Here is a 64,006-nt window from a genome sequence, read left to right on the forward strand (position 1 = left end):
TCTAGTGATAGTCTTGGTGAATTCCAAGTCTCCCACGTGTTCTTGATTTCTTCAATTATTTCTGAAGGAAAATCGTCTATTTCCATATCTGCTATTTTCTTTAGCAGTTGTATGGATTCTTGATCTCTTAATTTTTGAATCATGCTGTTTTTATCAGCTACTATTCTTCTTCCATCGGTAGATAATTTGTATGTTTGATCTTGAATTACATGTCGAGCTGTTGACATTAAATCAATTCCGGCTTGGATTTGAAAATATTTTGGATTATTGTAACACTTGTCAATGATTTTGGTGAAGTGTTTTTTATCTTCTTTGTCTACTGATAAATAAAGACTATCAAATATTTATTGAATAATCTATATTTAATATGGTTGATAAAATCGCTTTTTTTAAGCAATTCCAATAAAACTACTTATTTAGATATAAAAATAGTTATAAAATTCATCTTGTTACTAAAAGATACTGTTAATCCCTGTTTATACTTTCTTTCTTTTTCTCTTCTTTGCAGTTTTCTCGTGAATACAGAACAACACAAAAAGGTAAGTTCCTTTTTCTTTTAATTTGTAATTTTGCTGTTTTAGATCTCATTTTCCCTTCAATTAATTATAGTTATTTTCAGGTTTGTTCCTTTTAATCTAATTGTACGATATTCAGTTCCACTCGATCCGTTCGTCTACTGATTTTACCTATTACTTTTTTTTTTCCGTTGAATCTTATTGTGTTTATTTGATTTTGATCGATTCTTAGCATAAGAAGTGTTTAATTTTTTTTATTCTTCGAGTTTCTTTGTAAGAAATGTTACCTTTGATACTTGGATTCTGTTTGGCCACTGAGAAATTGAAAGGAAACAAATAAAAAGGAATTTTTATTTTAAATTCTAGCTATATTTGAACCATTTCTAAGCAGTCAAGTTCCATGATCTGTTGCTTATCTTATTTGTTTAGTAAAGCGAAGCAGAGTTTAACTCTCTAACTTTGAAACACAGCTTTGATTTTTGTGATTTTGGAATGATGTGATTAATAGATTATACATTCCAGGTTCTGGTTAAGATTAACGGCGTGTTTTAAATAAACAAAACCCCGGGCTGTTGGAGAGAAGAGAGCCTGATTAATTAATATCAAGTTTGTGTGTATATATATACATTTACAGAGTGTTTGAGACTTGAGAGTGAAAATTCGGTCTTTTGTTTTTAATTTAATTTAATTTTCAATTTTGTTCAGAGTAATGAATTTTCTGTCTTGTTTGTTGGCAGACTTACCAGATGGGCAAGGCAGAAAACAACCATAACATGGAGGAGGGAACGCTAGAGATCGGCATGGGTGAATTTTATTGCTTTATAAGCATTTTAATTGGGTTATGTTCAATTGAATTCATGTTTTATATATGATTTGAGTGCTTAGTTTAATAATGAGGGAGAAATTGTTGGTACCTTTGGTTAAGCAGCCACATGCATTGCAACAAGGACTTGTTCCATGAAAGAAGCCTTATCATTCATGATCATCTTTCTTTTTGTGAGATAATTGCAGAATATAGAACTGTTTCCGGAGTGGCTGGGCCATTGGTAATCCTTGATAAAGTGAAGGCAAGTTCTGGTTTTCTTGCTCATTATCTAGTAACCTTTGAACTACTTGTGTTTGATACCTGTTTTCAACACATATTACTGAACATAGTTATGCAGATATGATCCATAGGAACCCTCCAAATACATGGGAAAACTTTAAAAAAACTGAACATATCTGTGATGGAAACATGTATATGACTGTCACACCTAAGTTCGAGTAACATAGCTAGTAACATTCTCATTCTTATTTAATTTTGATTTCAAATCTTCTTCATTTGGGGTTCTTGCTTTCTTCAGGGACCCAAGTATCAAGAAATTGTTAATATTCGTTTAGGGGATGGAACAACCAGACGTGGTCAAGTCCTAGAAGTTGATGGAGAAAAGGCCGTTGTTCAGGTAATTTTTATCTCAGTTGATCTTTTATTCCCTTATAATCATGAATCCCTCTTTGTGCTCATGCCAAAAGGAAAAATATTAACTTTTTCACCATGCAAAATGCGGGCCTTCTGTTATGGTGCTAGTTTCTATACTTTAATTGGTGCAACAATTTTATCAACAGATGATCCATGTATTCTTTGTATGCTCTACTTATATGGCACCTTGGCTAGGTATTTGAAGGAACATCTGGAATTGACAACAAATATACGACCGTGCAATTTACAGGAGAGGTATGTAACCTCCTCCTTTCCTACATTTAAGATTAATCCTTATCTTGCACTTGTAAGTTTGATATGCAAAATAACTGCCCTTAAAGACACAGCCAGAAAATAATTGAAGTAGCTTCTTTTCTATCAGGAAATTGTTGCCTGATTTTATGGCTTTAGACATTAGGACAAATGGTGATGCATTTTAGTTGTTTCTTAAATCTTTAGGTACATGGTTTTGAAATAAACTAGAGGGGAAATAAATCTTTTTGTTACTAGATGTCGAAGACAAATTATTTAGTATGGTAAGCTAAGATTTTAGTTTGGCATGATACTGGCTGTTTTGGCTGTTAGTATAGTAAAAGTTATTTTCCTAAGTATATGTCATCAGCCCCTTTATGGTCTCTCAAAGCAAATTAATATTTTGGCTGGTATTCATATTTCTGCCCACTGAATGTCTTGCAAACTTCGGAAAGGATATTACAGACCAGGTCATGTTGGTAGAGAAACCATAGAGATTAATTTTTCTTGTGCTGTATGATGGTTAATAATAGCAGCCTGTTACTTATTTGTGTTTCTTATGAAGGTTTGTTTTCCCATACCCGGCCTTGCTGATTACAAGGTTTAGGCAATCAAGCCTTTACAGTGGACTTGTTAATGTTTAGTGGTATTTTAGACACAACAATAGTCGGTCACTAGCAGCTTAGCCATTTTATGCACTTGTTCCTGTGCCCATAGAGAAGGGGGGAAAATTGACAATTTATAATCATTATACTTCGTGTGATTATATCATGCAACTGTAGAGGTTTCACAAGGGTTTATTTGGTTTGTAAATGTGGTATATGCTTAAATGATGAAAAGTTACGTAATGAGGGAAACGCTGGCAGAGTTTTGTGTCATCTTTTAGATAGTGGTTAGGATTGCTGTTTGCTGCTTAGTGATTCTTTTGAATCATTGCAAAGAAATGCCTAATTCTTATGATACTGTAGAAACCATGGTAGCAAGGTAGAAGAGAACTGAGAAGAGTTTGTTTTAGTTGTATTTAGGAAAAGTATTTCATTTTTCCCTGCATTTTTTTCTGTTGTTTTCAACTCATTTGCCAGTATCTTTCTTCTAACTATTTTGTAGGTTTTGAAAACTCCTGTTTCTTTGGATATGCTTGGGCGCATTTTCAATGGCTCTGGCAAGCCAATCGATAACGGGCCACCTATCTTGCCTGAAGCATATTTGGATATTTCTGGTAGGCAGTGTTGTGGAGTGAATGAGACTGGAACCATACAAGTTGCTTCTAATCATAAGTTTGTTGATTGCTGTATTACTTATCCTTCATTTTACTATTTTGTAGGGAGTTCTATTAATCCTAGTGAGAGAACCTATCCTGAAGAAATGATACAGACAGGGATTTCAACAATTGATGTTATGAATTCAATTGCTAGAGGGCAAAAGATCCCTCTCTTTTCTGCTGCTGGTCTTCCCCATAATGAAATTGCTGCTCAGATTTGTCGTCAGGCTGGTTTGGTGAAACGATTGGAGAAGGCTGGGGATCTTCTTGAGGTAAAGTTTATGTATTAATATAGATTGGCTTGTAATAATATAATATTATGATATCCTTGATAGTTTAAATAAGTGAACATGCTAACATTTGTATATACATGGCTTGTAGATTCTTTTGTGCCCTTACCATGAGGTTTGTAGAAAGCTGATTGTTTCACTAACCCGATGATTTTTCAGGATGGTGAAGAAGATAATTTTGCCATTGTGTTTGCGGCTATGGGTGTAAACATGGAAACTGCACAGTTTTTCAAACGTGATTTTGAGGAAAATGGCTCAATGGAGAGAGTGACCCTTTTCCTAAACCTGGTATGTTTCAATTTGAGATAGAAATGCTTTACCCTTTTTTATTTTTATTTTTACATGAGAAATGTGGGTTGGAAAAATATATTTATAGCCTGAAAATACCTTCTACTTTCTTCTCTACAGGCTAATGACCCCACAATTGAACGTATTATTACTCCTCGTATTGCTCTCACTACTGCTGAATATCTGGCATATGAATGCGGGAAGCATGTTCTTGTGATTCTTACAGACATGAGTTCTTATGCTGATGCTCTCCGTGAGGTAATGAAAAGCAACCAAATCTCCCTTATGCAATCTCTTTAGTGCATGACTACCAGCTCTTGAAGCCAGAGCTCCATAAATCCGTTTGTGATATTCGTCAAAATCTCTTTTACTACTGGTTTCTTTTGAATTCGGGATTTTTTTTTTCTAAATTACCTTAAATTTCTTAGGTTGTACAGAAATTTATGCTCTGTGTGAGACATACTACTATTGCTACTGCAGGTTTCTGCTGCCCGAGAAGAAGTGCCTGGAAGACGTGGGTATCCTGGGTACATGTATACTGATTTGGCCACAATATATGAGCGAGCTGGAAGAATTGAAGGGCGAAAGGGTTCCATCACGCAAATTCCAATTCTTACTATGCCAAATGACGGTAATGCATCTTTTAACTATATCAAAATTTAGCACAGAGCCCCAGAAACAAATACTTTATGGCATTTCTATTTATTGTTTTGACAGATATTACCCATCCAACTCCGGATCTTACTGGATATATCACAGAGGGGCAAATATACATTGACAGACAGCTCCATAATAGACAGGTAAATTCGAAATTAGCTTTGACAAACTATCAAACCTGTGCATCGTGGAGTTATTCAGGTCTGCAAATTATACCCTTCTTCTCATCAATATGTGCATGGAATTTTATTTCTAATATGGTATTTTACTTGAACACGCAAAAGAAAAGGTATTTTACTTAGTGAACTGTATATTCTCCATTGGTATATTGCTTTAGTATATTTCTAATAGTGACTTTGTTGAACATGGTTTCTTAATTGGACTGATTTCAGAGTCAACAATATTCTCTATACCTGTTTTTAAAGAGTGTAGTTGACCTATGTCAATAAATAAATTCTTTGCCTCTGAATTGGACAGATATACCCACCAATCAATGTGCTTCCATCGCTTTCTCGTCTGATGAAGGTGAGGATGGCACACATTTATTTAAGATCTTGATTATAATGAAATATATTGCATCAATCAATATTTACAAATCATGACTTGCTATGAAGTATAATTGCTGTTATCTCTTATTTGGCAGAGTGCCATTGGTGAGGGGATGACACGCAGGGATCATGCTGATGTGTCTAACCAGGTCTGGTTGCAACTTCAATCCTTTATTCGATGTAAAAGGCATCTAATATCTCTTTTTGTTTCTCAATCCTTGAACTTTCAGTTGTATGCAAATTATGCCATCGGGAAGGATGTTCAGGCTATGAAAGCTGTGGTTGGAGAAGAAGCTCTTTCATCCGAGGATCTGGTTACACTCTCTTTCACATTTCCTCCTCAATTTTCTTGCACCGTTGTTTGGTCAAGTAGTTTCTTAACCTAATCCGATATCCTCTAACAGCTATACTTGGAGTTCTTGGATAAATTCGAGAGGAAATTTGTGACGCAAGGAGCATACGACACTCGCAACATCTTTCAGTCACTTGATTTGGCGTGGACACTGCTTCGTATATTTCCTCGCGAACTTCTTCACCGTATACCTGCGAAAACTCTCGACCAGTACTACAGTCGAGATGCAGCTAATTAAAAGTGACACAAATTCCTGTCCTAAATTGCCATTGCCTCTATCTCCATCATGGTTGGTCTAGTTTTACAAGTTAATTATTCGCCCGCCCTTTTTTTTTTTTTCTCCTGTTTTAATTCATAAGTTGCCTGCCATCTGCTCAGATAATAATGGTTGAATACCAGCGAGAATTTGCAGTTCTTCTGCTTGTAAGCAGAGATACCAAATAAATATTCTTTTGGATCGGTAAAATATGGGGATAGGAATTTTTTTGTTATTTACTTTTGGCAACCAAACCGATTTGGGATTTTACTTTACATTGATGAGAAAATACAGTCCATTACCAGTGAATTTTAGCTGTTTTTCCATTTCTTTGTTTATCATGTATTTGTATTATATCTAAAATAGGAAATGGGAATCAGAATCAGAATATAATCACATGACCCAAAATGATTTAAGTTTGAATATAAATTACTTACTATGTATTTTAAAAAAGAAAATTACTTATTTGGATTATTAACAAAGAAATAACAAAAATTATAAATAGTTATTCATATAATATATAAAACTGCACGATAGAAAATCATTGACTGGTTGGACTAAAAATTGGCAGGAGTATCGGTTCGAAATAAGTGATCAGATTGATCGGATGGGTTGAGCTGATGGTCTAATAATAAATTAATTAAATTGAATTAATTATTTGAATTGAAAATTGGGGTAAATACGAGTTTAAAATCTGATTTGTGTTATCTAAACATCAAATGGGATCTACGCCAGTTATAAAGTCTTTCTGATTGGGACATGAAGCTGGTTTGGTTTTATAAGTGAGTTGGAACTTTTATGATTGAAGATCAAACAAAATGGTTTATTTTTAATTAATGGTTGATATTGTATGCAGTTTTAAAAATTAAAAATTATTTAAGTTTGAAATATTTAATTTTAAATCAATTTCGGATATACAAGCAAATCAAGTGGATTTGACAAATGAAATAAAAAGAATCCAGGGTCAGATTGGTACTAGCAACTTGGGTACCAAATCCAGGTCTGGACTTCACTTATCAAATATAACAATTAGAGTGGAGTGGTCTTCCCCTTTGTTTCTCCGGATTCATCGGGCAAGAAACGGGAAAAAGAAAGAAGTAATTTTATTTGATCTTTTTGTATATACTATATATAAATATATAAAGAGCAAATAGATAACAGAAGAGGAGACGAAGGAAAATAGGAGTAGGAATCGGAATTAGAAGCGAGCAAAGCGGCAATTGATTGGCTGAGAATCGAAGACGAAGGTGAGCCAGAGTATATGGGGGCAAGTGGCAGTTTCTTGGACGATCTTCTTAGCTGGTTTCAACATCGCCATTTCACCATCTCTTCTTCCTCTTCTAATAATACTACTCAAATTAATAATAACAATAATGATATTATTATTGTCGATCAACATCATCATCATTCAACTCCTGCACTCACTCTAACTCTGACTCAAAAACAACCACCACCACAACAACAAGTCATTGTTCAGGATTTAGATTATTCTTCCCTCGATCTCATCAAAGTTCCTAACCTTCTTATTAATTCCATGGAGAAAAAGGTACTTTTTTTTTTCATTTTTTCCTTTATCTTTCCTGATATTTGCTTTCATAAAAAGAACTTTCAGCCATTTTCTTAATAAAAAAACAGATCATTTCTTTTCTTTAACATCATTAATTGATAGATTAGCATAAGTTTTTTTATTTATTTATGACATTTAATTTGAAAGATGTTCAATGCGTTATTTTTGCAGTTCCATCTTGTGTGGTATTATAATACGTGTGTACATATAAATATTTAACTGCATCTGGATAACTAGTATTTTAGAGGCTTTTGGAGAAAATGATCCTGCTTGCTAATTTGATATTGCTTTTTCTTTGCATTTTTTATTTAAGAGAGTAATTGATGAATTTAATTCTCATTTAAAAAAAAAAAACAAATTTCGACTTGTATAACAATGTGATATTCCTTTTTCGATCCTTTATCATTCTCAGAGCATCAGGATAAAGTTAATCCTCTGGCATTTTTTAGAATTTGAAGCAAGAAGCCTTCTTTGGACTTGTTTTCTTTTTTCATACTCAATCTATTATTTCAAAGATGCCATATAATTTTGCCCTTAATATCTCCAGCGGCATTAGTTTATTATTTTATAATTTGGAAACAGAGTGCATTAAATGCTGTGTCTAGGCTGTCAATCTGCTTCTCATAGCTGAATTTTATAAAGTAAGGGTAAATGTTCCTTTCATGTTTAAATTTATGTATACCAGCTGTTGCGAGGTATGAAGAGAACCCTGTTCCTATAATGTTAGAAGGCTAATAGCATTTGCTATTGCGAGTCTTTATCTAGTGATCCGAAGGTTTCTCATGATTGTTACACTTTGCTTTTAGCTAGTGTGCACTTTCACATGTCATTTCTTTTGTGTTTATTGTAGTGCCAGGGTTATAATAAAATAAAAGAATCATTAATCTATATTTTCTATATGTTCATCTCTTGTTGTCGCACTCTATTTTTGTTCTTTGTTTCTGAATAGGACCTTTGGTGTTTCTAAACAATGGTGCTATACAGGGTGCAGCTGAAAATGATTTTTTCACCGAATATGGAGAGGGAAGCCGATATCAAATTCAGGAGATTATTGGGAAAGGAAGTTACGGAGTTGTTGCTTCGGCAGTTGACACCCACACGGGTGAAAAGGTTGCGATAAAAAAGATTAATGATGTCTTTGAGCATGTCTCTGATGCAACACGGATTTTGAGAGAAATCAAGCTGCTGCGGTTGCTTCGGCATCCAGATGTTGTAGAAATAAAGCATATTATGCTCCCTCCATCTCGACGGGAATTTAGAGATATTTATGTTGTTTTTGAGTTGATGGAATCTGATCTTCACCAAGTAATTAAGGCCAATGATGACTTAACTCCTGAGCATCACCAGTTTTTCTTATACCAGCTTCTTCGCAGTCTGAAGTATATACACTCAGGTCAGTGCTTTTCAGTATGCTTCCCTAACCTACCTCTTAGTTTTCTTGTTGATTTCTTTTTTCAATTGCTGCAGCAAATGTATTCCATCGAGATTTAAAACCAAAGAACATCCTTGCTAATGCTGATTGTAAGTTGAAGATTTGTGATTTTGGGCTTGCACGAGTGTCGTTTAATGATGCCCCATCAGCGATTTTTTGGACTGTATGTTGTTCTTTCATGAAATATGAAGCTTCTGCATTCATCTTTCCTTAGTATTTCTCAAAGGCTTAATTTGAATTTAAACTTTTTTTCTTTCTTTTTCTACATTACACAGGGCAAGCCTCCAAAAAGGCTGTGCTAACTAATCTAACTTATTTAATCCATCTAGGACTATGTAGCAACCCGTTGGTATCGTGCTCCTGAACTCTGTGGATCCTTTTTCTCCAAAGTAAGTTCTTTTGGTCTTGTGTATTAGGCTTTTCATCTTTATATTCTTGTTTCCAGTTGCTGAGATTGCTCAAAAGTAGGAGATATATTTCTATTTCTATTACCTAGTCATTATATATATTGCTTTGATTTCTCTAAACATTTTCGTCCCATTGTCTTCTGTATATTAGGATTTTCATATTTATATTCTTGTTTCCAGTTGCTGAGATTGCTCAAAAAGTAGGAGATATATTTCTGTTTCTATTACCTAGTCATCACATATATTGCTTTGATTTCTCTAAACATTTTCGTCCCATTGGTCTTCCCCTTCTACTTTCTGAACAATTATTGTTGTTGGTATCTATCCAGTGTAAATCTTGTTTGGACTATTGCTTATTAGTTTGATTGTTTGAACTTTGAATTCAATTTTAGTTGGCTGTCAAACCAAGTAGGCATTTGCTTTAACTTTTTAACGGATATGAGTTTCCTTTTAACGTCCTTTGTGTATGTACACAATTCTTCACCATGTAATTTGATGTTATCAGTAGCATGTTTGAGTAAAGTTCTTGGAATGGTTTAATTCTAAGTTTTCATCATTGAAGTAGTCAACATCGGATTGCTTTGCACTTCTCAGTGAATAGTTTTTCTTATGTAGAATTAAAGTTTGCTGCATTATTTTTAATATAGCTGTCAGCCTTTTCTGTAACCATTATTTATTGTTTCTTTTCTACTTCATCATCTTCTATGAAGAATTCTTGAAGCTAATCTTGCAGTTTTAAGAATGTGTATTGTTACTACTACAATCTGGAGTAGCAAAGTTAACATAAATTAATAATGTTGGCTGGCTTTTGAAGCACTTTTTGTAGATTGGCATTTTTTTTAAAATTAAGAACCTTGATTTAATGTGATGTTTGTTCTCTGTGTGCTCAAATCTCTTCTAAATAAGCAAATGCAATTGAGCATATCAGCAAAGTCTAGGAGCTAAAGACAATTGTTGTGCTCTTTTCTTTAGTTCCATATGTAATCAGATAAAGTTTTATGCCATGCTCTGTTATCATGAGTATTTAGCTACTTTCAATGTTATTGGTACACCCAATATCGCCTCCATTGGCCTTTTTTTAATCACTTGTTTTTATATATCTTTTGATGTATAATAATTGCATTAAATATATTTTATTAGGCTAAAATTCTAATTTCTGTCTTTCATCCTTTTGTAGTACACTCCTGCAATTGATATATGGAGCATAGGATGCATATTTGCTGAGATACTTACAGGAAAACCACTATTTCCTGGAAAAAATGTGGTGCACCAATTGGATCTCATGACCGATACACTTGGCACACCCCCTCCTGAATCCATATCAAGGGTTAGTTATCTTCTTTTCCTCTATTGGATTTCATGTGCATTCACTTAAACTTGACCCCGATTTCAAGCTTTGTTGTGGCTTTTGAGGTTAATGTTAAATACTGACCAACTCATTGTGCTTAAATTATCGTGGCCTGGCAGATTAGAAATGAAAAGGCAAGGAGGTACCTTAGTAGCATGCGTAAAAAGCAACCAATTCCTTTCTCACAGAAGTTCCCTAATGTGGATCACCTGGCCCTTCGCCTACTTGAGCGCTTACTTGCATTTGATCCAAAAGATCGTCCCACAGCTGAAGAAGTAAGATTGAGCAATCCTAGTAACTTAAAAAGTTTTCAAAAGAGCTAAAATGAAAAAGAAGTATGCATACAAGAGATAACCCTAATGGTGATGCATCAAAGATATGATAATTCCTCTTCCCATTGACATTAAATCAACTATAAATGATAAATCTGCAAGTCAGATCCTGACTTACTAGCTTCTGATATCCCCAGTGGTGATGCATTCTGCTTGCAGGCATTAGCTGACCCATATTTTTATGGTTTGGCAAATGTGGATCGTGAACCATCTACACAACCTATTTCAAAACTAGAATTTGAGTTTGAGAGAAGGAAATTGACAAAAGATGATGTTAGAGAGCTGATTTATCGAGAGGTACTCCACATTTTTTGCTTTGGTATTATGTGGTTCTTGTTTATTGTATAGCTTAGCCAACTCTTGGCTACAGATATTGGAGTATCATCCCCAGATGCTGCAGGAGTATCTTCGCGGTGGGGATCAGACCAGCTTTATGTACCCAAGGTTAGAAAACACTTACTGTTCCAAGTTAGATTAACTTCACACATATGGTCATCTCTTTATAATATGTGCATAATAACTATGTCACATTCAGGTTTAAAAATCTTTTCAGAGTCTCTTGAACAAGTAAATTGGTCTTTCTTTCTATTTTAAAACCATGTGACTTTTTTCTTAGGATCTGTAAGCATGAGAGCATAATTTGATTTGTTCAATTTCATTATCAACTTGATGTGTCTCAGAATTTTGATAGTGATATAAGTATAAAAAAATTCATTTATGAAGGAATTTTGTAGTGATACTAGAATATCAAATTGTTTGAAAATGTAACTAGTGGGTGAAATGGTAAAGGGGTAGTTTTTGGTTTAATCAGTTCAACCAGCCGGTTGAAATGACTGAAATAATATTCGTATCTGGACCGGAGGGGCCATTGTTTCCCTGTCCAATCCATTCAACTGGCCAGTCCTGTCTGGCCATTGTTTACCCATGTGATTTATATATATCCCACTTTTTTCTTTTGCAAAGTATGTTAGCTTTGTTTTGCTAAGGTGGCACTTCCTGAATTATATTAAAGATAAACTAGAGCTTCAAAATATAATCTTCACTCTTGTTACTGGTTAGGTTTTGTATGCTTTCTCAAATGGGAGAAGTTCGAAATCAATATGATTTTGACAGTTTTGGGTTTCTTCTTATTGAAGTTGTGATTAATCCCAAACCAAAAACATAGAGAACTTGTGTTTGGTCTGAACAAAACAAAAACATTGGTCGAGTACTCTTCCTTAGTATCATTCTTCATTGTAAACCTTACAACTCTTTGGTGCTCTTAACTTTTGTTGCTTAATATGATGCCCAAGGTTGTCCTTGTACGATTTAAAGACAGTTCAGTGAAATAATACTTTTTGAGTGGCTTCGCAACTATGTAGTACTGAAGTGTAATATAAGGGAAAAGGGAAAAAAGGGTCCAGAAATTCTAGTTGAAAATGTTTGCTTCTGGCATCACAATTAACATTCTCTTTTCTTTTTCATTCAAATAGCGGTGTTGATCGATTCAAGCGACAATTTGCACATTTGGAGGAACATTATGGTAAAGGTGGTGAAAAAAGTACTCCACTTCTAAGACATCACGCTTCTTTGCCTAGGTATGCTTCATAAATTTTTAGGGATCATGTTAGTTTTCTGCCAATTTTTTCTCTTCTTTTCCGAAGCCATAAAATCAGAGTATATCTTGTCATGCTTTAGATGGTGGAAACGCCACTAGTTTGTCTAGTTCATGTGTCGTATTTCAGTTTGCCTAAATGACCTTGCTCTCTTCTTTTCAGAGAAAGAGTTCCCGTTCCCAAGGATGAGAATGCTGATCAAGATATTGATGGTGAGAATTCAACTTCAATATCTCAGGTAGATGGTTTGAACGCAAATGCGGAAGGGCAAAATGGCACTAACAAACCAAATAGTGCTCGTAGCCTATTCAAGAGTGCTAGCATTAGTGCCTCCAAGTGCGTTGGTGTACAAGCAAAAGACAATTCCGAGGTAGACATCTCTTCACCTAAACCTCTCTTTGACAAACTAACAGCAACTTTAGCATGAATCACAAGACGTTCTTGATGCGAAAACCGAACTGTTATGCAGCTATCTTATTTATACCATATTTATTTTCTGTGCTGCAGGATAACCCAGATGAAGCCACTGATGAGACAGCTGATGTCTTGTCTCAGAAGGTTGCAAATCTTAATGCTTGACTGAAACTTGCAAATCGACTTTCGAAGGATATAGTTGGCTTGGTGCACCCGTTTTTGCCCTGACCATTCGGAAGAGATTATTTCGTAGTGATTTGCACCAAACCCTTTACTTTATTTTCTTCTGACAGAAGCTAACAATAGAACGGTGACATTCGTGTTAACGCAGTGCTCAGAGAAAGGCTTCACCTATCACGTTACTCTATTTTACATTTGAAGAAACCAAGAGATGATGCATTTGTTCTATTGTGAACTTCAGAAATGCCATGTTTAGGGACTAAGAATTTTGATTTTAAAGAAGAAAAAAAAAAGAACACACTGTATACTATTTCCACTTTGAATCACAGTCGTGCTTAAAAATAGTTGGTTGGATTGATTTATGAAAAAATTCGAGCCGAGTCGTGATAATTACATTGACAATCTCTTTATAGTTCAAAGCAGGAGAATTCATCTCTCACTGAGGGTTAATGCTGCTCGTTTGATGAATTAATTGGAGATATGCAGTTTAATTATACAGTTACTTAAAATTTTAAAAAATTAGTCTTTTTAAAAAAAAAAACTTTACAGCTTATCTAATACAGTTTAATTTTCTTTGGAGTTCAATGATTACGCTAACCACGTTGTACAAAAGCTAATTCATTTCCCTATGGTTATCATTTCTTATTTAGCGCTACTATAAAAATCCCCAAATCTCTTACCCAAATCCCACAGTTTGTGCTTTCCCTCTCACAATTATCCACTTTTCGAATCAAATTCAAAACCAAAAACCCGATCAATGCCTGAGCTCGCGGAAACCTACGCTTGTGTCCCATCAACAGAGCGGGGCCGTGGAATCCTGATCTCGGGCGACCCAAAATCCAACAAGGTTCTTTACACAAATGGGCGATCCGTCATTATTCTCGACCTTAACAATCCACTCAACGTCTCCGTTTACGGTGAGCATGCGTATCCGGCCACGGTGGCACGGTTCTCGCCGAACGGGGAGTGGGTAGCCTCGGCTGACGTGTCCGGCACGGTTAGGATCTGGGGGGCCTACAATGACCACGTGTTGAAGAAAGAGTTCAAGGTTTTGTCGGGTCGGATTGATGATCTACAATGGTCTCCTGATGGGATGCGGATCGTCGCCTGCGGTGATAGCAAAGGGAAGTCTCTCGTTCGCGCTTTTATGTGAGTTTTCTTTTCCTTTATTAGTTCAATTTTGATACATTGTAGAAGCAGCCTAAGAAACTGACATGTTCTATTGTATGTTTTAGAGCTGGTTTTGTTCTATTTTGAAATATATGCATGTATCACCCTGTTACCTGCTAATTGATCAAGCCTACAATCTTAATTGACATATAATTTTTCATTTTTTATGTACTATTTACCAAATTCATTTCATATTCCTGTTATTTGAATTTGTTTATATAGATTCATTATGAGGAGAGAGCGTTTATTTTATACATTTTCAATGAACAATATGATGGCTCCTATGTGTAACAACTACTTGCAAGTTTGATTAGTAAATATTGCATTTGTTTTTGAGTACTCAAAATTTTAAGCTTAGTTTTGGTTAGATGATAGTTGCATCAAATCTATGCTTGAATAATGTATCACACCCAGATCCCAAATTGCTAAAGTACATGTCAGACTTGGCGTTTGCCATCATTACTTTATGGATGACCCCTATTTCGACATACACATTTGCTTCTTCAATTCAAGTCAGTCACATTTACCTACTTGATTTGGGGAAATGTGAAGTTGTGTGAAAATGGGGTCACTCAACACACATGATTTGACAAGCAAGATTAGCTAAGGATCTTGACTTTTAATGTTAGAGTTGCATGGATACTCAAATGCATTATTCATTGACCTTTGATAAATACTAACGGTGTTTTTTTTAATACTAATTTGCATTCTACTATTATTAAGTATATGACGAACATTATCTTGCACAGGTGGGATTCAGGCACTAATGTGGGTGAGTTTGATGGCCATTCAAGACGAGTTCTAAGTTGTGCCTTTAAGCCAACAAGACCATTTCGCATTGTGACTTGTGGAGAGGACTTTTTGGTGAATTTCTATGAAGGCCCACCCTTTAAATTCAAGCAATCTCAAAGGTTTGTTATAACAAATCCTTTTCTTTAACATTTTGGGCTTGATATGGTCTCTTTCACTTCTGATTATGTATAGAATTAATAAACGACACTTTTTTTTGGGTGTGGACTAACAAGAAAACTTTGTTGATTGTTGTTTTTGCCACTGTAAGTAACCTTTAGCCCAAATCATAGCGTGTTGAAGCGAACACCTGCAAACAACCACAAATCTAACCCAGAGGAGGGGGAGCCAAGAGTTTTGCTCAATGCGGTCGATTAATTAATACTGTATTTTGAAATCATAGTACAAAATCATCAGTCGACCAGAAGATTTTTAAATCAAAATTTATACGATTTTGCTTTGACTAATGTTAAATATTTGTCAAGGTGATTAACCTTTTAGTTAAATTAATTTCTCCGACATATATTTTTTTGACGTATCTTTCCATTAGCAAGACAAAAAAAGGACACTATTAAATTATTGTCATTGAAATAGAATTACAAAATAACAATACTAGAAGTATATATGTTTATTTTTATTAACATTTAGTAATTTTCTTAAAGACAAGACAACTAACTCACCAAATTTAGTGACTTCACTCATCTAACAACTTAATAAACATCCAATTCATCAACACTCTAATTGTAATTAATTTAAGAATAATTAAAGTACTTATACTTGAAAATTCAATTCATCTAACAATCTATCAATGGCCAATGTTTGACTTAACTTGGTTATTCTTTTAGGAAAAGTGGCATCTAGTTTGCAAGATTGGGTCCTGATTATATCTATCGCTTCATATGGGGGCTAGAATTTGTTGAAAACTAAAACATTTCAACCTGCTTTGCTGACACCTCTAACACATCTTGCTCAATTGCCCTTAAGAACTCACACACACACAAGTCTGCACACTCAACTCTTAATTTGCTCCATGTGTGAAGACATATCCAATAACCTGACTTTGCAAGGGAATAAAAACCTGCCTCTCTTCGATATTTGGTGTTTATGACTATTTAATCTTCAGTTTGTACTTCACTTCACCTATTAATTTATAGGCTGAAGTGCTTCAATCTTTTATTTGCAGAGAGCATGCCAATTTTGTAAATTGTGTAAGATATTCTCCTGATGGAAGCAAATTCATCTCTGTAAGTTCTGATAAAAAGGGTATTATATTTGATGGAAAAACTGCGGAGAAGATTGGAGAGTTGTCGTCTGAAGATCCCCACAAAGGTAGCATTTATGCGGCCAGCTGGAGTCCTGATGATAAGCAGGTGAGCATCTGAGAGCTTTTATTGCCTGGCAGTTGAAATTCCATTGTATATGTTATAAACGCCTATTCCATTGTTTCACCATTTCAATATGAGATTTGGGGTTATCGTTGCAGTGGAACATAAAGAATAACAGGCACCAAAAGGCAAGGCTGTATAATCAAGTTGATATCTATAGAATAGGTTTACCTTTTTTTTTTTTTCTTTATGTTATATGCATCTGATGTGAGTTATAATTATTTTTCCTTGATGCACTTTGTATTTGCTTAGAAAGACATGTTTTTAACTTTCAAGTATGAATCAATGTTTACCATATAGTTTTCTTTCATGAGGTGCCCTCCTTTAGTGGAATTTAACTACTTACCATGCTATGTGTTATATGCTTTAAGATTTCTTAATATTATTCCAGGTGCTGACAGTATCTGCTGATAAGACTGCAAAAGTATGGGATATCTCTGAGGATGGTAGTGGGAAGTTGAAGAAAACATTGACATGTTCTGGCTCAGGTGGAGTTGATGATATGCTTGTTGGATGTCTTTGGCAGAACGATCATCTTGTCACTGTATCTCTAGGTGGCACAATTAGTATATTTTCTGCTAGTAATCTTGAAAAATCCCCACTCCAGTTATCTGGACACATGAAGAATATCACTTCATTAGCTGTCCTAAAAAGTGACCCAAAATGTATACTGTCTAGTAGTTATGATGGGCTAATAGTTAAATGGGTTCAAGGTTTGGGATATAGTGGTAAATTACAGAGGAAAGAGAATTCTCAAATTAAATGCTTTGCTGCTGCTGAAGAAGAGATCGTTACTTCTGGATTTGACAATAAGGTACTTGTCATTTTTATTTCTTGGCTGATGAAACAGTCATTTAAGATTCACTTTGTTGGCTCTTTTCTTTTCTTTTCTCGGGAAGATGAAAATATGCCTCTTATGTGTCATTGGCTTATGTCTTCTCACTAATTTCTTGAAGCAGTAGGTTTATTATGCATCATCCTACTTATTAGCCATGGTACCACTTAGGTATAGGTACATGTTTGACATGAATATAAGCTTTCCCCTATACTATACAACAATGGTCATATTCTCACATTAGTATCTTCTTTGAAATGTCCATTATATATTTGACATGAATATGTTAGGCAAAAAAATGTAGACTAATCCATTTATGATGCAAATATCACGGTTTAATTAAAACTAACATGAAACTTTTTAAGTGGTATTTCTTTGGGTAGAATATGTTAAGTTAGGCCAAAAGAAAAATCATAATAGAACCTATGAGGTGCAAAAGAATGAAGTGTTGAACTTGGAATAGAGGAAATAATATTTTCTCCCAAAAAGTACAGCTTTTTCTAATATTCTTGCAAAATGAATTATTCAAGTACATGGAAGAATTGGCATTCACACATTCTACTTTCAGTTGAACTGGTATTTCATTTTAAATAGAGTTCCCTATGCCTATGCTGTAGTAGAGATTCGCAGAATCTCATGTTAGAGTTTTAGTAGTAATTTTATGATGCTATCAGTCTTTTCTCTTTCTTTTCTTTTCCTTGTGTCTATGAACATGGGATCTCTTTCTCTTGGACGCGTAGGTTCTATTGTTTCTTATATTTTCCTTTTAATGGTACCCCTGTTCCAGATATGGAGAATTTCTCTTCATGGGGATCAGTGTGGGGATGGAGATTCAGTTGATATTGGCAGTCAACCGAAGGACTTGAGCCTTGCCCTTCTCTCTCCTGAACTTGCTTTGGTTACAACTGACTCCGGAGTTGTTATGTTGCGTGGTACGAAAGTGGTATCAACCATAAACCTTGGTTTTGCTGTGACAGCATTAGTGGTTGCACCTGATGGAAGTGAAGCTATTGTTGGTGGGCAGGATGGAAAATTGCATGTATTTTGTATAGTAGGTGATACCCTCAAGGAAGAGGCAGTACTTGAGAAACACCGAGGTGCAATTACTGTCATTCGTTACTCACCAGATTTCTCAATGTTTGCATCTGGAGATGCAAATCGAGAAGCTATAGTCTGGGATCGTGTCTCTCGAGAGGTATTTTGCACTGCAGATATTTCTTGTATGTTCCTTTAGCATTTGAATGTCATAAAATTTGTGCAGTAAATGTGGCCAATATATACTACTAGTTGGCTATGTCTCTGTTTCTTTGTCCTCGTATATATGTATAAGTTTGTCTTTTTTTTCTCAGAAACTGATAAAGGTCATTTACTAACTGAACCTTACAGTTACCTTCATATATATATTTTTTGGGTGAAAGGTAGTGATTGATTGTTGATTTAGAGTGAAACCTTAAACCTTGATCCAGACATAAAATATTTCAGTTCAGGATATTGATATGATCTCTTTGTTTCGAGGAAAATATTGAACCATTTGGTTTCTTTATCAAGCTTAGCAGTGGAACAGACATGTAACAATGGAAAATAGAATTCATGTCCGATTTGAATGCATTTTTAAAGCTAGTTTGTTTTCTCTTTTGCAATGATCTTATGGAGGGCCATAGTGGTGTTCTGTAACGCTGTCTGAATTATTTCTAACAAATACTCTCTTCTACAGGTAAAGCTTAAAAACATGTTGTACCACACTGCTCGGATAAACTGTCTTGCTTGGTCTCCCAATAACAGCATGGTTGCTACTGGATCACTTGACACCTGTGTAATAATTTATGAGGTTGACAAGCCTGCATCTAGCCGAATGACCATAAAAGGAGCTCATTTAGGTGGAGTTTATGCATTAGCCTTTACTGATGAACACAGTGTGGTAAGCTCTGGTGAGGATGCTTGTGTTCGAGTGTGGAAATTGACCCTGCAATGATAAAAACTAATAAAGAAATGCCTTGATCGGTTGGTGGATGTGCTGCATTTATCCGAGATATCGTTTTTGTGAGCTTGGTCAGCATGCAAATTGAAAATCTTTAATAGGAGTTGGTTGAGTTTGTGACATTACCAGCCTTTCTAGTGTGTGTTGTATGGTACCTGGTAGCAAGTTTTCGATCTCGAGGACATTGTTTCCCCCATGCAAACAATTATGGTTCTCACTTCTCACATCACATGGTTTTGCATTTAAATGATGGCGTGATAGGGTCGCATAATATACTTCATTTCTTATTTATCTTTGAGCGTGTTAAATTATGATGTGTGATTGTTGTATTGTACTCTCCTCTTCTTTTCCATTGCATTACTGCTCAAAATTTTTCTACCTTGCTTTGCTACGCGAGTGAAAATATACTCTCTTTTTTTTTATTATAAAAAGTAATGGGTATTTTTCAAAGTAAATGATGGTAGTTTCTTTCTTTCTTTCTTTCTTTATGTAAGTGGATGGTTACTTTGTGTATTTACATTTGTTAAAATGATTTATATTTGATTTTTTTTTCCTTTTTCAGCTGAACTTGTGTAACTTATAACATCAATTTACTCATGGATTTTATGAAAACTAGATTTTACCATCGGTGAAAGTACAAAAAAGAAAAGAAAAAAAGAACGTTATTTAAATTCAATCAGACATTTGATGATAACTAGAATTATTCTCACTCGTGGATGAATGTCTTTGAGTAAATCAAATTTAAAGATATAAAAAATTAGTTTTAGTTATGTATTAGTTAAGGTGATTGGAAAAAATGAATTAAATTTTGGAGTTTAATAAAAGCACAATAGAAATATCGGACAAAAAACAGTAATTTGAAAGAAATCAATTATAGATTCAAACGATTGGATGCAAATATTGGTCAATTTTTAAAAAGGAAATGGTTTTTTTAAGGTAAGTATATAATAGTTTTAATGAAAGTAGATATTTAAGTCAGATCAATTATCAATAAATGAGTGATGTGAAATAAAAGATTACTTTATCTCCAATTGCAAACTGTCCCATAAATAGTTTTAACAAGCAAAAAGTAAACGAAACGAACGACAATTGAATGGCAGAAAGGTAAAAAGAATATAAGTAGAAGGACAATATAGTCAATTGGTGCTAATTTAGTGCTTCCCCTCTTGAAATTCAAAACCTCTCAAAATTTCCATTTTGGATCCCCGCCTTTCTGAATCTCAGTTTTCCCTCTTTCCCCCCCAATTTACCTCTCTTTATAATCCTCTAAAAAATCTCGTCCCAAAATCCAACGGCTCTTATACTGTGGATTGAAACTTCTTGTTGTTGTTGTTGTTGTTGTCGTTGTTGTTATTTTTTAATGGCGCACCATGTGTTTCAGCTTCCTTGCGACGGCGACGGCGCGTGTATGCGCTGTAAGGTTACTCCTCCGACGGAAGAAACCCTCACTTGCAGCACGTGCGCCACTCCTTGGCACGTGGCCTGCTTAGCTTCTCCGCCCGAAACCCTAGCTTCTACTTTACAATGGCACTGCCCTGATTGCTCCGGCGATCCTCTTCCTTCAGCCTCGGTCGCCATAGATGGAAGCTCCAGTGAGCTTTTTGCGGCTATAAAGGCAATAGAGGCCGATGAGTCGTTGACAGAGAAGGAGAAAGCGAGGAAGAGGCAGGAGTTGTTGAGTGGGAGAGTTGAAGAAGATGGTGAGAAAGAGAAAGAGAAAGGTAAGGAGAAGGAGAAGGAGAGCTCTGTTTTGGATGTTCTTGATGGAAGCATAAACTGTTCGTTTTGCATGCAGTTACCTGACAGGCCTGTTACGGTTCGTATTCTCTTTTTCTATGTTGCAGAGGATTGTTAATGTCCTGCCTGTTTCATTAGATATTACCTAGTTTAGTCCATTTTTCTCTTCTCTATGGTGCTTTATTTTTTGTTTGTTATTTCGATTATCTTACTTTTGTTTTCAATATTTACTTCATATATTATTTTGTTCAGATGTTCAATTGGCCAAACTGAAGTATTTTTTAGACTAATCTTATTCTTTAGCTCTAAAAGGTAAATCTAGTTTGCCATGTTAAGTGATGCTACTATTTCAAGCTGCATTTCATATTTTGTTTTTGATTATTTAGTTTTACCTGGTCTGTTAGTATGTACTATTAAAAGTGGGTTGTTATGCAATTTGAATAGATTATTACATTCTTTAAGGGTGAAGCAGATACAGCCATTGGAACAGGGTGTCATTGGTTTCATCTTCAAAGCTGGAAAGGGGTTTAGTTTACTTTTGATGGATTATGCAGTTAGATCATCTCCTTAAGGGTGAAATGATTACCTGTTCATTGATATTGAATATTGATATGTCTTATTCATGCCGTTTCAGACACCATGTGGCCACAATTTCTGCCTTAAATGCTTCCAGAAATGGATAGGCCAAGGAAAGCGTACTTGTGCAAAATGCCGGTCAACAATTCCTCCAAAAATGGCAAGCCAACCTCGTATTAATTCTACACTTGTATCTGTTATCAGAATGGCAAAGCTATCCAAATCAAATGTTGCAGCTGGGCCTCTGAAGGTTTACCATTTTATACACAACCAAGATCGACCTGACAAGGCTTTCACTACAGAGCGAGCACAAAAAGCTGGCAAAGCAAATGCTGCTAGTGGGAAGATATTTGTGACTGTACCACCTGATCATTTTGGGCCTATCACTGCTGAAAATGATCCAGCTAGAAATCAAGGTGTTCTTGTTGGTGAATGTTGGGAAGATAGATTGGAATGCCGGCAATGGGGTGCTCACCTTCCACATGTTGCTGGTATTGCTGGTCAGTCAAACTATGGTTCTCAGTCAGTGGCACTCTCAGGAGGTTACGAGGATGATGAGGATCATGGAGAGTGGTTTCTCTACACTGGAAGGTTTGTTATACATGTTAGTAATATGCTAACTCATCATTTTCATTGCATTTGCTTATAAAGGAAACTTATAAAGGCAAATGAGTGTGATAACTGTTTGGTGCAGTTTATTTTGATGTTTAGTAGCCACTCAGTTCTTTGTTCAAGAACAGTTGGTTGTAGGGTGTTAAGGTAACTCTAATCTTTTTGCCTCTACTAAAGAGGCTACTAAATTCTTTGGATTGGAAGGGGAATTTGCAAATTTCAACTCCCATTTGACTGTTCTAGGAGGCCTGCATGTAAATTTTCTTTGTCTTCTCCAACATTCCAAGGTTGATTGTTGTTTTAATGTTGCACCTTGTAGCTAATGAAAACAAGCGTAGAAAGTATGGTAGATAAGCATGGTTGATGTAGCTTCAGTGAACATTCTATGTGGTAGTGGCTGTTATTCTTTTTTGGTTCTGGGAAGAACTTAAGGATCTGTTCTGCTGCATTCATAGCATGCTGACATTATTCAAAACTGTTTTCAATAATTATTATCTTTTTCTGGTAAGCTTAAGTTTATCTGTTGACATTTATGCATGTATGCATTTGACAATTTTTTTTTTGTTCTTAATGTCAGTGGAGGTAGAGATCTTAGTGGAAATAAGAGAACAAGCAAGGAGCAGTCATTTGACCAAAAATTTGAGAAGATGAATGAGGCTTTGCGTGTAAGTTGCAAACACGGTTATCCTGTTCGAGTTGTAAGGCAAGTCTCATTATTTGTAGATTAACTCTTTGTTTCTGTAAGTGGTTGTCTGTTATGTATATAGGGCATTTGGAGCTTAACTAATAGGTTGGCATTTTTAGTATGAAGGTTCAGGAGGCTATATGTCATTTTTTTCCTGGTTGAAATCACTCCATTTTAGTCAGTTCTTTTTGTGTCTATAGTCTTGTCACAATAGCCTACATGATTTTACCTGATAAAAGCTTGTGTCTTGATATGTAGGTCGCACAAAGAAAAACGATCTTCGTATGCTCCCGAGAAAGGGGTGAGATATGATGGGGTCTATAGGATTGAAAAATGTTGGCGAAAGGTTGGAATGCAGGTACCATGTTTTTACCACACATCAAAGTTGTCTGCTATACTAAGCTTCTGTAAATTACTTTGCTGATAGCATTTCCTCAATTAGGGGTTTAAAGTTTGCCGGTATTTGTTTGTAAGATGTGACAATGAGCCTGCCCCATGGACAAGGTTTGTGCCTTCAATATGCTTAAATTGCCTCCTTCATGGGGATCGACCTAAGATTTTTTGAACTTACTGTAGTGATGAGCATGGGGATGGACCTAGGCCGTTACCAGCTATTCCTGAGCTGAAGAAGGCTACTGATGTATTTGAGAGAAAGGAAAGTCCATCATGGGACTTTGATGTAAGAGATGACCTTCTATTCATTGATTTCTTTATATTAATGTTTCTGTTATGGATAAGGTTTTATCTGCTGGATATAAGTTAACTAGTGAAATACCTCAACTCCCTTTTCTGAGTTTGGTCTTCATTATCATCTACAATCAGGTTCCCTTATCTGTAAGCTTTATATTTTTCTGTATGTTATTAATTCAATCAGGAGGAAGACAGCCGTTGGAAGTGGAAAAAACCTCCACCTCCTAGCAAAAAGCCAGTGAATGCAGCTGATCTTGAAGAAAGGAAAAGGGCAAGGAAAGCTATAAGGAAAGCACATAATACAAGTATAAGAGAGAGACTCCTGAAAGGTTTTTCTCATTCTCCTGTCACGAGTTATCTGCCTTTGCTATCCTGGCCCTAGTCTGCATGTCTTGTCTAGTAACTAAAAGGATCTGTAGCTTGTTTGATAGTCTTTTTTATTCATTGTTTAATGTGGAATTAGTTGAAGGCAGTGAGCAATGAAACGAATGGATCAATCATAAGGTCAAAATAAAAACAGATAGAGGAGAGAACCGATTCTATTAATTCAAAATAATGCAAAACAGCATAATTCACCTCCCAAGGGTGTTCCGTGTTGACTTCATATGTTTTCTGTGCAGAGTTTAGTTGTCAAATCTGTCGTCAAGTTATGAATCTCCCAGTTACAACTCCTTGTGCCCACAATTTCTGTAAGTCATGCTTTGAAGGTGCATTTGCTGGTAAGACTGCTGTAAGAGAGAGGAACAAAGGTGGCCGGACACTTAGATCACAAAAGAATGTCCTGAACTGTCCTTCTTGCCCAACTGATATCTCTGAATTCCTTCAAAATCTTCAGGTGTGGTGCATCTTTCAATTTTTTTCTTTTACCTAATTTCAAGAGTGCATAATGTCTTTTGCTTTACTTGCTGAATATATGTAGTAACGTTGAACGTAGTTTAAATACCATATGGAATTAAATTGTCAGGTCAATCGAGAACTAATGGATGTGATTGAATCATTGAAACAAAAGAGTGAGGAGAATCAGGAACCTGCTGAAGAGTTGAGTGAAGAACAGATAAATGGATCGGTTGAAAATGCAGACTTGGATTCTGGTGATGGTGAAACTGGTAAGAAAAATGAGAATGCCGATCCAGAAGGTGACTCTCAGAATCCTCCACTTGATTGCGAAACAGAAAGAAGTAGCAAGAGGAGGAAAGTGGATACTGCTCAAGTGACAAATGATGAAAATGACTCTCCATCAAGCATCCTCCAGATGCAATCATCTGAAGGTGATATCGAATGACATGTTTTCTTTAACAGGAATTTTTATCACAAAGTTTAAGGTTTCTTTTTCCCATTTCTCTTTTAAGTTGTTTATAGTTGTGGTTAAATTCCACAGTTTTATTTCTTCCAAGAGTGGAACTGGGACCGTGCATGGTTAGTATATTAATCTTATTATGTTGAGCTAGACTGGATAATTTTCTCCCACCTTTTTGCCTCTTATTTTCTTATAATTTATTGCTCCTTTTAATGCACTTGAAAATTGGACAATGAAATGAATGTAGGATAACAAAAGCAAACATTGGTTTTTTGGGTAAGAAATTAGAGGTTTTATACTAATCAGTCTTTATTTCGTGCCCTTATGGGTTTTCTTGTCCCAATAATATTAAATAAAAATCAAAGCCAATGTCGAGATGAGGTTTCCTTCATGTACCATGGATTCCATCAATATTAACTCATTGCAATTTCCAATGTTTTAAAAATTGGATTTGTATCAATTCAATATTTATTAATTAAAAATTCATAAAAAATTAATTTTAAAATTGATTCAATTATATTTATTGGTTGAGTGGTTTATTCAAAATTCAATTTAATTTCTTTATTTGGATTGATATAACAAATGTTAATTGTATAACTTTTAAAATTGATTCTTGAATTTTAAAATGTTTTAATTATATCTTTAAATTTTTGATAATTAAGTCATGTAAAATTTTGTGATGTAATTTAAAACAAAATTAAAAAAATTTAAAATTAAAATAAAATAAAATTGGAAAAAAACTTTTTGTAATTTTTACAATATTTTGAAAAAAAAGAATTATTTTAAAATATATTTGATGTCTTATTTAACGATATAATTTGATGCAATTAACTCGTATAACAATCTATTCCTCCCTATCCAAGAAGGCTAGCCGGTCCGGTTCCAAGAATACTGCACAAGATTTTTTTTCCTTTTTTTACAATAAAGTGAACGAGGTTCTAGTGAGAGGTGTCACCGGGAAAATCCGTTCCTTAGGGGACACGACGTCGTGTTTCGCAAATCCGCGAAAACAAACACTATCACGCAATATATAAAGAACCAACTCAGTTCTGTAGTTTTGTTATCTTACGCTACAAAAAGCTCCGAATTCTCTCTTTCTCATTTGCCGCGAAACCCTAGTGTCTTTACACATTTTCCCCTTCTCTCGGCACCCATGGGTATGCTTCTGCTTGTTTCTTTCTTCTTTTTCTTTTTCCATTTTCAGATTCTATGTTTGTATCGATTGTGTATTATTCCTTTATTATGGATCTGCTCGATTTACTCGCTGATTATTTGGAATTTTGATCTGGTTTCATCGACAATTTAAATTGATTTTATTCTCTTCTTTTTTATATTTACATATAAAATTGTATGAATTGAATTTATTCTTCTCAATGCGTTTTAGGAGATGAGAGCTGCCGTTTTCTGATAATTGAGATGTTTAAGCGTTCAAAGTATGAAATGAATTGAAGCATTGAACCTGAGTTGATGAATTATAGCCTGTTTTGTTGAGTAGCGTTATAAATCATATGAAATTTATTTGTAATAATAAACCAAGCCAACAAGTCTTAATTCATTATATTTGGGGATGGCTAGAAGAACGAAAAGACACATTTTTATCTTTAACCATCGAATTTTAAAGTTGGAATGGATATAATGATTTATCACTTCCAACCATCTTATTTGCTACCTTCCACCTTTTACCATGAGCTACGTCGATTCTTTTCATCCTTTTAACATGTGCATCCCTCTATCTGCATCGACACATTTTTATCTTTAACCATCGAATTTTAAAGTTGGAATGGATATAATGATTTATCACTTCCAACCATCTTATTTTGGCTACCTTCCACGTTTTACCATGAGCTACGTCGATTCTTTTCATCCTTTTAACATGTGCATCCCTCGATCTGCATCTTATGTGGACAAGCTACAGTAAATGGTTTTCTCTTATCCTCAAAAAATTTTCGTTTGTAAATGAGATAATCATTATTTCTTTCGTACGGGGCAGTTGTGAAGATTGGTAATTATTGGAATTAACATGTCAACAATTTCTCTGTTTTTCTTTTTTTAATTGGTTCGTAGATATTGAGGCCGAGATCCGTGCATTGCAGCTTGACTCTGCAGGTAGTACACTTAATGTATATGAATTAGATAGTCTTTTCTTTTCTACTTCTTCTTCTTTTTTTTTTTTTTTGAGTTCTATTGACTCTTAACAGAAGATAATAATGGTGTGGTCAATCCTGAAGATGCAAAACTGGAAAAAGTTGAAAAGGGAGATGAGGTGGAGGTGGAAGGTTGGTAGTATTCTTGAACTTTGTATTTATTGTGGTCCTTGTCTTGTTACACTAATCAAGGTAGTGGAGAAGAAAGAATTGGAGAGAATTAGAGGAGGCAAGATTGTCATTGTGGAAATTCATTTTATAATTTCAATATTAAAACTTTTTTAAATTACATTTTTTGCTATCTTTACAATGGCACATTAGCGTTTTTATACTAACTAATTCTGATGATGTTTTGAAGTAGCAGTTAAATTGCATAAAAAATGGATAACTTCTCTTTTTATTTGTGAGACTGATATCTAATGAAATGTTTTGATCCTTATGTGAGTGAATCTTATGTTATCCTGCATGTTGCATTGTTCGATAATATTTGATGCTACTATTAGAATTGATGAGAGATCTCCAGGTGCTGTATTTTCTGCGTGCCTTACATGCGATGGGGAATTTGTATTGCTGCATGCACACTTCAGCTGTGTGTGAACTGCGGTGATGATTTCAATTAGGTTTAGGGTTTATGTCAGCTATGTTGCATGAACTTATTATTTGGTTTCAGACACCATATATTTGATATAGTTCTTGTCAGTCTTTTACAATTAAGATATCTACATCATTCACCTCTAAATTAACCATTTAAGAATCGCAGGACACATGCATAGTAGGATAAATGAAGATTCAATGTAACATAGCAAACCCAGTTGCACTATGTACTTGTTTTCTATATTGATGAACTTAAGTCTTTTGTTGACTCTCTTTTTTCTATTTTATTATTTCACAATGTGCAGGCGGTAAAGGTATACTTGGCAATTACCTTTTTCTTTTACTATTTTTTTAGATCACTAATCTTGTGGAACTTAGATGCAAACTGTTTTTCTTTTTTGTCTAACTTTTCTTCCTGCTTTTATTTCTTTTGCTAAATGTCGAGTATTTTTTCTGCTCATGACAAACTTTTGTTTCCAAGTTGAGTTTTAATCAGAAAATTTTTGATATCTTTGCTGTTGATGATTTCAGGCATGAAGGATGAGGTTCATGGAAGATCTCAGCCAGGCCAGGCAGAGCCAAAAGGTTCCTTCCCTTTTCTCTACCTTCCTGGGTTATGTGTATAATGTCTTTCACTTTAATATTACAATTGTCATCTTCTAATTTATAATCTGGTTGTGCAGTGAAAAACAAGGAAGTAGTTGCTTTGGAAGATGCTGAAGCACAGGAAGAGATGGAAACAAATAAGAAGCGCCACTTGAATGTTGTGTTTATTGGTCATGTTGGTAGGTATTATTACTTTATAGTTTTGTTAAAGTTGGGTTGCATTACATATTAATTCCATTACGACCAGTGTAGGCTAAGCTAGGGAGACAGTTCAAAATTGTACTATCAACCTCTTAAGACCGTTATTTATTATTTGTTTTTGTGAGTTCAAATATATGAGCCAATTGTATGAATTCTCTCTAAAGCAGTTATAAGTTTAATATAACTAGGACCACCTGGTTAGAATTAAATTTGTGAACTTGCATAAATATAGTGCTACTTTTTCTTTTTGTATAATTCAGTGTTACCTTGAACCTATTGATTGTAGCCTCATAAAGAGAGTTTTAGTTTCAAGCTAATGCTGCTTATGGTGGACTAAAAGGATAAATAATTAACAGATTTCTAAGCTTCTAAATTAGAGATTTAAAAACACACCCACAAATGACAATGCCCAGTCTCTACTGATGAGTTGCAGTATGCCTTTTAAAACTTCACAAATTAAAAAGAAAAATGTTAATTTGTAATTCATTTTTCCTTTTTTTCCCAAAAGAAATTATCAAATACTGCTGGTTATCAATGTAATTTAGAATCCCTTTACAGAAGAATCTTGTTCAGTATAAAATAACTAAATGAGCTCCACTGTATGTTTTGAATCTATTTTATTTGATTTTTAGATGCTGGTAAGTCTACAACTGGAGGCCAGATACTCTTCCTCAGTGGTCAGATCGATGACCGTACAATCCAGAAGTATGAGAAAGAAGCGAAGGATAAAAGTAGAGAAAGCTGGTGAGCCATAGGTTTGCTTCATAACTTAGATAGTGGAAATCAATGCTGTTCCATCTACATTTGTTTTCCAAAAGAGCATGCCAATACTGGGATTTGTTCTTTTATAGAACTTGTTTTGAAGGTATTAGTATACTATTACAATTCAAATCAGTAATTTCGTTCTATTGATGTTATAATTATTCACTCTGTCTGAGATGCACACGCATGCATGCTAATACACACACCTATATCCAATATTTTCTTAGTTTACTACTTGAAAATAATGACAAACAATAATGCCTTGCATGCAGAGGATTTTCAGCTATTTCATTATCTGACTTGACTATATTCCTTGTCTTAGGTATATGGCTTATGTTATGGACACTAATGAAGAAGAGAGAGTTAAGGTACCATATAATGGGAAAATGATTTTACCAACTTTGAGAATATGTGTAGTAGCTGTAGTTAATATTTCTGGATATAATTTTTATTATACTGTCTACATTTATTCTTGATTATCTAAACTACTGTTTATCTGAGCATTAATTAAATTTGAATTATTGATTGCAGGGTAAAACTGTTGAGGTTGGAAGAGCACACTTTGAGACTGAGATCACTAGATTTACTATTTTGGATGCGCCAGTAAGGAGATTGCCTAGGAATTATATTGTTATTCCTTTTTCATTTAAATCAATCCTGTCTTCTATTCCTATTTAATTGTTTGTAGGATAATTGATAATACTTTTCAAAATTGAGATATTTTCTGTAACCTTTTTTGTGGCTTTGTTGAAATGTTTTCATTTAGCACCTGTTTTACACTATAGAACACTATTCACATTTTAAAAAATTAATTTTTTTTTCCTCAAGTGAAATGCATCTACTTGAATTCAGATTTGGATACGTTTTTTCCTTTTTAATTAAGACTAACTACAGTTTTGCATTGACCACTTAGGGTCACAAAAGTTATGTTCCTAATATGATCAGTGGTGCATCCCAAGCAGATATTGGTGTGTTGGTAAGTTAGATCTAGTGCCTTTCCTTTTAATGCCTTAATACAATGTACGAATTGCATGTTTTGAATTTTTACACTTCCTCTTGTCTCTTTATTAGGTGATTTCTGCTCGTAAAGGAGAATTTGAAACCGGATACGAGAGGGGTGGGCAGACGCGTGAACATGTGCAGTTGGCAAAGACTTTGGGTGTCGCAAAGCTACTTGTAGTAGTTAATAAGATGGATGACCCTACTGTCAACTGGTCTAAAGAAAGGTGTTTTGCATGCGTTTTCATAACTAGTCTTAGCTTGTTTGCTGTCTTTTGTGTACATTTTTTGTTGTGGATTTTCATATTGTATTGATAGATGTCTTATTCCTCAGGTACGATGAAATTGAGTCAAAGATGACACCTTTTCTGAAGTCTTCGGGTTACAATGTGAAGAAAGGTATTCGAAGTGTTGCTTTTTAACAATTTGCAAGTTGCAATATTTTCTTGGTGATATTTTCGAGATTGTAGAACTGGTCCTTTATGTCATAACAATGACGTAGTGAGATATTGACTCCAGTCCAATCAACAGAAAAGCTGGTTTCAATTAGTTTACGATTTATTTCTTCTTTTTTTCCCTAATTTTTAAAGTTAAATACCTTATTTATTCTTAATTTTCATTAATATTATTAAATACCTTGTTCTTCTTTTAATTCTTTCCTCCTATCCTAAGGCATCGCTCTGTTGTTTAAAAACAGAGGAAAAGTTGCTCTTTTTTAGTTTTCAAAAACAGAGTATCGTCTTCCTCCATTTTTTTTAAATTTGTAAAATTTTTTCATTTATGTAATCTTTCTCAGGCTTTTTATCTTAATGAGGTTTATATTCTATGTTATATTCTTGCTTAATTTGCTGAGAATATAATTAATGCTTTAAAACCAGTTATTTTATTAGTTATTCTTGTTTGAACTTGCAGACGTTCAGTTCCTACCAATATCTGGTCTTCTTGGTTCAAACATGAAAACTAGAGTAGATAAGAGTATATGCTCTTGGTGGAATGGTCCTTGCCTATTTGAAGCCCTTGATTGTATTGAAGTTCCTCTTAGAGATCCCAAAGGTCCATTTAGGTATTGATCTATTGTCTATCTTCCAGAGCAGGATTACTGCCCTCACTACTTATGTGTTTGGTTCTAGTTCCTGCCATCTTTAAGTAGCATGCATTGCTGAATTCTTGGCCATCTTATTTTATGATGCATCTGTTGATTTGTTGCTATTGGTCTGTAGGATGCCTATACTTGACAAATTCAAAGACATGGGAACTGTTGTTATGGGAAAGGTAGAATCTGGCAGTGTGTGTGAGGGTGATTCCTTATTAGTTATGCCAAACAAGGTGCTTTAGCTTTGGAACTTTTTAATTATTTTTGTGTGTATATGTTCATTATTTTTTAAAATTATGTGGGGTCTGAGGATTTTATGCGTGTATTTCAGGCTCAAGTGAAAGTTGTAGCTGTATATTGTGATGAAAATAAGGTCAGATGTGCAGGACCTGGTGAAAATTTACGGGTTAGATTATCTGGGATTGAAGAAGAGGACATATTGTCAGGTTTTGTCCTGTCAAGCGTTGGTAAGTTTTCCTTGGAGTTCTCTGATAACTTTTAGAATCCCTTTCTGTTGTCTTGATTGTTTTTTATTAAAATTAAGTCCTACTTCTCCATTAGTTTTGGGGTTTAATATTATTTTTGCTTTGTGCAGTAAAACCAATACCTGCTGTCACTGAATTTACAGCCCAGCTGCAGATTCTTGAGTTGCTTGAGAATGTATGAGTGAATGTTATTTTCTGTATTACTTGATCAATAAACTCGATACATTTCAAGTATAATGATTGGATGTTTTTATTGTTTAGGCTATTTTTACAGCTGGCTATAAGGCTGTCTTGCACGTTCATTCCGTTGTTGAGGAATGCGAGATAGTTGAACTATTACAGCAAATTGATCCAAAAACAAGGAAACCCATGAAAAAGAAAGTTCTTTTTGTGAAGAATGGTGCCGTTGTTGTATGTCGTGTTCAGGTTCGGAATTCTTTTAATATACCAAAATGGGTATTTGTTTTTTGTCCGTTCAATTTTTTGTGTAACCAAGTAATTTTTGGGGGGAAGGAGGGGTAGTTGGGGTGGGGCTATAATTGTCTAAGGTAGGAACTAATTGAAGATCTTGTCTTCTTTCAAGAAGAGTAGAAACAGAAATAATAGGATAGCATTATTAACTAATGATAAGCCACATATAATGCTTTTTCTGGGGCTCCATACATGATAAAAAAAATACTTGAATTAATTAGAATCAGGCAGCTGGTGCGTAATTCTCTAAGTAGATTAAACTGTCATTATGTCATATTAACCTATTAGTTTGATTCTTATTCTTTCTTTGCACATTGAGTGAGTTATGGATAGTGTTATTAATTGAAGAAAAGGAAGTTTCAGAACTGAATACGTTGGCTGCATTGATCTCCATATGTCTTGTCTTGGGCTTGATAAATACTATTTTCCTTTTTTCTTAGGTTAACAACTCAATTTGTGTTGAGAAGTTCTCAGATTTTCCTCAACTTGGGAGGTTCACTCTTCGTACAGAAGGTAACAGAAAAGGCTTTTTTTTCTTTTTCCTCCATTGTTGATAAGTATTCATTCTTGGGAGCCATGGGGTCTTATGAATTGTTGTATCTATACAGGAAAAACCATTGCAGTGGGAAAAGTCACTGATCTTCCTGTTGCTTAAAACAATTTTGTTCTTAGAGTTGAGAATATAAAGGTTGGCTATTTCTGCTACTTGAAGTTTTTATTGGGTCAGGGTGATTTTCGCACGGTATTTGTCCAATGTATAGATGACAAAGCACTGAGAAAGGACAAAAATAAAATAAGAAGGGTTGGGATCATTTTGTCACCTAAGTATTGCCTCATTGTTGCATCACTTTAGTGTCATCGGAGATTCATCTGCTTGGCTTGATCCCAAGCCTAATCACTTGTAGCATGTATAGGCTAGTTGGGGAATTGGGGATTGTGTTAAAGAAATTATGGTGTTGATACTGGGTGTTTGTGCTTTTTGGATTGGGATCTTGCTGTCGATGCATGCATTATGCATTATGTGGTTTAGACTACGTTGATTACTCATGGTATTCCATGCTATTAGATTAATGCAGTCGGTTATGGCAAGTAGCAGACCCTTTTTTTTTTGGTCATACGGTCAAAGGGACTGCACTTATTTTCATAAACCCTTCATTAGCAACATGGTAACATATACATATTACTAATATGCTAATATACATACCTTGACAGGTACAAACGCGTATACCTAATCCAGTGGCAGCAGGACACCATCTCCGGGAACCATATGAATAGTTGCTTTAGATAATTGCATTACAAATATGCTTTATGTAATAGTATTTATGGGAAGATGAGATGATTAATGATGCTGCTCTGATTGTACTTTGCGGGTATTTATACATTTCATATGAGATGGGTGTATAGTATAGTATAGTATAGTATAGTATAGTACAGTACAGCATAGTTTAGTATGGTATAGCATAGCATAGCATAGCATAGCATATAAATAAATAAATGTAGTGTGAACTTGATTCCTTGCACCCGTTCTCCATTTTATAGTCACTGATGGTGTTCAATTAGTTTGGTTAAAAAGTCACTTATTTTTGTTTTAATCCTTGAATGCTTTGCTTATTTCCCAAAGCCAGCTGGCCGGCCATGAAGGAACTGTTCGTTTAGGTGTCATATTGCCTTCGCTGTGGAATCCAAGATAGTACTGCATTAAATAAATAGATAGATTCTACTCTGCTAATCATATTTTTCAATAACTATATACCATCAACACCATGCATCATGTGAAATAGTCAAAATTTTCAATGCCATTAAACGAGATATGATTAAAGAACCAACTTCACGATAAAACTTCCATTTGCATAGTGGCATACTCTTTCCGTAGCTTTTTGTGCCTAAAAAAAGCAATGTGTGTGTAAGGATGAATATATGTTATAGCAAATCATAGATGATCTAACTATCGAGACAGATAGACTATCTTACCTCTTTCTCCCAGTTCGTTCGAATGGTAACTATACCAAGACCAGTTGCTTGAGCAGCAAGAGCACATATGAGTCCTAGCCATAGCCCCTATTCACCATTTTTATCTTTTAATTTTTGCCCAAATCAATATAGCGGTTGCAAGCAAGAATGGGAAAGAAGATATGAGCTTTTACCTTTCCACCAACATTGTGTACAAAAGCTAATAAAACAGCACATGGAATTCCAACTATATAATAAGATCCCAGATTGATGTATGCTCCAAGCTTCTGCCATCCACATCCTCTAGCATTGCCTGAAATTTAGTTTCATATTAGTACTAAATAATAAGATGTTGGAAATTAAAACCTAGATCTATGGATGTCATGTTTAAGGCGATTAATTAAGTTAGCTCTTTTATCATCATGAAGTTCTAAGTGAAAGATAAAAGTGCAGTAATATACTTTTATCATCATTAAGCTGTAAGTGAGAGAAAACCTGAGAGAACACACTGGAGGGAGTCTAAAAAGTTTGAAGTTGCTACCAATGGCATCATAACCGCTACATATTTAACCACTTCTACTTCATTGCTATAAGCATGTCCCCAAATATTTCGAATCAATATCAAGATCAATCCCACCGAGAGGCCCACGCAAATGGCCACAACTATGACAACATTTACAGCTAAACGGGCTGCTTCCGGATTCCCTGCTCCTAGTTCATTTGAGACTCGAGTGCTGTACAAAATGTCCAACTCATTAAGAAAACGATAAGTAAAATGGCTGAAAATGGAAATGTTATAAGGGTGCCTCACCTTACTGCACCACTAAGCCCAAAGGGTATCATCCAAACCGTGTAAGAAGTGCTATGGCTGAAAATGGAAATGTTGAATAAGTTCGACAATTGCATTGATGAGAAACACACTAATCATTTACGAATTGTTAGCTGAAAATAGCTATTTGATGCTCAAAACTAACCAAATAGAGAGCACTGAAGTTTGTAACTTTGGATTAGGAAGTAGACCTGATAACAGAACCATCATTTCAAACGACCACATCTCTATGCTGCTCACAATCATTCCAAAACACAATTAAAAAAATCATGGCTTCATACTAATCTCAAAATTCACAATTCTTGCCCTTAAGTCTCTTACCAGACCATTATAGCAGAGGGAACAGCAAGCCTAAGAAAAGTGAAAATATTGTGAAAAGCCTCCTTAGAAAATCCTGTCCAAGTCTTGGCACATGAAGGAGACAACTTAACATACAAAACCAACAGCATGACATTGAACCAGTTGGAGATTGAATTGCCCAAGGCTGCTCCTCTAAACCCAAGCTCAGATTTGAAAACCATGACCCAACAGATGAGAATGTGAAGCAAAGTTGTGATCCCAGAGCATATCATCATTGGGAATACGATGTTTTGAGTTTGTAAGAATTTGACTAGACATTGAAGGAGACCATATGCAAATAGGCTGGGAACCATGAAACAAGCATACTCTCCAGCTGCCATTGATATATCATGATCTTGGCCCAAAAAAAGTAGAATGGGTGTAGTGTTTATCCATATAATGGCAAGGGGTATGCTGACGATTACAAGGATAAGCATTGCTTTTTGCATGTGAATACCCAGCATTGAATATTGCTTTGCCCCATATGACTGTCCGCAAAGGGTATCCAGTGCCGTTGCCATTCCCAACTATGCAAATGAAGAATAACACATAGGAATTACACTTTCCTAACATAACATACATTTTCAAATAGGCCTGTGGGTTGGTGAGGTTGGTTCCGGTGAAGTGTTTAGAGTTTTCAATTTTTTTGGTAACTTTAGAGTTTGAATTAATTTGAAATTAAATCATTTTTTCATTTAAATTATTTTGAATTTGAATACCTTCAAGTTTGAATATTTTATTGACAGATCAATTATGTTTAACACTTCACGTTTCAAAGTTCGTGCATCTCGAGTTTTTAGAGTTAAAATATTTCTATTTTTATCTACTAAAAATTTGAAAGTTGAGAGAAGAGTTTACTAGATTTTCTTAACTATCGAACTTAAAATTAAATTTAAAATAAAATTTAGTACTTGGGCGAGATAATAGCAAATCACAAGACTTAAAAATGACTGGATGAAGGATAAAAAAAAGCCCTTAGTAAAATAATAAATAGCAATTAAGCTCTTAGGGAAAAATATTATCTTGTTGAGCTCTTAGTGTCCCTCCAAAAATAAACTAGGTCATTCTGTTAATGAAACCATTTGTTAATTAGTTTAACAGTTAACTTTGTTGATATAGCAAATGCTCACATAGTATGCTGACATGTTAGACGGTGTTAATTGAGCATACTGCAAAAAAATTGTGAGTTGAGAAGGCATGCCACGACAGCAAAATTTTAAAAATTAATAAAAATATATACTTCTAAGAATAAATCTGAATAATTAATTATCCAGATTCATTTAAGATGAGTGCAAAACTATAAAAATATATTTTTATAATTTTAAAAAAATTGATTTGGCATATTACGTCAGCACAAAATTTTTTAAAATTTACAGCATGCCACGTCAACACTATCTGACATGTCAGCATGTCAATTTGCCACATAGTAAAGTTAATGGTCAATCAGGTCAACTAATGGTGTATTTTAATAGTAGGGCCTAATTAATATTTTAAGGTCAATAAAATTCAATAAGATATTTTTTTCTTAAGAGTTTAATTGTATTTTTATTAAAAGCTTTTTTATCTTTAAACCAAAAATTTTAATATTTAATGAAAAATAATATAATTCTATTAATTACAGGAAATAATAACTCATCATTAAAAATAATTTCACTTCATTTGATTTTTGATAATATATAAAATTAAACACTTTTAATGCATCAAATATGAATTAATTGAAAATAATATTGATAATGAAGTAAATAATAACATGAAGACGAAATCATAAAATTGAATTTTAAAACTATAGATGATATATTATTGTGTAGACATACTCATAAAATGAAAGATTTCAATGAAGCTTTAATAATTAAATTTGATTAACAAATATTATGCTGCTTGTCTATTTGATACCACTATCTAACAACCACGTTACCTCTATCTTTTGTTTTATCCCTGCTCTAATTCCCACCATTAACACCTATACGCATAAACGTACACAAACATATATATATATATTGACGTAGACGTTCAGATCACCATGGCCGCAACACAAATTCTTTCATCATCTCCAATAAAACCAAAACAAAGACAAACTCATGTTTCAGAACTGAAGACATTAAGGGTTATCTAAATCTTTATTTTAAAAAAAAAAAAAAAAAAACAAACAAAGTATATGTATTTAAATGAGTGACATACTTACCAACAAGCTGAAACCGGTAACAGTAGCAAAGGAAGTAGCCATTGAAGCAGCAGAGAGAGGTAGCTCGCCAAGATGCCCAACCAACATCACTGATATCATCTGTATAGAGTACTGGAATAAGCTCACCCCTATGAGAGGACCTGCCAGCCATACTTGTTTCTTTGCTTCTTCCCATATTATTTTCTTTCTTCTAACTTCATTAATTCCATTGCTGTTCACTGCTTCGTTTTCAGGCGGTATCTGAATCAAAGCTGAAGTTAAAGACTTCCTGTCTTCTTCTCTCTCCATCTTCTTTTGAAGCACACTAAAGAAGATGATGGGGTTGTTGAGGTTTTGATTTTCCATTTAAAATAAGCAAGTGTTTTATTTTTTATTATAGTTATAGACATATGTGGTGGAGCTCTTAACCAATTAATGTTAGCTTTCAGCTGGGCCTGGGATTGAAGGTGTTACCAGTAATTTCAGGATTTGTATGCTCCAACCTTCCTTCCATGGATAAGTAATTTACTCGAGCTCAACAAGTTACGTTGTTAATTAAAATCTCCAGGGTTTGGTGGGATTGGGTTTTTATTAATTAAAAGTTTTCCTTAAAATTATTATTCTACGGTTTTCTTTATTTATTTTGTCCCATCAATTAAAAATTCTCATTCTCATTTTCTTTTATAGTTCAATATTTTTCATCAAATAACTTTAAACATTATGAATATGTGAACCAAAACCTAAACAATTTTTGTTTTTCTGATATTTGACAATGATTGTTAGATCTGCTTAATTCTAAGGTATGTTCTTATATTTGTCAATAAGTATTAATCCACCGTAATAATTACTAAATCGTTACTTAGAGTTCACTAGCTAGACTTTAAAAAAATTAATAGCACAATGATTAAAATAAAAATTTTCGAATAGTTGAGTTACTTAATTAAAAACTTTTGAATAATTTAATGACGATTTTATAATTTTAAAATCGAGTGAGTAAAACATAAACTTACAAATAATTTAATAATTATAGATATAATTTACCCTTTAAATTTCATTATCTTTCGTATTAATTTCATAAAAACTGGTACTACATCAGATTTCATAAAATTTAAATATCCTCACTTTAATGTTGAATCTTTAGCCACGAAACGGCAACATCAAAATATATAAAAATAATGGGATCTAAAGTCAATATTTTATGTAATAACAACAAAAAACTAAGTAACAACAATATTGACATATTTCATTTGTAATATAAGTCAAGATTCGTGCCCTCCCATATTTTAGATAATTCAATTTCTATCCCTAATCAAAGAACACAACTCCAACAAAGTCAAAACAAATGAAAGAAAGTGATTTGAGGTTGATAATGACGAAGTAAACCAAGACAACATCCAATTATTCCATAAAATACTCCCCTAAAAATAGTAATAATAATTTACTTGAAGGATTAATTTACATATTATACCATTTAGTCTCATTTAAAATAAACGAGATATATGGAGATCATTCAATTACATAGAATTACTAATCGAAGGAAGAAAGTTTTAGAGCTGAAAATCATATCTATGTTAACACTAATTCTTACTTATTTTTTTTTTTATTTAAATTTTGTTATCCCTTAATTTTCTCCTATTTTTAATTATTTGGTTTATTTTGAATAATTTAAGAGCTTTATCTTATTTGTTAATCACTCCCTCCTCGTGTGTATATATATATATATGGGTGTTTTTCATCATTAGAAAATGTAGAATGTGTTTTTTCTTTAAATGAAACAACGATTCGTCTTGCTGGAGCTGTTACTATCATAATAAACACTTTTATTCAATTCAATCCTGTCTCTCAACTTCCGTGGAAGTGCTAATTTCTCAAACTAGAAATCTCAAGGTCGCCTAACAACTTCATGTCACAATTTCAGCTGAAATTGCATAATCATATACTCTCTCCGTAGCTTTTCTCGCCTAAGAAAACAATGAAAATATAAGAAAACCATAAGAGATAGTATAAACTATTGAGAGAGATTGAATATCTTACCTCTTGCTCCCAGTTTGTTCGAATGGTAACAATACTAAGACTTGTAACTTGAACTGCAAGTGCACAGATGATCCCAAGCCATAGCCCCTAATCACCAAAAAGTATATTTCCCAAATCAAAATAGCATTTACAAGCAACAAAACAAAAGATGATATGAACTTTTACCTTTCCACCAACATTGAGTACAAAAGCTAACAAAACAGCACATGGAATCCCAACTATATAGTAAGATCCCAAATTAATATATGCTCCAATCTTCTGCCACCCACAGCCTCTAGCATTGCCTGAAATATCATATAAATCTATGTCACCTCCAACTGAATTAATCATCATTAGCTTTGGTATTCCTATCTCTGAAACTTCAGAAATATATATCCAAGTGACAGTTAGAAGTGGAGAAAACCTGAGAGAATACACTGAAGAGAATCTAAAAGGTTTGAAATTGCTACTAATGGTAACAACGCTGCTACGTATTTAACCACTTCGACTTCATTGCTATAAGCATAGCCCAAAATGTTTCGAATCAACATCAAGATGGATCCCACCAAAAGGGCCTCGAAGATGGCCATTGCTATGACAACATTTACAGCTAAACGTGCTGCTTCCGGATTCCCTGCTCCTAGTTCATTCGAGACTCGAGTGCTGTCCAAAGTCATTTAAGGGAACATTAGTTAGCATTGAAAGATAAACTCAGTGCCTGAATGTTGAGTTATCAGTATGCCTCGGCTCACCTTACTGCGCCACTGAGTCCAAAGGGTATCATCCAAACCGTGGCAGCAGTGTTAAGGCTAGAAATGTAAATGTTCAATAAGTTTTAACCATTGCATTGATGAGAAACACACTAATCATTTACAAATTGTTAGTGAAAAATAGCTATTTTATGCTAAAAAACTAACCAAATAGAGAGTGCTGAAGTTTGTAACTTTGGATTAGGAAGAAGACCTGATAGTAGAACCATCATTTCAAAGGACCACATCTCTAAGCTGTGCTCACAATCAAAAAGTGATCTTTTTCTTTTAAACCAAGGCTTACTTCATAAAGAATTCGAATCTCAAAAGTAAAGAAAAGGAAAGAGATATTACCAGACCATAATAGCCGATGGAATAGCAAGCCGAAGGAAAGTGAAAATATTGTGAAAGGCCTCCTTTGAAAATCCTGCCCATGTCTTAGCACATGAAGGAGACAACTTAACGTACAACACCAACAAGAAGACATTGAACCAGTTGGAGATTGAATTGGCCAAGGCTGCTCCTCTAAACCCAAGCCCAGATTTGAAAACCATGACCCAACAGATGAGAATGTGAAGAAAAGTTGTGATTCCAGAGCATATCATCATTGGGAATACGATATTTTGAGTTTGTAAGAATTTGACTAGACATTGAAGGAGACCATATGCAAATAGACTGGGAACCATAAAACAAGCATACTCTCCAGCTGCTACGGATATTTCATGATCTTGGCCGAAAAAAAGTAGAATGGGTGTAGTGTTTATCCATATAATGGCAAGGGGTATGCTGACGATTACAAGAATGAGCATTGCTCTTTGCATGTGAATGCCCAGCATTGAATACTGTTTTGCCCCATATGATTGTCCGCAAAGGGTATCCAGGGCCGTTGCCATTCCCAACTATGCAAAAGAAGTAAAGCACCAATAGGTATATGTATGAGTTTTTGCAAGTCTATGTGTATATATAATATATAAGGTAAACTCTAAGGTGTGGTCTAGTTATCTATAAAAAATGAAATAATTTTATTGGTTAATATGTATGATTTCCTTGTGGTCGATGTTTGTTGTTAAATATTGTTCAAATGTTGAGAAGTATAGAGTTTGATATGATTCCTTTCTTCCTAGTAAAAGTATAGCAAATGAAAACAACGAAAAAAAATTAAAAGAAAATTCAATCAGACGGATTTTTCTAATGCCTATCGCCTTACAAAAACCGTGCCTAGACGCACCAAATGTGTGTCTGATCAAATGGGTCTTGCTTGAAAGGGTTGGAGGCATTTTTCTTAAGTCACAGTCATGCCTAGGCTCATTCATGCTTTGACAACATCTGAGTTATTGCAGATTTTGATATTTTAAATAACATTTGCAGGTTTGGATTGTTTTGGATTTTTTAAATTCAAATAATTTCCTTTTTTTTCTCATCAATACCCCTATTGCAAGCATAACGTATATTTACACAATACAATGGAGAGCAAGAATTTGTTTACTTAGCAATATTTTGTATTACGGTACCGTTTCACGTTTTTTTTTTAAAAGAACGTCACCCGTCTTGGTTATATATTTTTATATCATGCAGCCGTATCAATGTAATATCGACAAAAACCAAAAACCAAAAAAGAAAAAAAGGAAAGATTTTTAGAACAGAAAGTCAAGAGCATGCACTAAGATGGCAGCCAAAAATGACGTGTACACACATAAAGACACAGACATTGATGTAGACGTTTCGACCATGCACACCACACAAAATTTCTATCAATCATCTCAAACAAAACACTATCAATACTAAAGAAGAAGACGAACCCCATGTTGCAGAACCCAATAAAAAGGTCCTCTAAAACTTTTAAAACAAAGTATGTATAATGAGTGACCGACTTACCAGCAAACTGAAACCTGTAACAGAAGCAAAGGAAGTACCCATTGAAGCACCAGCGAGAGCTAGCTCTCCAGCACGTCCAACCAACATCACTGATATCATCTGTATACAGTACTGGAATAGGCTCACCCCTATGAGAGGACCTGCCAGCCATACTTGTTTCTTCACTTCATCCCATATTTTCTTTCTTCTAACTTCATTAATTCCATTGCTTCTCACTGCTTGTTGTAGAGTGAAATCATCGTTTTCTGGCGTTATCTGAATCAAAGCTGAAGTTAGAGACTTCTTGTCTTCTCTCTCCATCTTCTTTCGAGGCTTGACGAAGAAGATGATGGGATCTTGGGATTGGGGTTCCCATTTAATAGCCAAGTGTGTTCATTTTTCTTATTTTAAGGATATTTTTGTTGGACTTCTCGGCTTTGAGGGATTGAGGGTGTTGAAGTAATTTCAGGATTCGTATGGTCCAGCCATACTTCAAGAAAATAAATTAATAATGTATTTACGATAATTGTGGTTTTTGTTGACATCATCAAGTAACTTTCAAAATGGATCATTTACCAACTTATATTAAACATGACATGAGGCATGTTCTCATCGGATATCATATGAAACAAATTTTAATTTAACAAAATATAATTTTAAATACTTAAGTGTAAAAAGTATAATTTGAGGTCTAATTTTAGAATAGAGCCTTTACGTAAAGAAACTCCTTTGGTTAAATTCCTTAATTATGTTGTTACATTATAAGGTCAAAGTGATTTGTCTATTTAAAATAAATAAGAAAATTGAATACTTTGAAATAATATAAGAGTAGCCTACCAGATTATTTTGAAAATGACTAAATTACTATTTATAAAGTAACACCTTTCAAGACGGACCACTTGCATGCATACCCAAAAACCTTCCTAGAATTCTCTCCAATGGACAGCAAGTGCACATATACTTCCCAGCCATAGCATTTGCAAACAACAAAACAAAACAAGATGAGTTTTTACCTTTCCACCAACATTGAGTACAAAAGATAACAAAACAGCACATGGAATCTCAACTATATAATAACATCCTAGATTAATATATGCTCCAATCTTCTGCCATCCACATCCTCTAGCATTGCATTATACTATGTCACATTTTAAAGACGATTACCCGAACCAAATGAGTAAAAAAAAGACTCTGCAATATCTCCAAACCAAGATATTCCATCAATTCCCACAGCCAAAAAGAGAAAATTGTTGTCACATGTCTAGTTTCCATCTTTTCTCAGAATTGGTTGTTGTTCCATGCAAAGGTAAGATTCATTGCTTCACCATTTGGTTTTTTTTTTTCAGCCATGGATAAATATCTTGAAGTTGAAGCTTCAACTTTGGCATTAGATGCTTATAATCAGCAGCAGGAAAATGGAAAACAAGTTTTTTTTTTCCTTGGGAACAAAGAAAAGTACCTTGATTGGAAAAAACAACATAATCGCAATGAAAAAGGCAAGTTTTTCTTCGTCTTCTTCTTCTTCTCCTCAGGTTTCATCCAAGTCCAAGTGCAGTGAGAGTTTAGTAGAGTTTTGTTGCAGTGCTTGTTTTTTCTGCATATTTTGCCCTCTTTCAGTTGTGTGGTGTTGTGCCAAGTTGCCATGTAAGGTGGCAGGTTATGTTATCAAATGGGCTTGTAATTATTGCAAAACAGATAACAAGGTTTTTGCTGAATACTCTTCGTTTTCGGACATCGATTTGGATGATATGCCATCACTACCACATAAATCATCACCTACTCACTCCTTTCATCCTTTCAGTTGTGCTTGTACAAGGACTAGGCATAGGAGCAGCAGTAATTAGTTTACCTCAAATGGAGGATTTTACAATTTGCTTGTTCAAATTTTCATTTACATATATAGATATGTTGTATCTTAGCATATTTAATGTACACTTAATCGGAGAGAGCTAAGTGAAAATATGGTAATTCTGTAATTCATTGTTTTGCAAGAACTAAGTTTTTGTTTAGGTTAAAATATGCCATCAGTCCTTGTACTGTTTCCAAATTTGGAATTTAGTCCCTATATTTTTATTTTCAAGAATTCAGTCCTATTTTTCAGATTTCAAAATTTAGGTCCAATTGTAACAATGACTATTTTTTTTTGTTAAATTTATTAGTGTGACATTTTGAAATAAAAAAGATGCTCACTTGGTAGTAATGTAACTAAAAATAATAATGTTGTAATGACTTTGAATTTAACAAAATAATTTTAATAGTGTTAACAGTTAATTTAAATTTTGAAATCTGAAATGTGTAAGACTAAATTTCTGAAAATAAAAGTACAATGACTAAATACTAAACTTGTGAAGAGTACAAAGACTTATGACAAATTTTAACATTTTATTTATTTTTAATGTTGTGAATGAATAAAAAAGTTAAAATAAATAGCTAATTATAAGTAAATATTAATAACTCTAAACCCAAAACAACATCCTAAGCATTAAAATTGAAAGTAAAATTTATCTTTTTAAGTATATTAAAAAATTTAAAAAAACTATAAATATGTTTATTTATTTGAAAAAATTTACATAAATAGTATTAAAACTAGCTCTAAGATGGAGAAGGAAAAAAATTGTGGATGATTTCTTTTTCAAAGGTCGGCTATATCACATAGTTACTTGATATACATATGCACGTGCATGGACCGGGCCCATAAAAAATTTTGGCCCGTTTTCAAGGCCTGGGCCTGGCCCGGCCTGAAATATGGGCCTAGAAATTTGCCCAAGCCCGGCCCGGGAAAATGGTAGGCCCGAGTCCGGCCCGGCCCGGTCATATTAAAAAAATTTGCTTTTTTTATTAAATAAAAAACTTTAAAATATAATAAATCAAATACATTTAAAATATAAAAACAAATATTAAAACAAAAACAAATAAAAATAAAAATAAGACTAAAATAATTCTTAAAATAATACATAAATTAAAAATAAAATAAAAAGTAATTATATTAAAATTAAAAATTGAAACAAATTAAAATTAAATTAAGAACTAAATTATATTAATAACAAAAGTTTTAAAATTTTAAAATAACATTAAAAACAACAAAAAGAGTAAAGTAAAATACTAAAGTTAATTAAAAATAAAAATAAAAATTTTTAAAAATAATTTAATATTAAAATCGGGCCGGGCCTGGGCCAAAAAATCTTACCCGAGGCCCGGCTCATTTTCTAAACGGGCCTTTTTTTTGTCCAAGCCCATTTTTCGGACCTATATTTTGACCCAAACCCTCCCATTTTTCGGGCGGACCTTCGGGCCGGGCCGTGCCGCCCGGCCCATGCACACCTCTATGCACGCATGAACACACATATTTTAATGCTAAATGCCACAGTGTGCATGGTCTAACTGATCCCTTTTGAATTGTTGTGCTCCTGTCTTCATATTTGGTTGTATTTGTTTTCTATTTTATCGAGGAGTTGCTTCCTATTTTATCCAAAGAGAATAATCTTGTTTGAAAACTAATTCTAAAATTTAGGCTTATCGAGGATGGAGTCTGTACTTTTAATGACTTTTTAAGTGATGGATTAGTTGAGTATCACAATGCTCTAGTTTTGTTTCCCCTGATGTTCTAAAGGTTTAAAATTCTTTTGTTACAATTTATAGATATTTCACCTTTTTAAACGTGACCAAGTCTTAAGGCACAAGTTGTGACTTCTGTTTTTGTAGTGTGCAATGGGACATATTGCATATAACCATGCAAGCAGTGATATTGTTTTTTTTTCAAATACAGTTTCTTGCATGAAGTTTTCATTAGTCTGAAACAAGCTTTCATTATTTTCCATAAATAATGCTTACCTTAAAAATGATTAAATAATCTGATATCACTGTGTGCAAGTTATATGCTCACACACACATCAAAACTGAAATTTCTATCTTCAACTTGAGATGGGCATTTGCCTAAGTATTTGAGGCATAGAGTTGTTAAAAATAATGGTTACTTTCCAAATGCTGCAGTTAGTGTGAAGTGTCCGTTTATGTAAACTCTAAGGTTACTACTTCCTTTCCCAAACCCTTCCCCTGTAATGGTTCATTTCAAGCATAGCAAATTTATCATATGTATTGTATTATAATGTCATATCAATACTGATTTTATATATTCGCATTTTACAAAGCATTTCTGGATAAATAAATAGCCTATTTTGACTCAGAAACAGCCTTTCCACTTTCCCAGTTGAAGAAAAATCTAGCAGTTCCAATAATTGTTACTTCATCTTCTTCTTTATGCTATCCTTGCTGTAAAACAGCTGCCCTTATATTCGTCATCGTGACTAAAATCCGGATTGAATAGCTCAGTATTCTTCCCCCATTCTGATGATGCTTTTCACGTGTTTATTTGTCTTATATAAACCTATTAAATAAAAATAAATTCAGGGTAAAGTCAGAGATTGGATTTTTATGTAAAATATACATGTTTACAATAGGCTTGACCCATACCAGCAGGGTCTACTTTCAATAATGTATTTTTAAATTCGAGATAATCTGAATAACTACAATTTAAGAAAACAAAATAAGTTAAACGCTCAATTTATATTAAATATTATAATTATTCAAGTTTTTTACTTAATTATTATTTATACTTAAATTTGTAATTATTAAACTTTATTTTTACCAAATTATTATTTAAATACTATTTTGTATTAATTTATCAAATTAAACTAAAATTTACAAAATTTATCATTAAAATTATAAATTCAATAAAAATCAAATTTAGAATAAAAAAGCAACATTGAGGCTTGAACATGAAATTATCCTTTTTTAAACACTAATTATATTGTGAAAATAAAGAAAAATAAAAATTCAAAACAACTTATTCCAAACCGAAATTTACTCAAATGGTTCCCAAGACGTGATGCAGTTAAGTCTTTCAGTCTTGGTTTGATTGTTATTTAACTCATAAAGCCCATTTAATAAGAATATCAATACATATATAATTATTTTTTTCTAATAATTTCATTATACAAATTTTTAGAAAATAGAAATTATAATCAGACTGAAATTAGAATTCCTTTTCCAAAAAGGATTGAGTCACCACTCTAATAATTTATATAAACCCAACAAGTCCCCTTGCTGTAAATTCATATCATTAGCGATTCCAATTCATTTATTTGTTTGGATTACAAGAAATCATGTCATACTATCAAAGAAGATATCATAATCGCCGAGAAAGGTACTACAATCTGAAATTTACTCGTCCCAAATCGAATGATAATGGTAATTCATGGGAACCATTACCTGCATGGGAGAAAAAATTCTGCATAAAAGTGGGTGCAATGCCATGGAAAAGATTTGTTGAATCAAAGAATAATTTGTTCAAAACCGATAAAGTATTCGAATGGGATGATTCAGCTGGTTTAAAAGCTTTTCAAGAAGCTAAACAGAGATTCTGGGAATATTATCATCGTTTTCCTTACACAAATAAGTTGCCAAGTAATGCAGCAGATATGTATATCGATGATATTGATTGGAACTCTAAAATCGACCCAAAACTTTTTTTGGAAATAAAGTCGATTTCCGATGATGAAGAGGAAGAAGAAGAAGAATAAGTTAAAAGGATCGATTCGTTTTCAATTCCATTAGAGCAAATTAAAACCACTGGATGGGAGTACGATGAACCTACATCATGTTTACCTACCATAGTTGGATTATAGAACAAACAAATACAACAAAATTGTCTTAAACACTCGGTTATTATTATTATTATTTGATTAAGATTATGTATGATAGTCATTTAATGTCTAATTCAATTAATATATATGGATTATTAATATCGAATATCTAATCTAATATTTATCGACACATTTTTAATGGCATTAAAATGTCAATTTTACTTATATTCATTATTAAAAATATAACAAAATTCACTTTTTATTTAATCACGTCAAATTTTATCATTCATGTGTGAATTGTGTTTCATTGATTATATTAAAATTTTAAAACCAAATATTTTTGTTAATTATCATTAAAAAGTAAACATAAAGATAATAGTTTACCCATAGAATAAAGCAATATAAAGTTTTACCTAATAAAATTGCAGTGCATGAATAAAAGTCATTGTTTCCTTATTAATCTTTCGGTGAGCTTCAAAACATATTCCCAACAAGCAGTGATGCTAAATTACGAGTAGCTAGACCCATTTTAATTAGTTATTTGCTAAGAAATCCTTTAATTGTTTGAATAATTATTAACTAGCACGGACATGTAATATGGATGCAGATACAGACACAAATATGATTGGACACAGTACGAAAATATATTTTATTCATTTTATATATTTTAAAATTTAATATACATATAAAATATTAATATTTTTACTATTATAATTAAAATTTTATTTTCATAACATAAAATTTTATAATTAATACAATTTTAAATTTAATTTACATACTAATTCAAATATAATAAAATAAAAAAGTTAAAACATTATTAATTCTACTGGAAAAACATCCATTCCCGTTTAAGCATTTTCACTACTTGTAGCAATTAATTCTTACTTCCATTTCCACTTCAAAGAATTAATCTTTTTATGCTTTCATTTCCTTTTAAACTATTCATCTTCTCTCTTCTTTCTTCTTGCACAGAGAACCAGACAAAAGCCCTCCCATTATCTTCTCTCTTCCTTTAGTCTCAGCTTATCAAATTGACCATTCTACAGATGAAAATAGACAGGAGATGGTGAAATTTTGAAATAGACATGAAAATTTAAGGAAAGTTGAAAGCTTTGTTCTGAACCCTACTCCCGCTCCATCAATAGGCCGGCCAAAGAGAGCTACTGGTATGTAAGGGAGAAGACATAAGACGGAGCCGACCATCAACAAAAACATACATGAAACAAACATACATCAAACATACGAGGGAGCTCACCACCAAAAAAAACATACATGAAACATAAGAGGAGCTTCGATACGAGCTAGGCTTCTGTTTCTTCATCTTCAGCGGCATATACTTACTGCATGGGCTTCCTTTTAAACTAAAACCTTTCCCTCCCCAAATTTTCTACTATTTCCTCCCCTCTATCATCGTTTGTTCCTGTAGGCACCTCCAGATTTGCTGTATATGCATCTTCACCTTTTCCACTCCATTCTCACTCACATCCCACTCTGCATTCTACTCTACTTGGCATTCTACTCTTCACCTTCACCAGGGTTCATGAATACGAATTGATTGTTAGAGCTAATCTTCCTCCTAATTTCGAATCAGTAGGACCGACAGAAGAGTGGGGGCAAATAGGAGCAATGGTTCTGCATATAAATGTTCATCACCATCATTTCTATAATATGATTTATATGCAGAACCATTGCTCCTCTGGTTTAGAGATCTGCCAAATAGCCATTGCCTTTTGTAATAGCTAAAATTAAGCTTTTAAATCCTCAGCTTAGGTTTTTGACAAGAGTTAAGTGAAAGAAGAAGCTGTTATGAACTTATCCATCTAACTCTCTGCACAAACAAACTTCTCCATCAAACTCTCTGCCCAAACAACACATGAAAATAGAATGAGATAATGAAATTTTAAAATAAACATAAACAAAGAAAGAAAGTGGAAAGCTGCCCAAACAACACATGAAAATAGATGAGATAATGAAATTTTAAAATAAACATAAACAAAGAAAGAAAGTGGAAAGCGCTCTGCCCAAACAACACATGAAAATAGAAGGAGATAATGAAATTTTAAAATAAACATAAACATAGAAAGAAAGTGGAAAGCTTTGTTATTAACCTCTGCTCCCGCTCAATCAATAAGCCAGCCAAAGAAAGCTACTGGTATGTAAGGGAGAAAGACATACACCACTATGTGTTGCAGCATTATATATATTGCCATGCATGCATCTTTTCCACTCACATTCCACTCCATTCTCACTCACATCCCACTCTGCATTCTACTCTACTTGACATTCTACTCTTCACCTTCACCATGGTTCATAACTACGAATTGCGTGTTAGAGCTGATCTTCCTCCTAATTTCGAATCGGTAGGACCGACAGAAGAGTGGGGGCAAATAGGAGCAATGGTTCAGGTAAAAATATTTCCTCCCACTGTTCTGTCGGTCTTACCGATTTCCAAATTAGGAGGAAGATCAGCTGTAACATGCAATTCGTATATATGAACCATGGTGAAGGTGAAGAGTAGAACGTACCTGTATCTGACTTAATCAAACTCCAAGTAACATAGATGAAATGCATGCCCTTCGACTTCATATGTTCAGGAGTGGTACTAACAAGTGCCATATGCATCGACAAGCATTATAGAACAGAGACGCTCAATAAACAAATGCCCTTTCATTTCAGTAAGCATCCTACTTTTTTTTTTCTTTTTTTAAAAAAAAAACCCATATTTTATTTGGGTAGGTCAGAGTGCGGCGTGATACTTTCAAACATGTCATTTGTATAACAAAAATGTTTGCCAAAGTCTACCTGGATTAAAAGCTTGCATGCGTATGGTAGTTTCATGCTAGAAACATTTTCTCCAATTTTACATGAAGAACAAAACCCAGTTTTCAGCTTATGGCTGTAGTATCCTATCAAACCACATTTTCGGCAAACCTGTGTCAAAAGATGGTTATTATGAGATTGCTGATTCCGATCAAGCAGTAAAAGTGTAATAAGAAAGCATCGTAACAACGATATTACATCCGAACCATTACAAAGTAAAAATTGAACATAAAACCCTAAACCAAAATAACTCAGGAAAGGCCAAAATAAATCTAACAGACCCACACATTATTTACATAAGGTGAAACTCGAACCTGGACCCTCACTCTTTCGCAGCTGTGCCAAGGCCTCATTGGCCCCATCACCGGAAAATTATAGATAAAAAAATTCAAGGGTAATAATTAAATCAATGTTAAGAAATATGAAAATAACAGCTATTTGTGAACTACAACGTTTAATAGGAGCAACTTCAACGAGAATTTTACTCTGGGTTTTCCAGACTTGAAAAAGCAAGAAACTTTTGAAACCTATGGTCTTAAGAGACTAGGTATAATTTAAGTACGCAAAAAGGAAAACTTTTGAGTAGTTATATCCGGAAGTGGTTTGATGCTGGATTTAACTGTTGAAACAATGGCAGCAACAAATCACAAAACAAACTAAGTTTGGTTAAAATTGACAGTAAGAAAACCGAAGCAAAAGTTTGAAAAGAGAAAGAATTTGAACAACAAGAGGACTGAGCTAAAAATCATACTCTTTCATTGATAATATCAAATTATATGTAAGTTACAAAGTGAATTTGACAGTTACCTAACAATGTAACTGCTCCCACCTATACTTAACTAATACAAGATTGAAATTCAAATCAAAGCTAGCTGATCATTACATCAAGTACAAATCAAAACAAATCCTACTAGCTTTAATTTACAAGTTACAAACTAACTAGGCAAATTACATTTGAACAAAATGAAACAAAATGCACCAAGCTGCTGCTGCTCTCGGTTCTGCTACATTGCTGGTCTGCTTGAAGTAGCTGCTGGTCACATGTTGCATTGCAGGCCAATGCTCAACACTCTTCCTTGGTCTGTATGCAACATAAACCAATTTTACTCCTTAAGTTCTCGAACCTTGATGTGCCAAGAGGCTTAGTCAAAATATCAGTCAATTGGTCCTGTGAGCTACAATGAACAAGACTGATTTCACCTGATTGTTCAGCCTCTCGAACAAAATGAAACTTAATCTTAAAATGTTTGGTTTTTCCATGAAAAACTGGATTCTTAGCAATAGCCACTGCAGATTGATTGTCAACCATGATTTCAGTAGGCTTAAGTTGCTTTTCATTTAGATCATATAGCAACTTTCTAAGCCAAATGGCTTGATTTACTGCTGCTGCGGCTGAAATGTATTCTGCTTCAGCTGTGGATTAAGCAACAGTTTGTTGCTTCTTCGAACTCCAGCAAAATACTCTTAAGCCAAGTATAAAGAAGTAACCTGAGGTGCTTTTCATGTCATCTGCAGAACCTGCCCAGTCACTGTCTGAATATCCCACAAATTTAAGCTCATTTTCCTTCTTGAACATGACACCAAGCTTCAAGGTTCCCTTAATGTATCTAAGTACCCTTTTTGCTGCCTTGAAATGAGATGTGTCACAACAGTGCATGAATCTAAACAACAAGCTAACAGCTTGTATGAGATCAGGTCTAATTGCTGTCAAATAGAGCAAACAGCCAACTAAGCTTCTGTACTCCATCTCATCAACCCTCTCTTGGCTTCCAAAGCTGGTGAGCTTCTCTCCTTGGGCCATTGGTGTGCTCACTGATTTGCACTGTAGAAGCCCAAATTGCCCGGGCCCGATTATATCAAAACCCAACCAAACCTCTAAACCCACTAAAACCCTTAACCCATGACCCATTTACATCTACCCAAACCCATTACAAAACCCAATTATTAAACCCAATTCAAAAGCCCATTAAGCCCCCCAAAAAAAAAAACCTAAAAAAGAAGAAAAAAAAAACCTAACCCTAAAAAAAAAAAAAGAAGAAAAAAAAAACCTAACCAAAAAAAAATAAAAAAACCTAGCCACCTAACCACTTTCCCACTTGCCCCATTTTTCCTCCCATTGTCTACCACCACCACCTACAAAATAGAAAAAAAAATAATAGAAAATCATGTAAAAGATGGCTATAAAAAGCCATTCAAAAATCATGTAAGAAAGAGGAGGGGGGATTTTTAGAAAGATTGAAAAAGGAAAAAACACAAAAATCCCTTCAAATTTTGAACACAAAAAAAAATCAATAAAAAGGTTGCATTTTTTCTTTTTTCCTCTTCTTTCGAATCTTTTTTCTTTCTTTTTTGTGTTGTTTTTTTTTTCTTTCTTTATATATACATATATTGTTAAGAAATTTTTTCCCGGCCACCGTGGGCGGTGGCCGGCGCCGGCGACGAGCGGCGACCGACGATCGGCCGGTGATCGGCCCCCCTTGGCCGGATTTCCTTTCCCCCCTCTCTTCTCTCTTCTTTCCCTTCTTTTTTTTAGGTATTTTATATATATTATGTATATATTTTTTAATGCCATTAGTTATATATTTCTTATGTATATATTCTTAAATAGTATTATATATACATATATATATTTTAAATACCATATTGTGTATATATTATTATTACAAATTATTACTATTGCTAGTATTATTATAACTATTATTATATTAGTGTATATTTTATGTACATATGTATATATATATATTTGTACATATCATTATTTTATATTATTGTTGTAAATTTTTATGTATATATTTTTATGTACGTTTCCTAATATTTTCTTTTATTGTAGATATTATTATTATTATTATTACATACTTTTATTATATGCATATATATATATGTATTTTTATGTACATATTATTATTTTATATTATTATTACCAAATATATCATTTTTCCTATTTTATTATTAGTACATGATTTGTTTTTATTTTGTAAATATCATTATTATTGTTATTCTAATATTCTAGTATTCCATGTTAATATTTTTCATTAATGATATCATTTTTTTGCATCCTTTATCTATTTTTAATTTCTCACTTTAGGAATATTTTTCTCATGTTTTAATTAATTTCAAAAATAAGGCAATGTACCGATTTAATATTAAGCCATCGATTTCATCGCTATGTTGGGTGAAATTAAATCGGCTTGTGTTAAAAAAGGACACCCTTTCTAAAAAAATCGAAAACTAAAATTCTCATTTTTCAATCGGATCACGATTAAATATTATATTGAACTCGTATTTTTGAAAATCAAGTCAACACATGTTTGTGAGATACCAATTTTGGGCGTCGCGAGGTGCTAATACCTTCCTCACATGCGAATCGACTCGAACCCCAATTTTTATCTCGGACTTTCACGTAGACCTAAATTTGGCCTTCTTTTTGTTTTAAAATAATTAGGTGTCCGATCACACCTATAAAAAGGATCGGTGGCGACTCCTTTGTTAATAAAATCGAAAGTTGGTTTTCAAATGTTTAATAAATCGCCACAATTAGCGACCAAGCGAAACAAAATTTTTTTACGTCGCTACATTGGCGACTCATTGGGACCCTTTTGAGAGTCGAGTCGAACTAAACTCGCGTTGTCAAAATTTTCAAAGTTCCTTGTTCAAATTAACATTTAGTCGTGATCTTCAAATTTTTGTTTTCAAAAAAAATCATGCATTTGCATCGTGTTGTATATATTCTAACTTGTTTTATCCGGTTGTTTTTCACTTTAAATTTTTGTGATTTTAGTTTTGGTTTAGTTTTTAAATAAAACGTAAAGGTTTGCAAGTTTCTCCCACACACCGTGCACGTGCATTTTGTTGCATAACATGAGCTCTCTACCCGGCTCCGTCCGCTTAAGTGAAAGTAAACGCTACGCCTTCGTGAGTTAACTCGTCCCTCCGCAAGCTAGTGAATACTTTCGGGTTACATATGACTTATGCTTTCGTGAGTTAACTTGTCCCTCCGCATAGGCATAAGTAAATGTAATCCCTCGAATTGAACTCGTGAGCCTGTGATAGGCTATGACCGAGGCTCCGTGCTAATCTTAGCAGATGATAGTATGGGCAATTCGAGTACCTATCTAGAACCAAAACCGCATATAATGAACCATACGAGCCACCTAACTAGAGCCATGCCGAACCTCTGTCCATTTAGTAGTCCCCAAAATAAGTGCACGGGAGGAATGCCTCTTGCCTTTTGCATTTTCACTTTCTATATAAGAGGATTGGGTCTGTTTAATAAACTAGGTCGGGTAGTTCGATTTGTTGAAGTTCTCTATGTTTTTCGCTGTATTAAATTACTAATCAAGTTTGTTTGTCTTTGCTTTATTGTTTTTCATCATGCATTATAGGCATCATATTAGGAAGGTGTTGATTAAAGATTGGTTGCCAAAAACGGGTTTCTAATGGATGAGTCAATTATACGAGTGACCGAAACGTTGTGTAATACTCCTTTGATTAAGGAAATGCCTAAACAGGGGCTATCTTGAAATTAACACCAAATTTTTGCATATTCATTCATGACTGACATTCATTTGACATTCATGCATTCATTCATGCATTCATTCATACATTGCATATCCCATACTCGGTCGCTGAAGATAAAATATATAATTTGCAGTTGTAATACCACAAGACTAGAACCACGTCATCCGTATAAAACTCGCCGACAAGCTAGAGTAATGGAGGCTGAATTCAATGAGAAAATTGAAAGATTGAAAAAGGCCGAGAACCAGAATGGGAGCCTATGGAATTCCCTCCTTTGTCAAGAACATTTACGTCTGCGGGAATGATATACCCGAGGCAGGACAATGCACAAGGCATAATGTTAATGATCGAAAAGGGTTTTCAGAACATCAATATAAATGTCATTGACAAAGGAGTTGACACAAGTAAAGACGTCTCAAGGATACGCCTTTGTCCCCCTGGTTTCATGTTGAACAATTGGACTGCCGAGGACCTTCTTGTAGTTTATAAGTCTTTAGAGTAATGCTCAAACATTAACATTCTATTGTGTCCTTAGATATAATAGAATTCTTTTGTAAGAGCTTGCATTCACTCTTTATCATTCAAATGAATATCAATGAAGATGCATTTTGTCATGATCTTTCGCATTATCACTAATTTCATAATCATTTTCTCATTTCATAGCCTGTCCTTACATTTGCCTCATGCCATGCCATAACATTTCGTTTGTTGGTTCCAATACTTGGATGCCCCTCTATAGTCTCCTTTTTTCATTCAACTTTCAGGTGCTCAGATGTCAACAGCATGAACAAACCCGTTACGAGTCCTGAAATCGATTTTGAGAAGGCTGTTTGTTTAGGAGAATTCGAAGCCGAAGAAAATGCTGAAGACTATGTCTCGTCTCCTGACTTGCTAAGAATGGTGGAACAAGAGGATAAACAGATTTTGCCTCATCAAGAATCCGTTGAAACAATAAATGGGAACGAAGAATGGAAACAAGAAGTGAAGATTGGGACTTCTATTTCAGGGGGCACCAGGCATAATTTGATTGCTTTGCTCCTCGAGTACAAAGATGTAATCGCATAGTCATATCAGGACATGCCAGGATTGGATGAAGATGTAGCGGTCCATAAGCTCTCATTAAAGCCAGAATGCAAGCCCATTCAACAAAAGCTAAGACGGATGAGGCCCGAGATGTTGTTGAAGATAAAGAGGAAGTCAAGAAGCAATTTGATCTTTGGTTTCCTACAAGCCTCCAAATATCCGAATGGGTGGCTAACATAGTCCGGTCTTTGAAGAAAGACTGCAAAGTACGAATGTGCGTGGATTATCGTGACCTGAATCGAGCAAGTCCTAAAGATAATTTTCCCTTACCACACATTGATACGTTGGTGGATAACACAGCAAAACATTCATTGTTTTCTTTCATGGACAGATTCTCAGGGTATAATCAGATCAAGATGGCCCCTGAGGATATGGAAAAAACTACCTTCGTAACAATGTGGGGAACATTCTGCTACAAATTGATGCCATTTGGGTTAAAGAATGCTGGGGCAACATATCAGAGGGCTATGGTGACGTTATTCCATGACATGATGCATAAAGAAATAGAGGTCTACGTCGATGATATGATTGCTAAGTCCCGAGGGGAAGAAGAGCATGTAGCGAACCTGAAGAAGTTGTTCGACAGACTGAGAAAGTTTCAGCTAAAGCTCAATCCGTCCAAATGTACGTTTGGGGCTACCTCAGGAAAATTGCTTGGCTTCATTGTCAGTGAAAGAGGTATCGAGGTTGATCCAGATAAAATAAAAGCCATTCAAGAGTTACCATCTCCGCGCACGCAAAAGGAAGTTAGAGGATTTTTGGGGAGATTAAATTACATCGCCCGATTTATCGCTCAGCTTACCAACCAATGCGACCCAATCTTTCGACTTCTTCGAAAACTTAACCCTGGAGAATGGAATGAGGAATGCCAGGTGGCCTTTGATAAAATAAAACAATATTTGTCTAATCCTCCAGTGCTAGTACCACCAACTCCGGGAAGACCATTGGTATTGTATTTAAGCGTGTTTGAAAATTCAATGGGTTGCGTCTTTGGGCAACACGACGAGTCGGAAAGAAAGAAAAGGCGATCTACTACCTCAAGAAAAGTTCATTGAATATGAGGCAAAGTATTAAATCCATTGAAAAATCTTATACGCTCTGGTTTGGGTAGCTCGGAGACTCGGACAATATATGTTGTATCATACGACATGGCTAATTTCAAAGCTAGACCCAATAAAATACATGATGGAATCACCGGCACTCTCAAGAAGAATGGCACGATGGCAGATCCTCCTATCAGAATATGACATTGCCTATGTAAGTCAGAAGTCGATAAAAGGGAGCGCAATAGTTGATTTCTTAGTGACTCGAACGACGGAGGAATATGAGCCCTTGAAATTTGATTTCCCAGATGAAGACTTAATGTGCATTACAGAAATGGAATCCGAGTCATCAAAAGAGAAGTCATGGAAGATGTGCTTTGATGGTGCGTCAAATGCTTTAGGGCATGGAATTGGAGCAATCCTGGTATCACCAGACGGGAATCATTATCCGTTCACTGCAAGACTGAACTTCTTCTGTACCAATAATATCGCAGAATATGAGGCCTGTATCATGGGGCTTCGTGCAGCTATCGAACGAAACATCGAGATCTTAGAGGTGTACGGGGACTCAACCCTAGTGATTTACCAAATCCGTGGAGAGTGGGAAGTGAGGGACTCAAAATTGATTAAGTACAGCAATTTAGTGGCTGGATTGATCAAGGAATTCAAAGAAATAACTTTTCATTACTTCCCACGAGAAGAGAACTAATGGTGATGCCACTGGCCACTTTGGCTTCAATGTTCAAAGCAAGTAGAGAAGCAGAAATAATGCCCCTCAAAATGAGCATATACGAGGTCCCTGCACACTGTTGTAGCATTGAGAAAAAGGCAGACGGACGGCCATGGTTCCATGATATCTTAGAATATATCAAGAATCAAAGCTATCCCGAACAAGCGAATGAGAACGACAAAAGAACAATCAGAAGAATGGCAGCGGGATTTGTTCTTGATGGGGATATCCTGTATAAAAGAGGAAAGGATCAAGTACTTTTGAGATGCGTGGATGATGTTGAAGCGGAAAGATACTTGAAGATGTCCATAAAGGAATTTGGGACACATGCCAATGGTTTCAATATGGCGGAAAGATTATGAGACTCGGTTACTACTGGTTGACGATGGAAAGCGACTGCATTAGTTTTTCCAGAAAATGCCACAAATGTCAAATCTATGGCGATAAAATTCATGTAGCCCCTTCACTCCTTCATGTCATGACTTCTCCGTGGCCTTTTTCTATGTGGGGCATGGATGTCATAGGGCCAATTTCTCCAAAAGCATCAAATGGACATCGATTCGTTTTTGTGGTCATTGATTACTTCACAAAATGGATAGATGCCGCTTCGTTTGCCAATGTGACGAGGACTGCAGTTTGCAGGTTTTTGAAAAAGGAAATCATTTGCCGGTATGGTTTGCCTGAAAGAATCATTTCAAATAATGCCTCGAATCTGAACAATAAGATGATGAAAGAAGTGTGTGAGCAGTTCCAAATAAAGCATCATAACTCCTCGCCCTATCGCCCAAAGATGAACGGGGCTGTTGAAGCAGCCAATAAAAATATTAAGAGGATCATTGGGAAAATAACTGAGACATATAAAGATTGGCACGAGAAGCTTCCATTTGCTTTGTTTGCATATCGCACATCTGTACGAACATCTACGGGAGCAACTCCTTTCTCTCTGGCTTACGAAATGGAAGCTGTGCTACCTATTGAGGTTGAGATCCCTTCCCTGCGAGTCTTAATGGAATTAAAGTTAGAAGAAGCAGAATGGGTTCGAGCTCGATATGATTAGTTAAACCTCATCGAAAAAAAATTGTCTAAGAGCAATTTGTCACGAGCAGATGTACCAGAAGAGAATGATCGCGGCCCATGACAAGAAAGTATGGCCAAGAGAATTCCACGAAGGAGAACTCGTACTGAGGAAGATTCTCCCAATACAAAAGGACCTGTGAGGAAAATGGGCACCAAATTGGGAAGGACCATACGTCGTAAAGAAGGCATTTTCAGGAGGACCTTTGATCCTTACCGAGATGGATGGCAAGGAGCTCATCGAATCCAAGTGAACTCGAGATCTTTGTGAAGAAATATTTTGCTTGAGATGAAAACCCGAAAAGGGCATCAAAAGAAAAAAAAGGGATCAAGGCGAAAACCCGCAAAGGGCGTCTTGATTAGCACAAAAGATTAGGATGAAAACCCGAAAGGGCATTCTAATGAAGCAAACTGGGCTTAAAGAGCAAGGCATTTTGAACAGTGGGACAAACAACGAGACTACAGCATTTGAAGCATTTTTGGAAAGCTCGAAATCTTCTACACAAGAAGCCATGCTCGAAAAGATTCTAGATGAAGGAACGTGGAAGAGTTCGTGTGTTGAATATCTAGAGCATCTGTATCCATTAAATGCGATCCGTTTTCTCTTTATGACACTTTCTCATTGGTTAGTTTTCTTTGATTGCCACGTTTGAAATAAATAAATGTGAGGTATCCCTTTGTCCCTACCTGACCATTTTCATGTATCTCATTATGTCGTTTATTTTCATGATAAATAGTGAAATGACATACTCTAAACAAAAGAAATGTTAAGCATTACCTGGATAAGAACTTGATAAGTATAAGAGCCTCAACGCAAGGACAAAGTTCAATCAAGGCGTAAGAGTGATATCGAGAAGCGTCGATTACTCGTGAAGCTTGAAGATGTATAAGCTCAAGAGAAAGTCGAGAATCAAAGCAATGAACACGGATCCTCAACAATCGTGGCTAAATGGACATACGACAAACATGCTTAAGGAGCACCTTGCATAATCATGTAGGCATAAAAGCATCTAAGACAAACATGTGCATATCATGATAACATCATACATGGCATATCAGTACTCCAACGAGCAAGAAATCTTGAATGAGAGTCGAACGAATCAAAGGAAAAGACACCGAATTCTACCAAAGGATGTGTTTTGGTATTTTGATGTTTTTAATTCATGCTTTTCAAGGAAAATCAACTCATATTGCGAGAGATGAGTTGAGCCTCAAGACACGTTGAGGTGTTTTTAATTGTTGTTTTCAAAATCAACTCATATTGAGAAGTGAGTTGAGCCTCGGGACACGTTGAGGTATTTTTAGTTTTAAATTGACTCATATTGCGAGAGGTGAGTTAAGCCTTTTAATTTTGTTTTTCAAAATCAACTCATATTGCTAGAGGTGAGTTGAGCCTCGGGGCACGCTGAGGTATTTTCAATTTTTGTATTTTAATCAACTCATATTGCGAGAGATGAGTTGAGCCTCAAGACACGTTGAGGTATTTTTAATTTTTGTTTTCAAAATCAACTCATATTGCGAGAAGAGAGTTGAGCCTCGGGGCACGCTGAGGTATTTTTAGTTTTAAATTGACTCATACTGCGAGAGGTGAGTTAAGCCTTTTTATTTTGGTTTTTCAAAATCAACTCATATTGCTAGAGGTGAGTTGAGCCTCGGGGCACGCTGAGGTATTTTCAATTTTTGTGCTTTAATTTCAACTCATATTGCGAGAGGTGAGTTGAGCCTCAGGACACGATGAGGTAATTTCAATTTCTGTTTGTCAAGAATCAACTCATATTGCGAGAGGTGGGTTGAACCTTTTAATTTCTACTTTTTCAAAATCAGCTCATATTGAGAGAGGTGAGTTGAGCCTAGGTTCACATCATATTGACGTATTTTCAATTTTGTCTTTCAAAAAAATTCAACTCATATTGTGAGAAATGAGTTGAGCCTCAAGACATTGAGCCTTGAGGTATTTTCAATTTCAATTTTTTCAAAAAATCAACTCATATTGCGAGAGGTGAGTTGAGCCTCGTGACACGTTGAGGTAATTTCAATTTCTGTTGTCAAAAAAATCAACTCGTATTGTGAGAGGTGAGTTGAGCCTCAGGTCAAACGCCGAGGTATTTTTAATTTCCGTTTTTCAATTTCTGCCTTTCAAAAAAAAAATCAACTCATATTGCGAGAGGTGAGTTGAGCCTTGGCTCACGCGCTGAGCTATTTTCAACTTCTGTCTTTCAAAAAAATCAACTCATATTGCGAGAGGTGAGTTGAGCTTCAGATCACACACTGAGGTATTTTTTCAATTTATATTTTTCAAAAAAATCAACTCACATTGCGAGATGTGAGTTGAGCCTCGGGTCACATGTCGAGGTATTTTCAAAATCTGTTTTTGATTCTGTTTTCAAAATCAACTCATATTGCAGAAGTGAGTTGAGCCTTGGCTCACGTCTTTGAGCTATTTTCAATTCTTTTTTTTTCAAAAAATTCAACTCATATTGCGAGAAGTGAGTTGAGCTTTTAATTCTGCGAGAGTTGAGTTGAGTCTTTTAATTTCTTTTTCAAAAATCAACTCATATTGCGAGAGGTGAGTTGAACCTCCAATCACATATCGAGGTATTTTCAAAATCGCTTTTCAAGTTAAGTTTCAAAAATCAACTCATATTGCGAGAGGTGAGTTGAGCCTTGGCTCACGTCTTTGAGCTATTTTCAATTCTGTTTTTAATGCTTTTTAGAGAGTCAATTCATATTGCGAAAAATGAGTTGAGCTCGGGATCACATGCCGAGTAGAGAATAAAGATTGAAGCTGATTGAAGACGCCGATTCTGTCTCCTTAAAGTTGCAGTGGAGTTGATCGAGGGTATCAGATCTTGCCTTTAGAAAAGACCACAAACCTTATCTCACTGAAGTGATAGAAGAGTAGATTGAAGTTGTAGATCTCACCTTTCTGAAGTTACAGCGAAGTAGATCGAAGCCATACATTTCATATCCTTGAAGTTACATTGGAACAGATTGAAGCTACAAGGCATATCTCCGAATTTGCAGTGGATTGAACCAAAGCTACAAGATGCGGTGGACTGAAAAGGGACTAACTAAACAAGAAGAGCTCCAAAGCAAGTCAAGACCTAGCAAGACAGGGCAAATTTGGTCTTCTTTGAAAGTCTTTGCTCTATTATCGTTGCACGACAATGAGCAAAGAGGGGCAGCTGTAGAAGCCCAAATTGCCCGGGCCCGATTATATCAAAACCCAACCAAACCTCTAAACCCACTAAAACCCTTAACCCATGACCTATTTACATCTACCCAAACCCATTACAAAACCCAATTATTAAACCCAATTCAAAAGCCCATTAAGCCCCCCAAAAAAAAACCTAACCCTAAAAAAAGAAAAAAAAGAAAAACCTAACCCAAAAAAAAAAGAAGAAAAAAAAAACCTAACCAAAAAAAAATAAAAAAACCTAGCCACCTAACCACTTTCCCACTTGCCCCATTTTTCCTCCCATTGTCTACCACCACCACCTACAAAATAGAAAAAAAAATAATAGAAAATCATGTAAAAGATGGCTATAAAAAGCCATTCAAAAATCATGTAAGAAAGAGGAGGGGGGATTTTTAGAAAGATTGAAAAAGGAAAAAACACAAAAATCCCTTCAAATTTTAAACACAAAAAAAAAATCAATAAAAAGGTTGCATTTTTTCTTTTTTCCTCTTCTTTCGAATCTTTTTTCTTTCTTTTTTTGTGTTGTTTTTTTCTTTCTTTATATATACATATATTGTTAAGAAATTTTTTCCGCCACTGTGGGCGGTGGTGTGCCGACGACGAGCGGCGACCGACGATCGACGGTGATCGCCCCCTTGGCCGGATTTCCTTTCCCCTCTCTCTCTCTTCTTTCCCTTTTTTTTTTAGGTATTTTATATATATTATGTATATATTTTTAATGCCATTAGTTATATATTTCTTATGTATATATTCTTAAATACTATTATATATACATATATATATATTTTAAATACCATATTGTGTATATATTATTATTACAAATTATTACTATTGCTAGTATTATTATAACTATTATTATATTAGTGTATATTTTATGTACATATGTATATATATATATATTTGTACATATCATTATTTTATATTATTGTTGTAAATTTTTATGTATATATTTTTATGTACGTTTCCTAATATTTTCTTTTATTGTAGATATTATTATTATTATTATTACATACTTTTATTATATGCATATATATATATGTATTTTTATGTACATATTATTATTTTATATTATTATTACCAAATATATCATTTTTCCTATTTTATTATTAGTACATGATTTGTTTTTATTTTGTAAATATCATTATTATTGTTATTCTAATATTCTAGTATTCCATGTTAATATTTTTCATTAATGATATCATTTTTTTGCATCCTTTATCTATTTTAATTTCTCACTTTAGGAATATTTTTTCTCATGTTTTAATTAATTTCAAAAATAAGGCAATGTACCGATTTAATATTAAGCCATCGATTTCATCGCTATGTTGGGTGAAATTTACGGCTTGTGTTAAAAAACAGGACACCCTTTCTAAAAAAATCGAAAACTAAAATTCTCATTTTCAATCGGATCACGATTAAATATTATATTGAACTCGTATTTTGAAAATCAAGTCAACACATGTTTGTGAGATACCAATTTTGGGCGTCGCGAGGGTGCTAATACCTTCCTCAGCAGAATCGACTCGAACCCCAATTTTTCTCGGACTTTCACGTAGACCTAAATTTGGCCTTCTTTTTGTTTTAAAATAATTAGGTGTCCGATCACACCTATAAAAAAGGATCGGTGGCGACTCCCTTTGTTAATAAAATCGAAAGTTGGTTTTCAAATGTTTAATAAATCGCCACAATTAGCGACCAAGCGAAACAAAATTTTTTTTACGTCGCTACATGCACTTTGAC

At 34.4% G+C, this 64,006-nt stretch overlaps 8 protein-coding genes and 1 long non-coding RNA gene across 12 annotated transcripts; 6 read left to right on the top strand and 3 right to left on the bottom strand.

Annotated features, from left to right (window-relative positions):
- Positions 1-357: 357 nt before the first annotated feature.
- Positions 358-6,187, top strand: LOC108457222 (V-type proton ATPase subunit B 2). 3 transcript variants are annotated; one of them, XM_017756160.2, is made up of 15 exons: positions 358-539; positions 1,253-1,319; positions 1,527-1,582; positions 1,859-1,957; positions 2,170-2,229; positions 3,334-3,445; positions 3,551-3,759; positions 3,937-4,065; positions 4,186-4,323; positions 4,546-4,696; positions 4,783-4,865; positions 5,200-5,247; positions 5,366-5,419; positions 5,501-5,584; positions 5,675-6,187. In XM_017756160.2, exons 2-15 carry the CDS (start codon positions 1,262-1,264, stop codon positions 5,858-5,860), a joined length of 1,467 nt encoding a protein of 488 aa, XP_017611649.1. In that variant the 5' UTR covers positions 358-539; positions 1,253-1,261; the 3' UTR covers positions 5,861-6,187. The 3 variants fall into 3 exon arrangements, with proteins under 3 accessions (XP_017611649.1, XP_017611650.1, XP_052877848.1); XM_017756161.2 differs by having other exon boundaries at positions 535-619; XM_053021888.1 differs by lacking the exon at positions 358-539 and adding an exon at positions 618-667.
- A 483-nt stretch (positions 6,188-6,670) lies between these two features.
- Positions 6,671-13,497, top strand: LOC108457421 (mitogen-activated protein kinase 9-like). The gene is made up of 11 exons (XM_017756476.2): positions 6,671-7,424; positions 8,430-8,838; positions 8,913-9,040; positions 9,207-9,266; positions 10,462-10,611; positions 10,752-10,907; positions 11,124-11,261; positions 11,335-11,408; positions 12,437-12,541; positions 12,722-12,929; positions 13,067-13,497. Exons 1-11 carry the CDS (start codon positions 7,140-7,142, stop codon positions 13,136-13,138), a joined length of 1,785 nt encoding a protein of 594 aa, XP_017611965.1. The 5' UTR covers positions 6,671-7,139; the 3' UTR covers positions 13,139-13,497.
- Positions 13,498-13,632: 135 nt separating this feature from the next.
- On the top strand, positions 13,633-19,765 carry LOC108457036 (actin-interacting protein 1-2). Its single transcript, XM_017755838.2, has 6 exons — positions 13,633-14,302; positions 15,073-15,234; positions 16,296-16,482; positions 16,889-17,311; positions 18,120-18,527; positions 19,047-19,765. The coding sequence occupies exons 1-6, from the start codon at positions 13,911-13,913 to the stop codon at positions 19,302-19,304; spliced, it is 1,830 nt and encodes a 609-aa protein (XP_017611327.1). The 5' UTR covers positions 13,633-13,910; the 3' UTR covers positions 19,305-19,765.
- Positions 19,766-20,452: 687 nt separating this feature from the next.
- LOC108456607 (E3 ubiquitin-protein ligase ORTHRUS 2-like) lies at positions 20,453-25,067 on the top strand. Its single transcript, XM_017755162.2, has 9 exons — positions 20,453-21,126; positions 21,682-22,214; positions 22,813-22,938; positions 23,179-23,278; positions 23,363-23,424; positions 23,497-23,599; positions 23,795-23,939; positions 24,231-24,445; positions 24,575-25,067. Exons 1-9 carry the CDS (start codon positions 20,671-20,673, stop codon positions 24,890-24,892), a joined length of 2,058 nt encoding a protein of 685 aa, XP_017610651.1. The 5' UTR covers positions 20,453-20,670; the 3' UTR covers positions 24,893-25,067.
- A 650-nt stretch (positions 25,068-25,717) lies between these two features.
- On the top strand, positions 25,718-33,834 carry LOC108456608 (uncharacterized). 2 transcript variants are annotated; one of them, XM_017755164.2, is made up of 19 exons: positions 25,718-26,064; positions 26,972-27,013; positions 27,106-27,183; positions 28,177-28,230; positions 28,329-28,430; positions 29,085-29,196; positions 29,537-29,582; positions 29,746-29,817; positions 30,128-30,190; positions 30,286-30,440; positions 30,548-30,612; positions 31,126-31,276; positions 31,434-31,539; positions 31,638-31,773; positions 31,902-31,966; positions 32,053-32,217; positions 32,703-32,775; positions 32,871-32,950; positions 33,475-33,834. In XM_017755164.2, exons 1-18 carry the CDS (start codon positions 26,061-26,063, stop codon positions 32,915-32,917), a joined length of 1,536 nt encoding a protein of 511 aa, XP_017610653.2. In that variant the 5' UTR covers positions 25,718-26,060; the 3' UTR covers positions 32,918-32,950; positions 33,475-33,834. The 2 variants fall into 2 exon arrangements, with proteins under 2 accessions (XP_017610653.2, XP_052877106.1); XM_053021146.1 differs by lacking the exons at positions 26,972-27,013; positions 27,106-27,183.
- On the bottom strand, positions 33,528-38,083 carry LOC108456610 (protein DETOXIFICATION 16-like). The gene is made up of 8 exons (XM_017755166.2): positions 37,563-38,083; positions 35,363-35,907; positions 35,187-35,273; positions 35,024-35,080; positions 34,708-34,946; positions 34,407-34,525; positions 34,234-34,320; positions 33,528-34,145 (listed from the first exon to the last, which is right to left on the bottom strand). The coding sequence occupies exons 1-8, from the start codon at positions 37,905-37,907 to the stop codon at positions 34,077-34,079; spliced, it is 1,548 nt and encodes a 515-aa protein (XP_017610655.2). The 5' UTR covers positions 37,908-38,083; the 3' UTR covers positions 33,528-34,076.
- Positions 38,084-39,269: 1,186 nt separating this feature from the next.
- Positions 39,270-42,630, bottom strand: LOC108456609 (protein DETOXIFICATION 16-like). The gene is made up of 8 exons (XM_017755165.2): positions 42,179-42,630; positions 40,658-41,202; positions 40,472-40,558; positions 40,307-40,363; positions 39,979-40,217; positions 39,741-39,859; positions 39,576-39,662; positions 39,270-39,502 (listed from the first exon to the last, which is right to left on the bottom strand). Exons 1-8 carry the CDS (start codon positions 42,476-42,478, stop codon positions 39,443-39,445), a joined length of 1,494 nt encoding a protein of 497 aa, XP_017610654.1. The 5' UTR covers positions 42,479-42,630; the 3' UTR covers positions 39,270-39,442.
- A 4,689-nt stretch (positions 42,631-47,319) lies between these two features.
- Positions 47,320-47,736, top strand: LOC108455360 (uncharacterized). The gene has a single exon (XM_017753931.1). The coding sequence runs from the start codon at positions 47,320-47,322 to the stop codon at positions 47,734-47,736; it is 417 nt and encodes a 138-aa protein (XP_017609420.1).
- Positions 47,737-48,557: 821 nt separating this feature from the next.
- On the bottom strand, positions 48,558-49,691 carry LOC108456120 (uncharacterized). The gene is made up of 2 exons (XR_008274631.1): positions 49,072-49,691; positions 48,558-48,959 (listed from the first exon to the last, which is right to left on the bottom strand). It is a non-coding gene; the product is annotated as an uncharacterized LOC108456120 (long non-coding RNA).
- Between the last annotated feature and the right edge of the window lie 14,315 nt (positions 49,692-64,006).

Source organism: Gossypium arboreum, chromosome 11 (assembly GCF_025698485.1).
Source record: "Gossypium arboreum isolate Shixiya-1 chromosome 11, ASM2569848v2, whole genome shotgun sequence".
Classification (NCBI taxonomy): Eukaryota; Viridiplantae; Streptophyta; class Magnoliopsida; order Malvales; family Malvaceae; genus Gossypium; species Gossypium arboreum.

Bases quoted from the DNA above. Each gene is read 5' to 3' on its own strand.
- LOC108456609 (XM_017755165.2), bottom strand. From the start codon at position 42,478: ATGGAGAGAGAAGACAAGAAGTCTCTAACTTCAGCTTTGATTCAGATA. The intron at 40,559-40,657 runs GTAATATCTCTT...TTGTGAGCACAG, and splicing joins CCATCGGCTATTATGGTCTG to CTTAGAGATGTGGTCCTTTG. The intron at 40,218-40,306 runs GTGAGCCGAGGC...GACTTTGGACAG, and splicing joins GGACTCAGTGGCGCAGTAAG to CACTCGAGTCTCGAATGAAC.
- LOC108456610 (XM_017755166.2), bottom strand. From the start codon at position 37,907: ATGGAAAATCAAAACCTCAACAACCCCATCATCTTCTTTAGTGTGCTT. The intron at 34,947-35,023 runs GTGAGGCACCCT...CATTTTGTACAG, and splicing joins GGGCTTAGTGGTGCAGTAAG to CACTCGAGTCTCAAATGAAC. The intron at 34,321-34,406 runs GTAAAAGCTCAT...AATGGTGAATAG, and splicing joins TACACAATGTTGGTGGAAAG to GGGCTATGGCTAGGACTCAT.
- LOC108455360 (XM_017753931.1), top strand. From the start codon at position 47,320: ATGTCATACTATCAAAGAAGATATCATAATCGCCGAGAAAGGTACTAC.
- LOC108456608 (XM_017755164.2), top strand. The intron at 30,191-30,285 runs GTAAGTTAGATC...TCTCTTTATTAG, and splicing joins AAGCAGATATTGGTGTGTTG to GTGATTTCTGCTCGTAAAGG. The intron at 32,776-32,870 runs GTAACAGAAAAG...GTATCTATACAG, and splicing joins GTTCACTCTTCGTACAGAAG to GAAAAACCATTGCAGTGGGA.
- LOC108456607 (XM_017755162.2), top strand. From the start codon at position 20,671: ATGGCGCACCATGTGTTTCAGCTTCCTTGCGACGGCGACGGCGCGTGT. The intron at 22,215-22,812 runs GTTTGTTATACA...TCTTAATGTCAG, and splicing joins TGGTTTCTCTACACTGGAAG to TGGAGGTAGAGATCTTAGTG. The intron at 23,425-23,496 runs GTTTGTGCCTTC...AACTTACTGTAG, and splicing joins GAGCCTGCCCCATGGACAAG to TGATGAGCATGGGGATGGAC.
- LOC108457421 (XM_017756476.2), top strand. From the start codon at position 7,140: ATGGGGGCAAGTGGCAGTTTCTTGGACGATCTTCTTAGCTGGTTTCAA. The intron at 11,409-12,436 runs GTTAGAAAACAC...TCATTCAAATAG, and splicing joins ACCAGCTTTATGTACCCAAG to CGGTGTTGATCGATTCAAGC. The intron at 12,930-13,066 runs GTAGACATCTCT...TCTGTGCTGCAG, and splicing joins AAGCAAAAGACAATTCCGAG to GATAACCCAGATGAAGCCAC.
- LOC108457222 (XM_017756160.2), top strand. From the start codon at position 1,262: ATGGGCAAGGCAGAAAACAACCATAACATGGAGGAGGGAACGCTAGAG. The intron at 3,446-3,550 runs GTAGGCAGTGTT...ACTATTTTGTAG, and splicing joins AGCATATTTGGATATTTCTG to GGAGTTCTATTAATCCTAGT. The intron at 4,066-4,185 runs GTATGTTTCAAT...TCTTCTCTACAG, and splicing joins TGACCCTTTTCCTAAACCTG to GCTAATGACCCCACAATTGA.
- LOC108457036 (XM_017755838.2), top strand. From the start codon at position 13,911: ATGCCTGAGCTCGCGGAAACCTACGCTTGTGTCCCATCAACAGAGCGG. The intron at 15,235-16,295 runs GTTTGTTATAAC...TTTTATTTGCAG, and splicing joins AAATTCAAGCAATCTCAAAG to AGAGCATGCCAATTTTGTAA. The intron at 16,483-16,888 runs GTGAGCATCTGA...ATATTATTCCAG, and splicing joins GGAGTCCTGATGATAAGCAG to GTGCTGACAGTATCTGCTGA.